Here is a 72,089-nt window from a genome sequence, read left to right as displayed (position 1 = left end):
TGGGTAAATGCTGTGGACAAAGAAAAATGGTGGGATAACAAGATTGAGAGTATACTGAATTGGAATGGGTACGAACCTGGCAAGGGACCTGGAAAGAACCTTCAAGGAATCACTAAGCCCATAAAGCTCAAGAAACATGGCACCACTTTCGGTCTGGGATATGAGTACACCTGGGAAGAATTCAACAACTGGTCGCCACTATGGTGCGGTCCTTACTATCCGCTGGAGTAGCCAATACCACATTTGGAGCAGACTTTCCAACCGGCCGATATTATTTATGTGTCAGATGAAGAAGAAGCACTGGCAGCGGTGAAAAACTTGTTCTTAGAAGATAATGACATGGACTTTTGTGTTGTTCTCGAGGAGGAGGGGATGACGGCCCTTCCATACAAGCTGTAAACGGAGGGGCACGCATCAATAACTGGACCATCAGGACAACCAGAGCCCGACGAGCCTCGGGGTAGCAAGGCTAAAACAAGCATCATGCACTGTTTTATTTACTAAATAATTTTCTTCTTGCATTTTAATTCCCGCAATAAGATCTCCAATGTTCCAAAACTGTTATGCAATTTATCAAAGCATTTTAACTTTTCTTATGATTCGACGCTCATTATTATTTTTCTCTCATTACTTTACTTATACAGCATTACTATTACTTATCTTGATGAACCGATGACTATGACATGCAACGAGACAACACAACAAACGGACATAGATTCATAGGAAGATGACATACCAAAAGAGATTGTTAAAGAAGTTGAGAATTTTGAAAACAGGCCGAAGTCCAACCTGGACGAGACTGAGATTGTCAACCTGGGAGATGCAGAAAACGTCAAAGAAACACGAATCAACATCCACTTATCGCCATCAGAAAAAAAGGAATACACAGATTTTCTAAAGGAATATGAGGACATATTCGCCTAGTTGTATGATAACATGACTGGTCTGAGTACATCTATTGTGGCCCACAAACTGCCAACCGAGCCAACATGTCCACCGGTAAAGCAAAAGCTCAAAAAGTTCAAGCTTGATATGAGTCTGAAAATCAAGGAGGAAGTCACTAAGCAGGTCAAAGCTAAAGTTCTCAGGGTAGTAGAATACCCGACATAGTTATCCAACATCGTGCCTGTACCGAAGAAGGACGAGAAGGTCAGAGTCTGTGTCGACTACCGGGATCTCAACCGAGCCAGTCCGAAAGACGACTTCCCTTTGCCAAAAATACACATCCTGATTGACAATTGCGCCAAGCACGAGTTGTAATCATTTGTAGATTGTTTCGCTGGTTATCATCAGATCCAGATGGATGAAGAAGTTGCTGAGAAAACGGCTTTCATAATGCCGTAGGGAATGTACTGTTACAAGATGATGCCGTTTGGGCTAAAGAATGCTGGGGCCACCTACATGAGGGCCATGACTACCATTTTCCATTACATAGATGATGTTATCATCAAGTCCAAAAAATCCACTAATCACATGGAAGATTTGAGGAAGTTCTTCAATAGACTACGAAGGTACAACCTGAAACTGAATCCCGCGAAGTGTGCATTTGGAGTACCTGCTGGAAAATTACTTGGGTTTATTGTGAGTCGCCGAGGAATAGAACTGGATCCATCAAAAGTCAAAGCTATTCAAGAATTGCCACCGCCAAAGAACAAGAAGGATGTGATGACTTTCTTGGGAAGGCTTAACTACATCAGAAGGTTCATAGCACAGTCTACAATCATCTGTGAGCTAATCTTTAAGATGTTGAAGAAGGACACCGCTACCAAATGGACTGATGACTGCCAAAAGGCCTTCGACAGAATCAAGGAATACATGTCAACACCACCAGTCTTAGTCCCGCCTGAGCTAGGTAGACCTTTATTACTCTACCTTGCAGTATTGGATGGAGCTTTCGGTTGCGTTTTGGGGCAGCATGATGAAACGGGGAGGAAGGATCAGGCCATTACCTCAGTAAGAAGTTCACCCCGTACGAGGCTCGGTATTCTCTGTTAGAGCGCACCTATTGTGCTTTGACTTGGGTAGCTCAGAATCTGAGACACTACTTCTGTGCCTATACTACATATCTCATATCAAGGATGGATCCTTTGAAGTACATCTTCCAGAAGCCCATGCCTACTGGAAAGCTAGCCAAGTGGCAAATCCTGTTGAGTGAGTTTGACATTGTCTACGTAACTCAAAAAGCAATCAAGGGACAGGCACTAGCAGATCACCTTGCTGAAAATCTCGTAGATGGAGAATACGAACCTCTGAAAATGTATTTTCTTGACGAAGAGGTATTATTCATAGGAGAAGACATCGCAGAATCCTACGATGGTTGGAGAATGTTTTTCGATGGAGCAGCAAATTTCAAAGGAGTTGGCATAGGAGCAGTCCTAGTATCTGAAATCGGTCAGCATTATCCGGTGTCTGCCAAACTCAGGTTCTCGTGCACCAACAACATGACTGAATATGAACCTTGCATCTTAGGGCTTAAAATGGCCATAAACATGAACATTCAAGAGTTGCTAGTGATCGGAGATTCAGACTTGCTTATACCTCAGGTACGAGAAGAATGGGCGACAAAGAACTCCAAGATACTCCTGTATCTGCATCATGTATAGGAATTGAGGAAAAGGTTCACGAAGATGGAGTTCCAACATGTTCCTAGAGTCCAGAATTAGTTCGCCGATGCATTGGCCACCCTATCATCTATGATACAACACCCAGACAAGAATTTCATTGACCCCATTCCAGTGAAAATCCATGATCAGCCAGCTTATTGTGCCCATGTTGAAGAAGAAGCATACGGAAAGCCTTGGTTTCATGACATCAAGGAATATTTGGAAAAAGAAGAATACCCAGAGCTTGCAAACCCTACTCAGAAATGCACACTTCGGAGGTTGTCCAATAATTTCTTTCACAGCGGAGGAATCCTGTATAGGAGGACTCCTGATTTGGGATTATTAAGGTGTGTCGACGCAAAGGAAGCATCCAGGCTACTAGAGGAAATTCACGTTGGGACCTGCGGTCCACATATGAACAGTTTTGTCTTAGCAAAGAAGATATTCCGAGCCGGTTACTTTTGGATGACTATGGAAACGGACTGCATCCAGTATGTTCGAAAATGCCACCACTGTCAAAACATGCATACATGATAAAGGTGCCTCCAAATGAGCTTAATGCAACAAGCTCACCATGGTCGTTCGCCGCTTGAGGGATGGATGTTATTGGACCAATCAAGCCCGCCGCTTCCAATGGACACAGGTTTATCCTAGTAGCAATCGACTATTTTACCAAATGGGTCAAAGCAGCATCTTTCAGAGCAGTAACCAAGAAAGTCGTGGCGAACTTTGTCCACGACCGCATCGTTTGTCGATTCGGGATTTCAGAGTCAATCATTACTGATAATGGCTCCAACCTCAACAGTGACTTGATGAAAGCTATGTGTGAAACTTTCAAAATCAGACACAAGAATTCTACAACCTACAGACCTTAGATGAACGGAGCCATAGAAGTCGCCAACAAGAATATCAAGAAGATATTGAGGAAAATGATAGAGAAGCATAAGCAGTGGCACGAGAAGTTATCATTTGCTTTATTGGGATATCACACCACAATCCGCACATCAATCGGGGCAACCCCCTACATGCTGGTTTATTGTACAGAAGTTGTCATTCCCGCTGAGGTAGAAATTCCTTCCTTAAAGATCATACAAGAAGTTGAGCTCGACGACGCAGAATAGGTGAAAAGTCGTTATGAACAACTAGCCCTTACAGACAGAAAAAGAATGAATATAGTTTGCCATGGTCAACTTTGTCAGAACAGAATGTCCAGAGCTTTCAACAAAAGAGTCACACCGAGACAATTCACACCGGGGTAGCTGGTGTTAGAGAAAAGTTACCCGCATCAAAATGAAGCCAAAGGGAAGTTCTCTCCCAACTGGTAGGGTCCATACATGGTTCACCAGGTCCTGACAGGAGGAGCCCTTATACTTGCAGAAATGGACGAAGAAGTTTGGCCAAAACCTATCAACTCAGATGCAGTCAAACGTTACTATCTGTAATCTTTATGCTTTCCTATATTATGTAAATTGAACTATGCCTGACCTGATTCCCGTTTAAGAGGGGATACGTAGGCAGCCCTATGGTTTCGATCATAATTCAATAAAATTTTCATTTCCCCCCGCAATTAGTAACTAGGGCAGAATTTTGAGGAGGACCCCCAAAATTCTGAAGTGATTTCAGCCAATCATCGCAAGCAACGGTCAGAAACATCAACCTATTAAACTGGGGAAGAATTTTGAGGACCATCAAAATTCCGTAGCAAGAAAGGTTGAAATGTCTTGAACCACGTCGCAGTCGTCAGTTCACCTAAAAGTTGATTTTTAATTATATATACTTATGACATGCATGTTTATTACTGAACTTGCCTTGTTTAGCAACGCTACCCCAATGATGCAAATAGTATCACCATATCAAAGCCAAGCAGGTCAAGAAGAGCCAGCGGGGATACGAATTAACCTTCCCCCCTTACAAAGCTCACGATTTTTGTTTGAACGCAGTCACTTGGATTACGAAAGCATCAGACGTACTATACACCCACGAGACAAACGTCATTCAAGAATACAACTCTCAGAAGTGTCGAACTTATTCACATTTGCCATCCATACACACCGGTGACGTTCTGTGTGACATAATGTTCCCGACAGTCACAATATCACAATCTACTATCAGCTAAGAAAGCTTTGTTACCACTTGCCACTTTATTTCTTGCATAAGGCTACCATTCTACCTTTCGAAACTAAACGTTGTCTCCATCTGCATTTCTGCATTGCATAAGGCTACCATTCTGCCTTCCGAGACTAAACGCTGTCTCCATCTGTATTTTTCTACATTGCACAAGGCTACCATTCTGCCTTTCGAGGTTATGCTCTACCTCCATCTACATTTGTATGGTTGAAAGATCGCCACCTACTGCATTTGCCTGGCTGAAAGATCGCCACCTACTGCATTTGCATGGCTGAAAGATCGCCACCTTATCGCATGGCTGAAATATCGCCACCTTATCTACATTTGCATGGCTGAAAGATCACCACTTACTGCATTGCATGGCTGAAAGATCGCCACTTCATCTACATTTGCATGGCTAAAATATCGCCACCTTATCGCATGGCTGAAAGATCATCACCTATTGCATTTGCATGGGTTGAAAGATCACCAAAAACTGCACCTCATGGGCTGAAAGATCGCCAAATTATCCGAAGGCGTCATCGTTCGGAGGCACCGTTTTCATAGCCCGAGAACAACATGTCATAGCCTGAGGACCTCTTTTAATCTTTTGCATATCATTATTCAAAGGCATCATAGTTCGGAGGCATCATCCTCATAGCCCGAGAGCATCATTTCATGGCCTGCGAATCCTTTATTATACGCTTCATGGCCCAGGACATCATAGTCTAAGGACGTCATGCTAACCATCCAAAGACAAACTTTATGGTCCGATGGGAAATTGCATCATGTTTAAATTTACGCACAATATATGCTTGTATTGCTTATTTGCAGGTAAACCGGCGAGCAACGACCATCTCGATAGGAGCGATCTCGCTCCAGTTCCCGCAGCCTATCAGACCTTAACCATTTCCTCGTCCTGGATATTGCGTCCGTTCTCGAAACTCTCCACGGCCTAAACCTCTTTGAACCATTCCGCTCGGTCAAAATTGGTCATCATATCTTTACCTAACAACTCTTTCATCCTTCCCGGATAAAGAGAGGCAGTTGTTGATACCCAATTTTTTCCTATATATTTTTAATATGCAAAATACTTTGAAAATAGCATATATATATATATATATGTATAAGTATGTTCAAATGTTTTATCATTTTTTCTTAATTTTTTAAAGATTTTTAAACCAATATATTCCCCTATTTTATTCATAAAATCAAATAATAATTCCCAAAGTTATAATTTTGGTGATTCATTTATTGGATTATCATATTTATACTAAAATATAGCTAATATATTTTTTGCATATTTTAATAAATTGATTAAGTATTTTTAAAGCTAAATTGCATATAATTGCAATTTTAGCCTCTTTTAGATTTAATTGTGTTTATATCTATAAAAAATTAAGTCTAGTATTTTTAATTTGATAGATATATACTATAAATCATTTTAGTACCTTTAATTTATTTACAGAAATTATTTTATTATTTTTTATAAATCAAATAGGAAAAATTGGCTATTTAAATGTTAGCCACGTTTTATTTCAATTATAGCCTGATTTTGAACCCCAATTGAACCCAATTTGAAGCCCAATTACTCCGACCCAATTGCAATCTGAAGCAAACCAAACCCTATTCTATTAAACCGCCCCACTTACCCGTTAAATCCAGGTTGTTGATCAAAATGATCAACGGCCACCAGACTCCCTTACCTTAATTAATCCCAGACGACCCCCTAAACCCTATCATTCCTCACAACACGCCACCTCTGAATCCCTCTCCTCTCTCAAATCCTCTCTACAACACCCTCAAACCCTAGTCGCCGCCACCGTAATCCGCCCTAACCATGGCTTTCCAAGGTCATCGGATACCTGTATCAGCCTCACATGGCTTATACGTGTTTGTTTCTATGGTCTCATGACCAGATCATGAAGGGTCTTGGTCCAGACTTTGCTCGATGACTATTCTCCGATCGTCTCTGATCTTTCTCCGTCCAGCCATGGCCATTCGAGTCAGACCTTTGACTCTCCTGCTTAGATCAATGGCTTTCGAGGCCTTCCTTGTCACTTAGGGGTCTTCTGAAACTCTAATTTCTAAGGTTCTTTCGATTTCTTTTAGATATGCTTCAGATCTATGTTTTCTCTGAACTTCTAAGCATTTTTCTCGAAGTTTCTTTTAAAACTCTGCTTCCAAAACTCTTTGTCTTTTCCGATTAGGGTTTTCTTGTTAAGTTATTTCAAAACTTTCTCTGATTTTTGACATGTTTTGCTATGTTTGCTCGTATTGTTCTCCTCTCTGATTTTTCATGATAAAAACCCTAATTTCTTCTGAGGTTTCTGGGTCTATTTGTTAGTTTTGTTTGATTTACTTGTTTATCATCTCTAGACTCGATTGGTGTTGAAAACTCTAATTTTTGGGTTTATTCGAGTACCTGATATATTTGTTTGTTTGATTTACTTGTTTATCATCTCTAGACTCGATTGGTGTTGAAAAACCCTAATTTCTTTTGGGTTCATTCGAGTCTCCAAGTATTTGTGTAATCTGTTTGCTCATCAGCTTTGAACTCGATTGGTTTCAAAACCCTAATTTCTTTGGGGTCTATTCGAGTTTTTGAAACTGTTTATGCAATACATCTGTTTGAAGTTGCTCGACTTGATTCGAAATTCCTTTGTTTCAGCATCTCTTTTCTTTATGTGATTTTGGGTTCTTACTATCTTTGAAAATCGACTGTCTTCAGAAGGGTTTTTCACTTGACCCTTTACATGCTTCTGATATTCTATCTTTTTCTCTACTACTAAGTCACTGAAGCTTGACCTACGTGACTATCATGTTTCGAATGTTTGCTATCTACTATTATTGCATGCGGTTTCCTTTTGCCAATAGTTTGGCCTCACATGTCCAGTGTTTGTGCACTCTATTTATATGCCAAGTTTCTTTCTTTGATTGATCTTCAATTGTGTGACTGATTTCAAACTTTTCTTTTGTGAAAATCTGATTTCACTCGCCCATTAAGGTTAATTTATTTCTTTCCTTGTTTTGCCTTACTGAATCCTTTCCAAACAAGTATATTCTTGTACTTAGACTTAATCACTTATTCAATTGTTTTACTACTTCTTTTATAGCAATAATTAGTTTGCCTATAAATTGATTTCTTTCCTTATTTTGAATCTGTCACTGCCCGTTAAGCAAGTAATCCCTTAATTAAAGGCAATCATGTGTGTAATTGATTCTGAATAGTGATTGTTTCCATGTTTGTGGCTTATTACTTCTCTTTCATTCGTTTTCAAAAGCTATAAATGCCATGTACCTCTCTTCTTTCAAACACACAAACACAAGACATAAATACTTGAGTTCAGACGCACACTCCACAAAAATCTCTCTCTTTTCTCTGTTGCTACTTGTACTGCTGCCTTACCTAGCCGGCTGAAAGCCAAAGCTAGGCTGTGGGAAGCTTGCTTATTTTTCTCTGCATTTGCATCTTTATTGGTATGTTCTAATTTAGCTTCTGCATCAACAACAACATGCTTCTTTACTGTTTCTTGCGTCCTTGTTTGTCTCCTGTTTGTATTTAACCAAGTTCCATTATTAAGTATGTTGTAATCTGCGCTTTCCTGATTCTGAATTAATGTTTTGCCATTACTTATTATGACTTGTGAATCCCCACCCAATGTGTTCAATACTTGTGGTTCGTTTAGGGCATGACAGCATTGGACATTGTTGTGCATGACCCAAACCTGATTCCTCTGGGGTCATCATAACCTCCATGTTTCTCCTAGATATTGTGTATTCTGATAGATTTGTAAGCATGTCAGCACCTTCTATTGTTGGGCATGCCCAAAACTGATTCATGCCTAAGTGCATGGGCTCCTTGCAATGGATTCCCAAACCTTGACCCCCTTTATATGAAGTTATTAACTCTATGTGTTAATTAATGTCCCTCTATCACCCTTTCCTCTCTCCTTTATTCCCTCAATTTTAAAACTTTGTTCCTGCACTCTCACTACCTTCTTAGAACTTAAGTTTTGCCCCCCTTGTGTGAGCCTTGACTTGGGACCCATGAGCTCCCTCTGAACTTGGACACATAAGGGCTAGCACTCCCGCACTACGCTCATCTCTATTTTGGTTATGAAACTTGGGTGTGAGCACTGCCCAAGGTCCTATTGAGACCCTTAGGGAACTTTGATACACTCAAGTCTGAGAAAGGCTTGGAATCAATGGCATTTGAGGTGGTTTATTCCATAACTCAGAGAGGAAGTCAAGAATCAGGCTTCCTCCGGTTGTAACTTTTCTTTGTACTTTCCTGATGCAATTCATTACTTCTGGTCTGTAATAATTTGTAATAAACACTTGGGGCTGGCTAGTGAGGGGGTTGGGTAATCATGTACGCTCAAGGGTAGAAAGCATGCCTATAGGACTATTTTTTTTATTATGCGTGTTCAATTCTGCATTTTTAGACACCATGTCTATAGGGTTTATCTTAATCTCTTCATGACCAATTTCACATCTAGATAACATGCCTATAGGATTTGTCACACCTCCTTTTTACCTACACACCCGAAGGTATAAGGGTGTGATAGGGAGTTTTTTCCAATTTAAAGTGACAATCGAAACGGGATTAGTTTTTTATTAAAATTCAGAGTCGCCACTTGGGATAATTTTATGGTGCCCCAAGTCACCAATTTAGATCCCGAATCGAAGAAAAGAATGATTCTGTATTACAGTCCGCGAATCAGAAATCTGGGTAAGGAATTCTGTTAACCCGGGAGAAGGTGTTAGGCATTCCGAGTTCCGTGGTTTTAGCACGGTCGCTTTGATCATACTTAGCTTATCAAAATTATTTAATTACTCATTTTAGAACCTATGTGCTTTTACCTTTTACCGCTTTTTTAAGTACGACAATTATCTTGAAACGAGTCACGCGTACGTGTACCCATTTGTTTGGCACGTCAAAAATTATGTCACGCGAACGTGTCCACAATTAATAGCGCATTATTATTATTAAGAAAGTTTAGTCGAAGTTGCGCGAACGCATACTCTGATTTTTTTTTTTAGAAATCGTAATCATGTCATGCGAACGTGTACACAATCACGATGATAGAACAAAACACGCCTAAAGCAAGCTACTTTCTTTATCTGTTACAAATGCTCACGACACCAACATCCATCTCACTTAACTAAAGAAAAATGACACACCAGCAAATTAAATTAAGAAACCTTTTCACCTACATCTACTTTGCATTGGCAGGTTATAAATCCAGAATACAACAATTCTAAAGAACATTAGAACTGAGAAGCAAAAACAACATTGAGAAATTAAAAACACAAAGGCAAAATGGAGTCTTGGATTTGTTTTTTTTCGTCCTCTTGGATTGCTTCTGTATTTGCTAAAACCCTCTTCTTTACCAAAGAAATTCCACTCTTCAATGACTACCACAGTAACCCAAATGTACAAAATTCAGTCCAAATTTCAAACTTCTTTCCTTATTTGTTAATTTACCTATTAATCTAACTCATCACTTCACAATACAAAACAACAGATAATTCATCAAATTATTTAGTAGACTAATTACAACAAAATTGAATGAATTAAAAATATGGAAGGCATTTATGAAAGATTGAGCAAGGAAGCAAACAAGACTCATAAATAGACAACAACAAATAAAATAAATTTCATATTGGCTTAATGAGTAAAAATGAACACTAACAAAATATCAAATGGAACACTCACGAAACCTGAACGAGAATCATATAGAACTGGAATGAAATGGGAAGATGAACCTTTATATTGATTGACAAATTTGGCTTGTTACATCTGCACTCCAAAGGTGAACAAAGTGTAGGAGCCTGACCACCGACCGGAGCTCGGAACCTCGCCGCAAACTCGAATTTGACTCAAACCCACTGCCATTGATGCCAACGTTGAAGCTAACAGAATGGCTATTTATAGGCTGTTTCCACTGTTTTCCAGCTGAGTTTTTGTGGAGTTCATGGCTGGATTTTGCGGGTCTTTGGTGCTTATTTGTGACTGAAGTTTGCTGCGTTTTTTGGGTGGTTTAAGAGGTGTTTCAGGCCTGAGTTTTCGTCGACGCTTTGGGGGTTAATGGCTGAAGTAGTGGCATTTCAAAATGGATGATTATGGGCTGGAATTTCGGAGGGGTTCAACTAGTTTGAGGGTGGAGTTTGGTTGAAAAAGAAAGGTCCTTTTAATGGTGGAAAACGGGTGTTGTTTATGAATGATGGAAACAGAAACTTGTCATTCTTAGCTACTATTTTTGGTACTATCTACTACTGGTTCATTTTTGTACAAAAATGCAAATGGAGAAAATGGGTGTTAGGTCTGAAGTTCAGCTAATTCCCATGGAGGAAAGCTGCTGGTTTTTTGTTTTTTCAGAGGAATTGTTCCGTCTTTTCTTAACTGTTGTTGCCCTCTTTTAAAAAACGGCTGATTTCATAGAGTGTAGGGATCCCTCTCTATTTTAGATGTTAGATACTATATATAGGGGTAGGAATTAGGTTAGGGATATGAGCCTAGGAATTATGGGTTAGGGAATTGGGCTAAAAACTAAAAATGGACTACAAGATTTATAAAGACGGGATAAACCAACCTAAAACTAATTCGTCCTTCTAAAATTATATACAATTATAATAAAAAATATAAAATTAATTTTAATTAATTGAACTAAACTATATTAAAATATGAAACTATTTTTGTATTTTCAAGATTATATATAAAAATAAAAATAAGCTACTATTTTTGTATATTTTTTATTTAAATTTATGAAAGATGCGTAAACTAAAATATTTTTGTAATTTTCATTTTTTGTGACGAAATAAAGTAAAAAAAAGTCAAAATTAGTTGAAATAGCTATATTAGGACTAAACTAAATATTTACGTGCTAAGATATGAAAAATCTTGGGGGGGGAGTCAAAAATCACATGTCCACATATGCCCCTCTTTGACTGGAAATGCGAAGAGTTTTCAGACAAAGAATGACTAGACAGGTTTTTGACCCGACCCTTATTTAAGGAAACCAAAACTAAGAGGAAGAGGAAATGTGACCGAGCCCTGATATCTGAGTTGCCTACATATCCTTGGCTATAAAGGAATCAGGTCACGTGTAGTTCAGAGGTGAGTGAGGAGATGGAGTATACCGAGGTGGAGAGCTGGTCGAGGTGCCGTTTCGCCGAGGTTCCGGTCCGCAGTCCTGATGTTATATCAAAAATCAAAACATGAAAAAGACTAGTTAAGCCTATCAACTACGAGTTACAAGATTCCTATCTATAAGTCTTCTGAAGCTTAATCTTGAGTCTTGAATGGTTCTTCATGCAGACTTTGGATTTGAACTTTGACGCTTGCTAGTTGCAGGTGCTAGCTCATTTTTCTTCAGCTTTTCGAATTAAAACTGGGCATGCAGTGCTTGTGACATCGGCCATGTCTTGAGCAGTTCACATCTTTCATCAACATCTGCATTTGGATTCACTTCTTGCCTTTCTTTTTTTTATTATTCTGGATTGTGACTAACTTCTGTTGATCATCTCGGACTGTTGACTCGCATTCATGCCGCGAGCTTCTTTTGTTGCTGACTTAAATTGCATTCTGAAGTGAATTCTCTTGTTTTCCAGGTGGGTGCCTGATTGCCAAATCTTGAACTGCCTTCCTTCGGAACTACTTTCCCTTGAAACTTGAACTGTCTTCCCTGTTCTCCAGGTGGGCGCCTGATTACTGAAACTTTCTGTGTTCCCTTGTTCTCCAGGTGGGCTCCTGATTTCTGAACTTGAAATGTATTCCCTTGTTCTCTAGGTGGGCGCCTGATTGCTGAACTTGAAATGTATTCCCTTGTTCTCCAGGTGGGCGCCCGATTACCGAAACTTGAAATGTATTCCCTTGTTCTCCAGGTGGGCGCCTGATTACTGAACTTGAAAAATGTATTCCCTTGTTCTCCAGGTGGGCGCCTGATTACCAAAACTTGAAATGTATTCCCTTATTATCCAGGTGGCCGCCTGATTTCAACAAAAATAGACAAAACAAAGAAACTTTTCTGCCCCAGTTTGGGGGCTGGGCACATATGTGAGTGTTAATTGAATCATGTTACCAGAAAATCTCAAAGAATTTTAAAAGCTAGATCTCATTATCCATGAGGATCCTGAAAACTCCTAGTTATATGACAGTTTTAAATCTAAGTTATATTTCCTAAAGGTACGACTTCCGCTAAATCTTGTTATCTATGAAGACCTTAAAACTAAATCTCATTATCCAAGAGGGCCCTGAAATTTAAAATCAAATCTCATCTTAAGGGTGAAAATTTCAGAGCTAAATTCGACTTCCTAACGGTGAAACTTATGCTAAATCTTAGCATCTAAGGGAGGTATTAAACTAAGTCCCATTATTCAGGAGGGTCCTTAAAATTTCAAATTGAATCTTATCCTAATCATGAAAACTCCAAAGCCAAACTTATATTTCCTCAAGGTAGAGCCTAGCTAGATCTTGTTACTCATGAACGTTTTGAATTTTAACTAAGTCCCATTGTCCAGGAGGGTCTTGAGAATTTTTAAGATTAAATCCCATTATCCAGGAGGGCCCTGAAAATTTAAAAACTAAATCTCATTATCCAGGAGGGTCCTGAAAACTTAAAAACTAAATCCCATTAACCAGGAGGGTCCTGAAAAATTTTTAAAATTAAATCCTATTATCCAGGAGGGTCCTGAAAATTTTAATTAAATCCCATTATTCAGGAGGGTCCTGAAGATTTAAAAACTAAATCCCATTATCCAGGAGGGTCTTGAAAACTTAAAAACTAAATCTCATTATCCAGGAGGGTCCTGAAAACTTAAAAACTAAATGCTATTATCCAGGAGGGTCCTGAAGCTAAATCCCATTATCCAGGAGGGTCCTGAGAATTTTAAATTAAATCCCATTATCCAGGAGGGTCCTGAAAACTTAAAAACTAAATCCTATTAGCCAAGAGGGTCCTGAAAACTTTTTAAAATAAAATCTCATTATCCAGGAGGGTCCTGAAAATTTAAAAACTAAATCCCATTATCTAGGAGGGTCCTGAGAACTTTTAAAATTAAATCCAATTATTCAGGAGGGTCCTGAAAATCAAACACCAAGTCCTATCTTAAGAGTGACAACTTTTACGGCTGAATTATACTACCCTACAGCAGAACTTACTCTAAATGTTGTTATCTAATCGAAATCTTAAAGCTAAGTCCCATTATTCAGGAGGGTCCTAAAAACTCCTAATTGAGTCTTATCTTGAACATGCAAACTTCTAAAGCAACTTATATTCCTTTGGGGGTACATTTATGCTAAATTATGCTACTCACGATTGTTTTGAATTTTAAACTAGGTCCCATTTTCCAGGAGAGTCCTGAGAATTTCAAATTAAATCTCATTATCCAGGTGGGTCCTAAAAATCACAAGTCAAACCTGTCTGGTGCTTGCTTTTCCCCCTTACGGAGGGTTCCTCCAAAACAATCGAAATTTTTTGCCCCTGTTTCAAATCAAAGAAAAATCTTGTCAGTTTAAAAATATGGTGGTTGGTTTGTGGCGACTTTGAGGGAGATTTCTCCTTCAATTCCCATGATAGCTTTGATTTCCACTCGAAGACCTTGCTTGTTTATTGACTGGCCGCTTTCTCCGTCACCCTTATCACAGAAAATACCTCTTCCCCGTTCAGACCCAATACCCTTTATCTGTTGCATTGCTCGTGAACTGACATTTACCAAACCTTTGTGTCTCACATGAATCCTAAAGCACATCAATTGCCACTCACTTAGTGCGTATGTTGTTCTTTCTTGACTTAAACCACTGGCCTTGGCCTTGAGGTCTATTGCTCTTTCACTTGCCATGATAACTTTGATTTCTGCTTGGAAGACCTTGCTTGTCTCTAGTTAACCACTTTCTTTGTTAATCTTATCACAGAAAATACCTTTGATCCGTTCACCCTACACCCTCCATCTGTTGCATTGTTCATGAATTGATATATAACAAATCTTTGTATTTCACATGAATCCCAAAGCATGTTGATTGTTACCAACTCAGTGCGCACGTCGTTCTTTCCTAACTTATGCCACTTTAATGTGTTGGCCAGATCCCGTTTTATGAAATTGGAAAGCTTGTGGCAAATTTTGAAGTCATTTCTCACCTATTTTGACCGAACAGACTCAAGAAGAAGAAGTAAACAAGACAAAAGGAACAGAGTAAAGGACAAAGGAAAGAGATGATCCCTAACAAGAAAACTACAAAGTAGAAACCTATCAGATGTGGATACCAACTCTAATGACCATGACATGCACATGTGGCTTATTCTGTTGAGCAAGTCTGATGTTCAACTCCTGTTATACCCCTAAACCGTGAAACTGGTCTTCCATGCTCTAATTATCCAATCTGATTCACAATCCTTATTCGACTTGTAGTGCCCGAAGGGTTTTCACCATCAAGCCTCTCTCATTTTGTTCTTTCTCTCAACTTACCGTCGCCTTACGGTGCCCGCGAGGGTTTTCACCAACTCTCTCATTTTTTATTTCTCTCAGCTCACGTCGCCTTACGGTGCCCGTGAGGGTTTTCACCAATATGACCTCTCGTTTTCATTATTTTTCCGCTTGGACCAGACTGTTGCCCCTGATACGAATTACCTCTCCTTGCTTGACTTGGCATCTCTCGAAGACTGATCGGAAGGTCTTTCTTTGGATCGTAACGTAGGTTTTTGGATAGGGTTAAAAAGAAAGGATATCAAAGGCTCAAAACAATTCACATGGGTTCAAAATTACAACTTTCAGAATCAGATTTCTTACAACAACCACAACTTCTGCCCCAGTTTCTTGCTTGGGGACTTTTGGATTTTTATTTTAATGGGACCGAACCATGAGGTTTCCTACGTATCCTTAAAAGGAATCAGGTCGAACGTAGTTCATGTCATAGGAATTACTTTGTTTGTTGTGATTTTTCTTTTCTTTTTCTTTCTCTTCTTTCTTCTTTTTGTTTTTCTTTTTGTTGTTTTTCCTCTCTTTTCTTATTCTTTTTTTCCTTTTCTTTTCATTCTTTTCTTTCTCTCTTCATTCTTTTCTTTCTCTCTTCAATCTTTTCTTTCTCTTTTCATTCTTTTCTTTCTCTGTTTCTCTTTGTCCTCTACTTACATTTTGCACTTGCGTTTCTGAACTTTACTACTAATTCCAAAAGAGGGGTATGAAAAAGAAATAAATAAGGCTCAAAAAGGGTAACAAAGGATAAAATATTTAGATAGCAGAACAAAATGCCTTCGCCATTCCAATCTTCAAAACATGCCAAGTACAAACAAACACAACTTAACCAAAGAAATCATACATAATATCTTTCGACCACATCAGAATTGATAGCCATTTCTACACATTTGCCTTCTACCTATATCAAATACAAAGAACCATTGGACAACACTCTCACTCTTATTACCACAAATGGTCCCCTGCAAATTTGGGGCGAACTTGCCTTCAACTTCGACCCGATGCGGCAGGATGCATTTCAATAAGGTTTCTTTATGTCCTATCTGCCCCAGTTTCACACAATTCGGGCTTGAAGTGATCGCAAAATGTCTTTGCTTATTTCCCCTCGCATGTCCCTACATCTTCAAAATTGCTTCATTGTTTCATGACTAAATTGACTTTTAAAACCAGGCTGAGAATTATGCGTGCATGTCATGTCACTAGAGTCAACAGGAAAAGAACTATAAAAAGAAAAGAGGACTAAACGAAAATGACTAGAAATCACAGAAAACCGAAAATTGCATTAGACAGATGGTGAAAGGGTTTGGAAAACAAAACAAACAAACTAAACTGGGGTTACAAACCTAGAACAAACCTAGACAATACTAAACGGACTATTATGACTAAACAAACTAAGCAAAATAAAAGGATAGAAGGGTTTTAGTCACAAGACAATATCCGGATTACAACCCTGAAATAACCCGGACAGCAGAAATGACAACAAAATAAATCACCAAAACTCCTCCCTGGCTAACCAAGAAAAGAGCGTCTTTCCAATCATCAAACTCAACATCTTAGCCACTGACTTCTGCATCAACAATACTAGGACCTTCACAAGTTTCCATCACATTGTTCTTAACAGATTGCCTTTGGGTTCCCTTTGCCTGCTCGTTCTTAGGATCAACCTCTGATAGCACTGAAAGCTTCGTAGCACGTGGACTTCCTAGGATCCCAGAAAAATTCTCACATTCCTTTTTCAAAATAAATCATGTCGACCATATGCGTCTCATTATGCACAGGTGACGGACTTTGGCTAGTGTCTGCTGCGTCTGGATTTTGAACGACGATGTCGCCTGCATCAATAAGCTTCTGAATCACATTCTTCATATTCCAACACTTCTCTATGTCATGCCCCGAGCATCTGAGCAATATGCGCACCTTTGAGAAAACCCAAACTTCTTTGGAAGAGGATTTGGCATTTTTATCTGGATCGGCTTCAACATGTCCAATTTCCGTAACCTCTGGAATAGACTGGCATATGACTCTTCCAATGGAGTGAAGTTTTTCTTCTTCCGCAACCTCTCTTTCTTAAATGCTTGATTGGGCCAGAAACCTGATCCAGGAGGGTTTCGGTAGACTCGTGGGGGTAGATAGGCATTTTGTGGAGCTGGGTACTAGGAGAGTGATGTACGACTTTGGGAGTTCTGTGGAGAGAAGTGGCATTGGGGAGGCTCATCTGGTGCATAAGGATATCCACAGGGATGATGTCGAGGCTGGAAGTGTTGATCGAGAAAGCCCATTGGATCATCTTTTTTGTTTCTCTTTCTTCCACCCAAGCTTACTAGGATGTTCTGAATGTTTTTCGAACAACTCATGATTTTGCCTGACTTGATTCCCTCTTCTACTAGCTCCCCCATTTTTAACACATCATTGAAAGGCTTCCCCAGGGCTGGGATCAAATGATTGAAGTAGATGGCCCCCTGAGCTTGTAGGAAAAGATCAACCATTTCTTCTTCGCCAATCGGGGTATTGACTCGAGCAGCCTGCTCCCTCCATCTGAGCCCAAACTCTCTAAAGCTTTCCTCCGGCTTCTTTCCCATTCTAGATATGGAGGAGCGGTCTGGGGTAACGCCTGGTTTGTATTGAAAGTATTGAACAAAATCTTGAGCCATGTCACCCAATGTAGGTCACTTACCAACATCTTGACGAGCATGCCAGTCCAAAGCTGTCCCAGTCAGGCTCTCACTGAAATACGCCATCATCAAGTCATGTTTCTCTCCAACACCTCTCATTTCATTGCAATAAACCTTCAGGTGGGCTACCGGATCCCCACACCCATCATATAAGTTAAATTTTGGCACTTTAAATCCCGCGGGCAGGCGAACGTCAGGGGACACAGACAGTTCTTTGTAAGCCATGCTTCCCTGGTCTCCCATTCCTTGCTTGTTCTTTAAGGACTGTTCTATGCCTTTCAGCCTCCTGGGTGCCCCATCTTTCCCTTTTCTTCCTGTGAACCTTTCATTTTCAATATGAGGCTCATCCCTGGGGCCCTATTTGTATGAGTAGGGAACCTTGTGGGCAACCTGTGAGGGGTAATATTGGGCATCATGAGCTTGGAGATAAGCGGGTGGATCTGGAGAGTATGGAGGATCATCTGACATCGTGTCTGGAGTTTGGGTAAGGGCAGCATCCAGGAAGCTAGGTGGTGCATGTCAGCCATGTGTTGTTTTAACATCTTTACCTCTTCAACCAACCCATCGTCCTGTTCAACCAACTGCTTTCGAGTGCCGGTATCAACCAAATCAGTTTTGTTGTTGTCTGCCATTGCCTTTTGACTTTATGTTGTAGAGAAGAGTTACCACTTTAAAAACACAAACCAACCACCCTTCTACTATGAATATAACAAAATGAAGTCATCACGTTAGCGTTAGGGCATTTAACATAATATAATCTCACTTTATGTGCAATGCACCTAGCCACAGTTATCGGTTCTGAAATGACTTCGAGGGTACAAGGGTCAGTTGGCATCATCCCAATTTGTTCATTTCAATCCTCTCTTTTCTTTGCTTTTCTAGCACTTGCTTGATCATTTTCCTTCCTCTTTTTCTAATTTCACTCTTTTCTTTCCTCTCATTTCTCACATCCCACAATTTCATCTCTTTTTCTCTCTTTTTTTCCTTTTTTTCTTTTCTTTTAACAGTAAAAAAAATGATTCGATCGAACCCTCTGTAGGTTGCCTACGTATCATGATGCCGCATGAATCAGATCTTTGCGTAGTTCTGGAAGAACGGGAATAAAGTAAACAAACTAACGCTCTTTGTTTCTTTTTTTTACCTTAAGGACTATTCTTATAAGAAAAGAGGAATAAAAGAAGCAAAACTTTTTTTTTTGAATTTTCTAGACTTAATGTTCTATAACCTATTGCAAACTCAAGCTTAACGAGCATATATTTTGCTTTTTTTTTTTTCTTTCTTGAAACAAGCACTCTATGGGAAATTATTAAGGAAAACCCCTAGAAGAGAAAAAAAGTACTTTTTGATTCTTTTTTTTTTAGAAAGAAGATCGAAAGAATAAACCATAGAAAAATATTTTGAATTTCCATTAGATATCCTGATGCAGGATTTTGAAACAAGTAAAAAGGATAAAACAACATGTTTTTGGATTTCAATTTTGATTACCTAAAAAAGAAATTCTAATTATAAACAAAAGATAAAGTATTTTTTTCTATGTACAATATCCTAAAGTTCTAATGAAAATAAAAGAATTTTTTTCTCATTTTTTCACTAATTTCCGAAAGAGACACCTCAAAAGAAAATCTTTTCGGATTTTGGAATTAACACCCTAAAGAAAGCTTTAAAGAAGTATTAAAAGAAAATTCTCTTTCTTTTTTTTGAATTTTGGTCCTAATATACTAAAGGAAACATAAAATAATTCATTTTAAGTCCTAGATATTAATTGCCTAAGGGAAAAACAATCTCAAAATTTTCTCATTTCTAGAATTAGTATTCTAAAGAAAATTTATAACGAAATATAAAATGCAACATCTCTTTTTTTGGATTTTTGAGTTACAGCATATTTTCCAAATATAAAGCGGAAAATACAATAACAAAAGGCTTGACATTACTGTACAAAACTAGAAAGTAAAAGACGACATAAAATGAAGAACAGACTCAAAACTTAAAAGTAAAACAAATCTCCTCAAGCAACTCCTGACTGAGCGATCCTGACCAGATGGTCACGGGGTGTCTGTCATGCTCAAACTTCGGTAAATAAATTCACACCTATATGAGAAAACTTTAAATCAACACTATGTGAGACAATAACACTCCCTACTGGACACATGGAAGACATGGTTGAGGCTATTTTTGCAAACTGGCTTATTTGGCCAAAAGGTGGCTAGAAGTGCAAAATTTGGTTATGACCCCGCAAAGCCAAGAACCTAAGATTTACTAGGAAGACCAGACCATATGTGGGTTGCCTACGTATCATGCCCCGAAAGACGAGAATCAGGTATGCGTAGTTCGGGCAGATTGGATACGGGCAAGAATTAAAAAAAATAACTAATTTAGAGAAAACATATTTTTTTTGTCTTTTCTTTTTTTTTAAAAAAAATGATGAGACATGTAACTTCTTTTTGGATTTTTTTTCTTTTTCTTCTTTTTTTTGATTTTTTGATTTACGGAAAATGCTGAAAAAAGCAAAATATCTTTTTTTTTTGAATTTTCAAGCTCTCTCTTTTTTTTTAATAAGAATGTGACAGAAAACATAATCGGGCCTCACTCGCTTTATCTTCACACTTCACCCTCTCTTTTCTTTTTTTTTTCTTTCTTCTTTCTTTTTTCATTGTTATTTTTTTTTCATTTCTTCATTTACCCTCAGCCATCGTTGGTCCGCCAAATGACCCTTTTACCCTTGAATAAATGCAACATGTAGCACATAAGATGCATCAGGATGGTCTTTTATTTTTTGGGGTGTACCTGTCCTAGACGGACCCAACCCCTGTGCTGAGTCCCTAAAGTCAAATGCACGTGATGCAAGCAAACATTTCTACTAGGGATCCGGCATGAGGTTGTGTTTTTCTAGGTTTAAATCCTGGGGTTTTGTTCTAGACTTGGGGTACCCGAGCGGACAACTGGGGCCGAAGAGGGGGCGACGTACCGGGAGCACTGAAGTCTACCCGGCCTTGTCGCTTACCCAGCCTCGTTCTATTTGGTATAATTTCTACAGAAAAAGCGGGCCACGCGAACGTGTGCACCATTTCCAGAAGACTCAGGGGGGTGGCGTAAGAAGACAGTTATATACAATTCAAACAATATCAAAGCGGTAAATGATAATTAGCATTAAGTCTGCAAAATACAGTAATATCAACAATAAAGCCAAACAAAAATCACATTAATAAGCTCGAATTTTTGAACCCTGAACCAGAGTTTCTGGGTTCGATCCCCAGCAGAGTCGCGAGAGCTGTCACACCTCCTTTTTACCTACACACCCGAAGGTATAAGGGTGTGATAGGGAGTTTTTTCCAATTTAAAGTGACAATCGAAACAGGATTAGTTTTGTATTAAAATTCGGAGTCGCCACTTGGGATAATTTTATGGTGCCCCAAGTCACCGGTTTAGATCCCGAATCGAGGAAAAGAATGACTCTGTATTATAGTCCGCGAATCAGAAATTCGGGTAAGGAATTCTATTAACCCGGGAAAAGGTGTTAGGCATTCCCGTGTTCCGTGGTTTTAGCACGGTCGCTTTGATCATACTTAGCTTATCAAAATTGTTTAATTACTCATTTTATAACCTATGTGTTTTTACCTTTTACCGCTTTTTTAAGTAAGACAATTATCTTGAAACGAGTCACGCGTATGTGTACCCATTTGTTTGGCGCATCAAAAATCATGTCACGTGAACGTGTCCACAATTAATAGAGCATTATTATTATTAAGAAAGTTTAGTCAAAGTTGCGCGAACGCATACTCCGATTTTGTTTTTTAGAAATCGTAATCATATTATGCGAACGTGTACACAATCACGATGATAGAACAAAACGCGCCTAAAGCAAACTACTTTCTTTATTTGTTACAAATGTTCACGACACCAACATCCATCTCACTTAACTAAAGAAAAATGACACACCAGCAAATTAAATTAAGAAACCTTTTCACCTACATCTACTTTGCATTGGCAGGTTATAAATCCAGAATACAACAATTCTAAAGAACATTAGAACTGAGAAGCAAAAACAACATTGAGAAATTAAAAACACAAAGGCAAAATGGAGTCTTGGATTTGTTTTTTTTCGTCCTCTTGGCTTGCTTCTGTAGTTACTAACCCCCTCTTCTTTACCAAAGAAATTCCACTCTTCAATGACTACCACAGTAACCCAAATGTACAAAAATTCAGTCCAAATTTCAAATTTTACTTTCCTTATTTGTTAATTTACCTATTAATCTAACTCATCACTTCACAATACAAAACAACAGATAATTCATCAAATTATTTAGTAGACTAATTACAACAAAATTAAATGAATTAAAAATATGGAAGGCATTTATGAAAGATTGAGCAAGGAAGAAAACAAGACTCATAAATAGACAACAACAAATAAAATAAATTTCATATTGGCTTAATGAGTAAAAATGAACACTAACAAAATATCAAATGGAACATTCACGAAACCTGAACGAGAATCATATAGAACTGGAATGAAATGGGAAGATGAACCTTTATATTGATTGACAAATTTGCCTTGTTACATCTGCACTCCAAAGGTGAACAAAGTGTAGGAGCCTGACCACCGATCGGAGCTCGGTGTTATGTCGAGGAAGAGGCAAACCCGAAAATAAAGAAGATAAAGAACACCAAATTTTAACGTGGAAAACCCTTCAAATCGAAGGTAAAAACCACGGGATTACAAAGATCCAAAAAGCTTCACTATAACAATAAGAGGGTTACAAAAGTTCTCCAAATTGGCTACACAACAAGTGTCAAACACGGAGCAACAATAGAAACAAGAGCAACAACTAATCAATTGAAGAAAGAGTATAATCCACAAAAACGAAGCTGTTGTTCGAGGCTCGAAATAAGATACTACGAGCCTCCAAATCCGGTCTCCACCGTTCAAATTCAAGACCACGATGTTACGAACACTCAGTCGAAATTTCAGTGTTAAGTGCTTCCGCCCAAAATGTATTTGGAAGTTTAGCCTCTGAAAGTAAGCATCTAACTCTCTCAACTAGATTTCTATTCATCCTCTCTGCCAAACCATTCAATTGAGGTGTCTTGGGCGGAGTTTTCTGATGATGAATTCCTTTTTCCTTGCAATAGTTATCAACGGGACCACAATATTCACCACCATTGTCAGTACGAATACATTTTAATTTCTTCCTCGTCTGTCTCTCAGCTAAGGCCTGAAATTCCTTAAATGCGCTAAGTGCTTGATCTTTAGATTTCAAAGGATACACCCAGAGCTTACGAGAATGATCATCAATGAAGGTCACAAAGTAAAGTGCACCACCTTTTGACTTTACTTTAAAGGGACCACACAAATCAGAGTGTACTAGCTCCAATAAATCGGGCTTTCTTGAGGGAGGATGGTTATGAAAGGAAACCCTTTTCTGTTTTCCAGCTAAACAATGGATACACCTTTTCATCTTTGCTTGTTTCACTCCAGAAAGCAAACTTTTCTTAGCCAAACACGTAATCCCCTTCTCGCTCATATGACTCAGTCTTCGGTGCCACAATTCTGATAAAGTATCATTTTCCACCAGATTTATGGAGTCATTAAGAATAGAGCCTTGTGTCACATATAATTGACCAGACTTTACTCCTCCAGCTACTACTAACGAGCCCTTGGTGAGCTTCCATTGGCCATTAAAGAGGGCATTACGGTAACCTTCATCGTCTAATCTTCTTGCGGAGATCAAATTGAAAGGGAAGTCTGGAGCATGCTTGACATCTTGAAGAACTAACGTTGAACCATTATTAGTTTTCAAACAAACTGCGTCAACACCAAACACCTTAACTTCACTGGCATTGCCCATCTTTAACACTCCAGAATCAACATGAGTATAAGATGAGAAAAAATCTTTTCTTGGTGTGACATGTGAGGTAGCTCCAGAATCTACTATCCAGCTCGTCTCATGGGATACCAAATTGATGACATTTTCATCATAAGCAAAAAGAAGGTCATCTCGAACAATAGCAGCAACATTGTTCTCGTTATTTTCAGCTTTCTTTCCTTCTCTAGTGTCTTGATTCAACTTGCGGCAAAACCTTTTGATGTGTCCTTTCTTGCCAAAGTGGTTGCATGTAATATTATAGTATTTGGACCTTGACTTGCTTCTACTTTTACCTCTATTCCTTGAGCCTCTTATTTTATATCTCCCTCGGTTTTCTGTAACCAAGATATCTGCTTGTGAGGACGAACCCTGAGATTTTCTCCTTACTTCCTCATTCAACACACCACTCTTGGCATATTCCATGGTCACCTTACCTCCAGGAGCTGAATTTGTCAAAGAAACATGAAGAGTTTCCCAAGAGTCTGGCAGAGTATTAAGAAGCCAAAGTCTTTGTATCTCATCATCAAAATTAACTCTCATTCCAGATAGCTGATCAAGGACGCCCTGAAAATCATTTATGTGATCAAGGATAGGGTTGCCTTCCTTGTAGTCATCAATTGCTTTAGCAGAAATAATTTGTTATTCCCGATTTTTGAAGCATAAAGAGTCTCTAGCTTTTCCCACAATGATCTCGCATGTATCTCGTTCACAATATGGTTGCGAACATTATCTTCAACCCATTGTCGTATATATTCACATACTTGTTGGTGCTCAAAATCCCAATCTTCATCGGATATACTCTCAGGCTTATGAGCTGAAAAAACGGGTAGATGCATCTTCTTCACGAACAACAAGTCTTTCATATTGCTTCTCTAAACATTATAATTTCTCCCATTTAAGCATACCATCTTGCTCATATTCGCCTCCATTCCGTAACAACTCGGATAATTAACCAAGGCTCTGATACCACTGTTATGTCGAGGAAGAGGTAAACCCAAAAATAAAGAAGATAAAGAACATCAAATTTTAACGTGGAAAACCCTTCAAATCGAAGGTAAAAACCACGGGATCACAAAGATCCAAAAATCTCCACTATAAAAATAAGAGGGTTACAAAAGTTCTCCAAAGTGGCTACACAACAAGTGCCAAACACGGAGCAACAAGAGCAACAACTAATCAATTGAAGAAAGAGTATAATCCACAAAAACGAAGTTGTTGTTCGAGGCTAGAAATAAGATACTACGTGCCTCTAAATCCGATCTTTACCATTCAACTCCAAGAGCACGATGTTATGAACACTCAGTCGAAATTTCAGCCCGATCCAACGGTTAACGAATCGGAAAACGTGATTTGAAGTTGGCTGGTTGGAATAAAAATCTGCAGCAAAACAAATATTTTTCTTCTCTCTTCTCTCTTGACGAAAGCTCTCTCAAAAACCACTCTTATGTGCTTAAGTCTTTCAAAGACTTGTATAAATGAGCATAGAATAATTCTCCAAGGTTGTCCTATTTATAGATCATGAGTGGTGCTTTCTCTTAAAGTCAAAACCCACTCAAAATAGGAATAAACCGAATCCAATTCCAAATAGGAATGGAAACCAAAAGAGAATAGGATTAGGTCATTGGGCCTTTGGCTGGACAACATGGGCATGTGCCCAACAAACTCCCCCTCCAGCCAAGGGGAAAAATGTGTCTTCAAGTAGAGGAACTATTGACAGGCTTCATGCCTGCCAATTTCTACAAAATTCATGTTTATCTGCAACCACTGCCTTTGTCAGCATATCCGAAGGATTTTCATCAGTGTGTATCTTCTCAACCTCAAATAATTTCTCTTCCACGGCCCTTCTTATCCAATGATACTTTCTATTTATATGTTTGGTCTTAGAATGAAAATTGGAGTGCTTGGTGAGACAGATAGCACTCTGATAATCACAAAATAAGATGTACCTTGGGTTCTCAAAGCCAAGATCATTAATAAACTCCTTCATCCATAATAGTTCTTTGGCACCTTCTGTGATAGCAATATATTTGGCTTCTGTGGTGGATAGAGCTATGCACTTCTGTAGTCTAGATTGCCAAAAAACAGCTCCCCTGCAAAAGTGATCAAATAACCGGAAGTGGATCTTGAATTATCAAGATTGCCTCCTAAATCAGAGTCTGTGTAACAAACAAGTTCAGGCTTGCCATTGCCAAAGCACAGCTTTAAATCTGCAGTACCTTTCAAATACCTTAATATCCATTTTACTGCATCCCAATGTTCTTTTCCAGGATTAGAAAGGAATCTACTAACAGTACCAACGACATGTGCAATATCTGGTCTAGTGCAAACCATATCATACATCAAGCTACCAACGGCAGAAGAGTAAGGAATACGAGACATCTCCTTTTTCTCTTTATCAGTAGATTGACTCTGACTAATACTCAATTTGAAGTGTTTAGCAAGAGGAGTACTAACTACTTTTGCATTTGTCATATTGAACCTCTTGAGTACCTTCTCAATGTATTGCTTTTGGGATAGAAATAACTCATTTCTATCTCTGTGTCGGTGGATTTGAATGCCCAAGATTTTCTTTGCTGGCCCCAAGTCCTTCATCGCAAACGATTTACTCAACTGCTTCTTAAGGACTGCAATTCTGGATTTATTCTTGCCAACAATAAGCATGTCATCCACATAAAGTAATAAAATAATAAAATCATCATCAGAGAACTTCTGGAAGAATACACAGTGGTCTGAAGAAGTTTTCTTGTACCCTTGTTCTTCTATGACAGATTCAAACTTCAAATACCATTGCCTTGGAGCTTGTTTCAATCCATACAGGCTCTTTTTCAATTTGCAGACATAATTTTCTTTTCCCTTAGTTACAAAGCCCTCAGGTTGCTCCATATAAATCTCCTCATCTAAATCACCATGGAGAAAAGCAGTCTTGACATCCATCTGCTCAACCTCTAAATCTAGACTTGCAGCTAAGCCTAGAACCACACGAATAGAAGACATCTTCACAACAGGGGAGAAAATTTCATCAAAGTCAACTCCCTTCTTCTGGCCAAAACCTTTAGCAACTAACCTTGCCTTGTATCTAGGCGCAGAGGTATAGTTATCTTGATTTATTCTGAATATCCATTTGTTAGATAAAGCTCTCTTACCTATCGGCAATTTCACTAACTCATATGTGCCATTCTCATGGAGTGACTTTATCTCATCTTTCATCGCTTCGATCCACTGATCTTTGTGAGTATCTTGCATGGCTTCATCATAATTCTCAGTTTCTCCCATGTCAGTCAAAAGTACATACTCTTCAGGAGGATAGCACATGGATTTTTGCTTCTCCCTTGTAGATCTTCTAAAGAGGTTTCAGGAGCATTCGAAGTAGTTACCTGTGCAGGAATTGGTTGCTGATCAACCACAACTTCATAAACTGGAGCATCTATAACATCTACACCATGATGATCATTTTGATCTTGATCATTATCTCCATCATTGTCTTGGGTTCCTTCATGTGCAATAGGATATAAAAATATAACAAGAATTTATCCTACAAAAGGTTCCATCAAAACCCTAGATAACAAATTAGCTATTCATAATAGTATGTAAAACTACAATATTAAAAGTCATAACCAACAATGAAAAATAGGAAGAGGAAGAAAAAACTCATAGAAGAATTCCCCGCCTTGCTCATATTGTGTCTCTGCTTCTTTAGGTCGATTGTGTCTCTGCTTCCTTAGGTTGAATCTGTGTCTCAAATCTGTCCAACCCACTCAAAATACCATTTTTCCATGTATATATACCAAGTAGGGTCGGGCCTAAACAATTATACCTTCTCCGATGCGAAAAAGGACACTTTTCCCAGGAAGGACGTGCGCGGACTTGGACCGCGCTCAGACCGCGCATATCCACTTTGATTCTGCCTGACGAGCGAGGCCGCGCACTTGACACGCACTTTTCAACTTGTTTTTTTGGGAATTTGGAAAAATATAAAACATGAAAGTTGTATCCCTTTAAGTTACCTTTCCAACCATATATTTTAGAGCCTAAATGGAGTTTTGAGAATAAAGTTATGTGCATTTTACTAGAAAGTATGCAATATACCTACTCGATTTGTCGTTCGTTCTTAACTATCATCCGTTGATCCCCGAATACGATCCCGGCTTAATTAATTGGGCTTTTACTCAGACTTCAAAGCTCCAAATCACTTGAATGCATTCTGTAACATCTACATAGTTCAGAATCCCTCCTACAACGCATAAAACACACAAATAGTGCAAAACACTAGCGATTAAAGCTCAAACTCAATTAAAGTGCAGTAAATTAGAGTGTAATAAGTGACTAAAATACGTAATTATAGACTATCATCAACACCCCACACTTAAACCATTGCTCATCCTCGAGCAATCAAACTACACTTTATATAGACGCGACCTTTTTTCTTAAACAATTCTCCTAACTCATCACACCAAGAATATTTAAAATAGACTAAGCACAAAAACGTAACAGCTTAACCTCAAGATTTGACTCACAAGTACCATGTATTATTCACAACTCACCCCTTTACTCTAACATAGAGGTCACTGACATTACCTTTCCTTCATGAATCAAGTGCCCTCACACAACAAAAGAGAGTAGTTCCACACACAATGCAATTTAAGAACAATTAGGAACTCAAGATAGAAAGAATTCACTGACTCTCAGAATTAACATTCATATGATACAAAAGATGCACCATAAACTTGCCCGTAGTGTACTACTCTACAAATTGAGCTCATTCAGTCTAGGATCAAATAGGACTTTATTTGGTTGTAATGTAGGCTACGAGACGGGTAGGATACATTTAGATAAGAGTGACTACACCTCCCTAAGCACTTTAATATATATACTTTAACATTTAAAACCCGACACTTATGTCAAACCAAAACTCCACATTCACATCAATGTATATTATTCCGGATTTCTTTAAGCACAATTACATCAAGAACCACCACTTATCAAGGAATATTTTTCGCAACAATACAACTTTTTTTCCTTTTCTTTTTTTTTATTCATGTGGCTCTTACTTTTTCTAAATAGTGCACCTTTCTCCTTATTTCATTAGTTCCACTCAAAAGCCAAACCAGCCACCCTACACTTTAACTTTTACACAGCTCATAACAATTCAAGTGCTCATGAGAGGTTAGAAGGTTCTAATAGATGGTTAATTCAAACAAATGGGTAATGCTTGTAATGTGGTTGCCAAAGAAACAGGATTACAGGCTCAAAGGGGTTAACTACGATAAATAATAATTAGGCGGGTAAAATATACATATATGGCTCAATAAAGAAACGCCTATATCACTACTAATACTGAACAAACTACTATTTCGCTTTGCAAACACACGGGGAAAGTTCTAGGCATCAATTGCAATGACAGAATAACACCCAAATCTCACACACACATAGCACAAAACTCACTCATGATTGGATTCATCAAGACACTCTAGTCAAAGCAGTTAAGCAAAGTTAAAATCATACAATTTAAGGTACTTATACAAGAGTCAAAAACTGAGCCTAAGCGTCACAACCAAAGTACTCACTATTCTCAAGGCATAACAAAGTTAAGAGATATTGCTTCATTTCAAAACACAACACAATGGCTCATATTCCTAAAAAAAGACTAACTACACCCGGTTCAAATAAAACCCTTGGAAAATAACCGCGGCACAAAGAAAAACCAAAGGGGAATTGCTACACTACCGAACAAAAACAAATCTTTTTTTGTTTTTTTTTCTTTAGACTTAAATCCTTCAAGAAAATTGTCTAGTAGATCCATCGTCGGGAAAAGTCCAATCTTTTCTATTAAAAAAATATTCAATTAAAGAAACATAACTAAAATAGCATAGAAAGTCACCCAGACAATCTCCTCACCCCACACTTAAAATTGTGTATTGTCCCCAATGCACACCCATACATACAAGAGGGTAAAATAAACTCTTTGGTAGGCCAAAGGCCAAAGCACTAGTATCTCATGGGGTACGCAGACTTCTCTCAGGCCTGGTCCTTCGTGCGGGTACCTCACACTTTATTCCAACCATCTGGTTTGTACAAATATTGGGATTGTCAATATCCTTAACACTAATGACACTAGAGTCAACTAAATATGTATCCTCAATATCCTTGGTTGACTCAGTATCTCTTCTACGACATCGGCATCCTCAAAATCTACTTCAATTGATTATTGGTGTTCTACTCTGGCCTTCTCCTCTAGCTCATCCTCATATTTTTTTAAATCCTCCAGTATAATGGCAATTTCTGCAGCCAATTCATACTCATATTGGCTACTATTCACAATGTCAACTTGTTGCGCTTTACAAGGTTCAATTAATTTATTCGCTTGAGCCTCTAAGTTGTGAATAATTTCCCCTTGCCTTTGTACCCGCAGTTGTATCTCATCATATTGTTCCATAAGGCACTTTAGCATATCCTCGATCTCTTTCAGGTCCTCATACCTGGGTTCTTTGTTCCTACTAACTTCATAAGAAAAAGAAGAAAAACATCAAAGTAAGGGGTTGGGGGAAGATAAGAAATATAAGCACAACCATAAAAGTGACCATCTTGACAACAATACATATCACACACATTCCACACATAAGATTGAGTTGGTGCACATAACTCGCTCTCAGGAATATTTTGATAACTCTACCATGTGTGGTTTCTTCCACAATAGGCATAACGAGGATCAAAAGTAGAATTACCAACATCAAAACTCTCATAATTCCAAGATTACATGTCTCTCAGATCAAAAATAAAAAAATCAAAAATAATTAAATAATCAAATACACAAAAACATAAATAACAGTTCAAACTTGCAACCTATAAATATGTACACCTACAGCTACACCGTTAGTTTTCCGGCAACGACGCCAAAATTTGATCACACTCAACTATGCCTTATAAAAAGGACAAAGTGGTCGTTGCAAATATAATCCGGTTTACAAGTTCGGAGTCGAATACTACAGAGAACTAAGGCTTAGCTACAGTTGTTCACTATCACCAAGAATATAAGCTTGAATAATTCCTAACTTATAGATATTAAGATTCTTGTGTTTAACTAACTAACTAACAAATTAAAATAATAAATTAACACTAAAGATACTACAAGTTGGAGAAAAAATTAAGGAGGTCTAGAGTTATGATTTTTTCAATTGTCGGAATCCTTCCCGCTATGTCTTCTATAATTTCGCCTAAGTATTCTTTACCGATCATGAGTGTTTTGCGTGTTGTAATTCTCTCCCGAGTAATTACGACAATTTACTAGACATACTCTCCCGAGTTACGCTAGCTGGCTTTAATTACAACTCATTTAGATCGCACCCAAGGTTTCGTCATCCCTAATCCCACCTTTAAGCCCTTGGTTATTGATTCCTCACATACGTCGGGAGTGATGTTGTTCAACAACTACCTAAATATGCACTCTCTCCCGAGTAATACATACTAAACAGGCACAGCTAATTAAGGTCCCTTCAATCAACCACAAGAATAATATAGTTGAACAAATAGAGAAAATACTACGGCTCAATTATATAAAAACATAACAAGAATTTATCCTGCAAAAGGTTCCATCAAAACCCTAGATAACAAATTAGCTATTCATAATAGTATTTAAAACTACAATACTAAAAGTTATAACCAACAATGAAAAATAGGAAGAGGAAGGAAAAACTCGTAGAAGAATTCCCCGCCTTGCTCCTATTGTGTCTCTGCCTCCTTAGGTCGAATTTGTGTCTCAAATCTGTCCAACCCCCTCAAAATACTGTTTTTCCATGTATATATACAAAGTAGGGTCGGGCCCAAACAATTATACCTTCTCCAATGCTAAAAAGGACACTTTTCCCAGGAAGGACGTGCACGGACGTGCACGGCCGTGCTTGGACCGCGCTCAGACCGCGCATATCCACTTTGATTCTGCCTGACGAGCACGGTTGCGCACTTTACGCGCACTTGTGACCCTGTTTTGTTGGGAATTTGGGAATATGTAAAATATGAAAGTTGTAGACCTTTGAGTTATCTTTCCAACCATATGTTGTAGAGCCCAAATAGAGTTCTAAGCAAAGGGTTATGTACATTTTACTAGACAGTATGTAATATGCCTACTCGATTCGTCGTTCGTTCTTAACTATCATCCGTTGATCCTCGAACACGATCCCGGCTTAATTACTTGGGCTTTTACTTAGAATTCAAAGCTCCATATTACTTGAATTTATTTCATAACATCTACATAGCTCGGAATCCCTCCTACAAGGCATAAAACACACAATTAGTGCAAAACACACGCGATTAAAGCTCAAACTCAATTAAAGTGCAGTAAATTAGAGTGTAATAAGCGACTAAAATACGTAATTATAGCCGATCATCAAGGCACAAATCAGCGTTTGCAACCACCAATTCAACATTTAAAGCATAAATCAAGCCAAATATCCCCATAAACATTTTAGCCCTAAAATTGAAAACTCATTAAATACCCACATTAGGGTTGAGCCACAACCCTAGCTAATGGGTTTAGCCACTCATAACCAAAGAAGAAATAAAAGATGGAAATGAAATATAATCCATAAAAAGTAATTACAAGAGCAAAATCTAAGATTAATTGCTAAAGATGGTCTAAAATTACTCTAAGAAGCTAAAAACGACGGTTCACGTGTTTTCTAAAACAACAGATGACCTAAAAATCTGAAAAATAACTATTTATACCAGCTAAAATTTTTGGACAAAATTGCCCCTACGGAGGTTGCACTGACAGCGGAAAAAAGACCGCTACAGCGCTATGAAAAGCGCGGACCGCGGTCTTTAATTTTTAGCTCCACTTTTGGTTCTCTAATTCTCGCTTCTGCTGAGGGCGATAACATGACCGCTGCCGCGCAATTTCACCGCGGACAGCGGTAACTTGTTTAGCCCAAAATATCACTCTCTGAAATTTGCCACCGCTGAGGGCATAAACAAGACCGCCTCAGCGGTGGACCCTCCGCGTCTGCGTCAGTTTCTTCGTTGTCGGCGCTCTATTGACTCAGCTTTGAACTTGTGCAAGTTTCACTCCTTTATGAGCTGGTTTTAACTTTCTTGTCTCTTTTTGACCAAACACTGCAAACAAACACATTAAGTTAGCTTTCGAGAATACTTGTACACACTTTTAATCCAAAACACAAGCAAAAAGGAGCATAAAATAGGCTAGAATCCCTAGTTATCACTATACTATAAGCAGTACATAATGGAAATTATATAAATGTTGTTGGTCAAACACTGTTCTTGCCTTCAGAATTGAAGTTGTTGCATCTTTGCTCTTACTGCCCCTTGTGCTCTAATGTTGCATATACATGCCACTTCTCTAGCTATTTGTTCTTCATTTCTTGATTTTTCTTCAAAAATTCTATTGTTCCTCTCCTTCCATATCCCATAAATGTATTCAGCATATATCATTTTCACTATTCTAGCTTTGCACGACTTTCCTTTGGATGGTATAATCACCCATGTAATCACCTGCTACTAAGGGTTCACTAGAGCATCACACATTTGTAGCCATCTCAGTAATCTCCACCATACTGCTCTGGAAAAGCTGCATTCACCAAATAGATGCATATGTGATTCATCTGCACTATTACATAAGCTACATCTTGGACTTACTTGGATTCCCTGTTTAGTTAGCCTATCTGCTGTTAACATTCTTCCATGACATTGGATCCACATTGTGAATACTGTTTTAGGTCTAGCTTCATTATGAAACATCAAAGATCTCCATACCACTTTATTGTGGTTTCCCGGTAGACCTAGATAAATCTGTTTAGTAACATTTTGTCTTTGCTTTACTTCTGGCACTTGTTGTATTATCTTCCTTGCTTCCATAATCTTCCTCACCATCCAACTTGCCTGTTGAGGTATATTCATTTCCAGCATATTTTGCCCCTTGATGTAGTATATGTGGATCCATCTTATCCAAGCTTTATCTTTCTTTTGTGCCAAATCCCAGTGAATTTTAGTAATGGATGCTTTGTTCCACACTTGGAGATTCATTAGATTATAGCCTCCTGCTGACTTTGGGAGACACATTTTCTCCCAAGCTATCGATGCTCTCTTTGTAATTGTATTGATGTCAGACCATATGTAACTTCTACAATAGACCTCTATTAACTTCATCACTTTAGCTGGCAAAATGAACACTTGAGCCCAATATGATTTAATGCCAAATATCACTGTCTATACTAACTGCACTCTACCACCATAAGACATCTTTCGAGCAGTCCAAGAGGAAATTCATGCTACTATTTTCTCGATCAGTGGTTGCCATTGCATAGTAGTCAACTTCTTTGTGTCCAGAGGAATCCCCAAGTATTTAAAAGGTAATTCCCCTAGTGAGTAACCAGTATCTTGTAAAATTTTCTCCTTTTTTGTCTATGTCACGCCACCAAAATAATTGGCACTCTTAGTGAGATTGGCCTGTAATCCAGAAGCTACTAAGAATTGTTTAAAGCAGGCGTGTAAAGCTTGAACTGAATTACTATCACCTCTGGCAAACATCAGCAAATCATCGGCAAAACTGAGGTGAGTTATATTGAGTTTGCCACACCTTGGATGGAATTTGTAATCTTTAGCTTGCTTCAGTCCTCTAAGTAGTCTACTTAAGTATTCTATTGCAATAGCAAATAGAAATGGTGACATGGGGTCACCCTGTCTAAGTCCTTTGGCAACTACAAAAGGCTTTGTCAATTCACCATTGATCATGATCGAGTAACTCACTGTTGACACACATGTTTTCACCCATTGGATGAACTTTGTAGGGAAGCGTAGATATATTCCAATAGTTGCTCCAAATATACCCATTCCACTGAATCATAGGCTTTCATCATGTCAACCTTCAGCATGCATCTAGGACAAATATGTTTCATGTTATAAGCCTTGACTAATTCATGAGCTAATATGATGTTATCAGCTATTTTCCTTCCAGGAATAAACCCTGCTTGTGCTTCAGAAATGATATGTGGCATTATCCTCTGTAATCTGCCATCGATGACTTTTGAGATGAGCTTGTATAACATAGTACAATAGGAAATGGGTCTAAAGTCCTTGATTGTCACTGGATTAGGGATTTTAGGCAGTAAAGTAATGGTAGTGCAATTGATTGTTGGAAATATCACCCATGTATGAAAGAATTATTTCACTGCTGCATATACCTCTTCTTTGATCACTGGCCAAGCTTTCTTGAAAAATTCTGCATTGTAACCATCTATACTAGGAGCTTTATCACTTCCTATATCCTTCATCCCCTCATATATCTCATGATCAGTTACTTCTGCATTCAGTTCTTGTTGCTGATACTGTGTTAAGGTTAGCCCATTTCTCATCACCATCATATTTATATATGAGAAGTTGGTAATACTCCTTATAAGTTATGAAAAATAGTATCCCCTTACCTTAAAAGTTTTGAAAATGTGGGAGTCATGGTATTTTACTTTGAGTTTCTTAAATATTCGGGTGAAGAAATTGTTGAATTATGACCCATTTATTATTTAAGATATTTCTATAGAAGTTAAAGTTCCTTCTATATTTAGAAAATTTTACTTTGGTATTTGTTTATGAAAGATACCAAAGGAAAATAATTTCTAATGTGTGTTGAATATTTCAAAAGACACTTGTATGGAAGTCAAGTTTCTTTTCATTTGAGATGATTTTATGCATTACTTGAGAAGTATTATGAGTTAGTATTTTGTATGTAGATTTTCAATGTATTAGAAGGATACAATGATTTATTGAATCTCTGATTCAGATGAGTAAAAAATCACTAGTGATTGTGTGAACACCTTTTGGTGGAGTGTTGTGGTATTGAAATTACCTAGCAATGAAGCTCATTAAGCAACCTCTTGACGAGTATTCCACTAGGAATTAAACCGACAATATTTATATCGATGAATTGTGATTGCCAAAGTACAATAGTCATTGTAAGAAAATAAATCTTTCAATGAGAAGAGTAGACACATTTTCTTAAGATATAATGTAATAAAGCAATTGCTTAGAAATGATAATTTTTTCGTACATATAATGTGTAGTCAAAAGAGGATTTGGCCGATCCTTTGACTTATAAGTAAAACATCGAGAGGTTGAGACTTTTGCCAATTAGAGATATATCAACAATGATGGTAACCCAACCTATGTGATTGGAGATCCCATAAAGTAGGTTCATATAGGTAATAACAAGTCATTAGTTGATCAAATGTGCACTATTAAGTTATGTCACTTCCTATGGTGTGTGTTTATAGTGCAAGACTACAAGGAATATGAGACTGAATTATTAAACTCTTAATCCAATAATCCATAGCTTTTTATAGGTGGTGTATTACGCTGCAGAATACACTTGAAGGATGGACCTATATGAGTGTAGAGTGGAGCCGCTCCTATGAAATTTGTGGCAAAATTTCTAGAGCACTCACGCAAATCAGGCGCGCGCATGGCCTTCTAGCGCAAAACCGTGATAACGACAAAAATTGTGCGAGTATAATGTGATAGATAAGATTCTAGACTTACAAAAGAATTTTTGGTTCATTGAAGTATTAAACTACACCAATATTCTATAAGCTTAATCTTATTTTTTTTTGGTCTGGTTCATAGTCTACGAGACACCAGATTCGATGCATTGTACTCATATATAGAAAATTCAGCAAAATATTCTATCCTCCTATTTCCTTTCGAGATATGTGGGGGATTGTTAGAAAAATAGTGAATATGGTAACTCAAAAGGAAGTGTCTAGAATCATATTTTCTGAAAGTGTCTAGATTCATTTTATTAATCATTTAGTGTCTTTATTATTTCATGCAATAATGGGACATTATTCTATATTTGTAATCGTTTGACCATTACTCACACATTATAACCACTTGATTCTACTCACCTATATATACACACATTCTTTATATGCATATATTCTTTCTGGTGTGGTAGATACTAAGTATACAAAAAATACTCTCTTTCCTTCTGCTGGATTTTCTACCAAGCTGAATAAATCTTTGTTAGTTTATGCTCCTAGTTTTATACTAGAAGGGCTGGTTGAATCCTGGGGATACACCCAAATCGGATAAAATATCCTTAATGAGAGTGTCTTTGACACGCCTCAAGCTTTGAAGAATTCTCTACAGGTTTTGTGATGAAGTATTTTCCGTAAAATTTACAACAAAAGATTCGCCAGTCCAGGCTGAAAATACATGCATAGATAGTGGTTTAATGCTAAGGCCGATGACGGAAGCTCGGGACAGGGCGGGTTTTGCTTTAACCCACAAAATTTTAACCTGCCCTGCCCCACCCCACATTGCATTTTCACCCGCATTCTGTTAGAAAATAATTCTTATATCTCAAAAATAAAATATAACATATTTATTATCATTTACTACCCATGATTAATAGCCATTATTATAATATTATAACTAACTTTTTATTAGCCTTAATGGCTTTAATTTGTAACAGCCATTTCAATAGCCTTTGAATGGCATTTAATAATTTTTAAAACGTTGCTTACAAAAGTATATATATATTCCTATGTGTTACTTTGTGTAGTGGAGTGGAAAAAGTTAAAACTTTTCTTCCTTTTTCTTTTTGCTGGCATTTTTTTTATTCAATCTTTGTTGTTTCTGCTCCTAGTTTATACTAGAAGAGCTTGTTGAATTCTGCTCTCTTCCCTTTTCTTTTGTGCTGGATTTTCTTTTATTCATCTTTGTTGTTTCTGCTCCTAGTTTATACTAGAAGAGCTTGTTGAATCCTGGGGGATACGCCTAATTTTATTCATTACGGTGTAGACGAAATACCCTTAAGGACAGTGTCTTTGACACGCCTCAAGCTAAACCTTCTATTTCCATAATCATCCAATATTTTTCCAACAATTTTAAGAATATTTTACACTCTATTCTTATGGAGAATACCGATTGCAATATTTGGTTGATCCCATTATAATGGAGTACTGAAATTCTCAAGTATTTCGTACTGCTTGCCAAAAAGCTTGGGAAAAGAGATTGGGATTTTAACAAGGATCCTTACAGTGGAGAAGGGAATTGGAGTGTTGCAGTTATTATTAAAGGAATTGAGAGTTCTGTTGCTTGTGATTGCTCTTTTAACAACAATTCCACCTGCTATATTACCTCCATTGTGTCAAACGGTTCGACTCTTTTTTACTTTATGAAAGAAGATGTCACAACTTGGCAAGAATTTCGAGTCATGCCATTATTTGGAGACATTGGAACTTTTTGTTGTTGATGTTCCTCATGAATATTATTCTGGTATGATCTCCAACCTAATTACTGAGAACTTATATTTTAAAATAAATGAGAGCATGCTTTGCGAGGACACAAGAGAGTAAATTAAGATTTATTAAGATTATATCATTATATATTTTGAGTATTAAGATTGAGATATTATATAAATTTACCACATAAAAGTGTTGCAACAAGCATTTGGTGTTATTATCTATTATTGATGTGGTTAAATTTATTGTGTCGTTGAATTTCAAATGTTTTATTTGGTTTCTTTCGAAGAAAATCAATCAAGAGCATTGACTTGCATTAGTTAGAATTAATGAATTTTCTTATGAGAAACAAGTAAAAATCTTTATGAGTTGTGAAAATATTATCTCCTTAACTTGAAATTTTCTAAAATGTGGGGGATCGGATGTCCAGAGTGTTATAGCCTGATCATAAGAAGTAAAAAGGTAGGAAAATTATTTATCAAAATTATAATGAAGCCTTACACAATTGAGATTTTTTGTGAAAATTTTTTGTATTGGAATTTCAAAATATGTTGATGAAATTGTTGAATTATGACATATTTCCTACAAATTTGAGATAAGTTGTGGAAGTGAAAGTTTCTTTTGAGATGTCTTAATTCCTTACTTGAGAAATACTATGAGTTAGTATTTTGTATGTGAATCTTCCACTGTATTAGAAGGATACAGTGATGATATTGAATCTCTGATTCAGATGAGAGAAAACTAGCTAGTTGTTGTGTGATCACCTTTTGGTGGTTGTTACAATATTGGAATTGTTTGGCAGTGAGGTCGATTAAGCAACCTCTTGGTGAGTTAAACCGACAATAATTATGTCTATGAATTGTGATTGCCAAGACGCAATAGCCATTGTAAGTAAATAAATCTTTCAATGGGAAGAGTAGATACATACTCTAGAGACATAATGTGATATAGCAATTGCTTAGATATGGGATTTTTTATACATATTATCTGTAGTCAAAAGAGGATTTGGCCGATCCTTTGACTTATAAGTGAAACATCGAGGGGTTGAGACTTTTTCCAATTGAGATATATCAACAATGATGGTAACCCAACCTATGTGATTGGAGATCCCATGAAGTAGGTTCATATGGGTAATAACAAGTCATTAGTTGATCAAATGTGCACTATTAAATTATGTCTCTTCCTATGGTGTGTTACAACCCATATCCACATGTGTTAGTTCATGCCATATATTAGTTAACATAAATCCAAGAAGGAATTATCTTTGAGATGATAAGAAGTCAATCCTATTGGTCTTAAGTGATACAAGAGTGTATAAGGGTGATTAACAAGTATTAGAAGTTAAATGAATCAAGGATGTTGTAACTCGTATTTTCAGGTAAATCTAGCGGTGCTTAATACACTCAAGAGGTCATGTATTAAGGTATTTTAATCATATAATATCCGTATCATAAGTCTTGAAGTCAAACGAGTTATGAAACAAAAGTCGACAAAAGTTGTCTCAACTTAGGTTCATAATTTTACTTAAACATTAGGTCAAATGTTTCTAATCTTTTGTCCTAATTTACAAGGAATTACGGGGTGATTTACCAACCAAATTAAATATCTATGAGTCTAATTTCCAACGCATTAAACCGTTCATCGATACGATCTCAGAGTAGAGAGATATTCGCATTTTCGCGAGACTGCGCCAAGCACCTCTCTATGGGGCCCACTAAGGCGGTTTAAGATATTTGGACCTATATAGGATGCCTCCAACCCGTTTTAAGTCATTTCTTCTCACTATTTTCAGACCTTAGAACCCTAGGAATATCCTCTCAAGGTTCTCTCAAGATTCAAGACCCAAAAAAGGGCAAACAACACAAATCAAGTGTCGGGAATTCCGTGGCGCTAGTAAGTCTCTTGTTCTTCTTGTTGTTGCTCATTTTTGTGTTGTTCCAGCTCGTGTGGGAGGTTGTTTTAAAGGGTTTATGTTCTGTAAATACTCTCTCATGTTCTTAATATCAATCCTAGGTGATTTCAAGCCTTCTAAAGTGATTCTAGTGCCGAAAAACACTAATTGATCGCTAGTTTCGCTTTTTTGTTGTTGTGGCAGCATTGGAGGGATATTTCATGGAAATTTAAGGTAAAATTGGAGTTGTTCTTTCTGTATAAAGGTAAGGAACCTCTTACTCTATATGTATTTAAGATTATCCAAGTTGCGGCTAAGCCATTGAAGCTAGAACTTGTGAAATATATATCGAAAGGCTTGGTAGTAATGTTATTGTTTTGTGGACTGTTTTGCGTTGCTGTTGGGTTGCGTATTTTACTACTATTTTGTGGAGTTTTGGAGGAGTAAGGGTGTGGAGAAACACCATATATATGTAGGGTTGTGGTATGATAGTTATTCGTAACATTTCCGGGTCGTTTGACACGACTACGGTAGTCGTCGTATGTATGGAGTGATTAGGCTGTGCGTGGACTATTTTGGGAGGCTCAATATGTTTATTATTGATGTTGTTTGGGATGTTTGGTGACTATTTTGAATGGTGTGAAGACATATATATAGGGGAGGTGTTGTCCGTTTCATCGTAAAATAGGTTGTGGTCGATACATAATAGTTATGACGCTTAAATGATAATGATAGTATCGTTTCTCTTATTATAGACTAAGGAGTTTTGACAATTGCATAGCTTGAGATTGGGGCAGTATATACAAGGTATGTGAGGCTATCCCTTTCCTTCTTTTGCACGACTCCGATTGTACATAATGTAATGAACGAGCTTCCAAGATACTCTACTCTTAGAAGCTAGCAGTACTTACATTGTTTTCCCTCTTATGGAACGATTGATGTTAATGTTGCTTCTCTTATTCTTATGTTATCAATGTTGTTGGTACTTCCTGATTCTTATAAGGTTCATAGTGAAGAGTTAGTCCTAATAACGTGTACAGAGGATACCGACCTTACGTCACTCCGAAAGGTTTAGAATGTGATTCCATGAGTCGAGCATGCATTATATATATGTATCTATTTTACTCTACCGAGCCACGCTATAGTTGGCCGGGTACGGCACCTATTGTGCAACCACTGATCAGTTGGGTTTTACCGAGCTCCACGTGACCGGGTACGATTCTACCGAGCCTTATGATGGCCGGGTACGTTTTTATCGAGCCTATTATGACCGGGTACGATATGATGATGATGATGCCCACAGAGGTGAATGTTTTAAAGGTTTATGTATTTATACATATGTATCATGCATTTCAGTTCAGTAGCCCTCAGAGGTACTAAGATGTTACAGGTTGTATATTCTCTATCCTTGCTTACATTACTGATCGTATTTATGGTTCTCTGCCTTACATACTCAGTACTTTATTCGTGTTGACGTCCTTTTATTTGTGGAAGCTGCATGTCGTGCTGCAGGTCCTGATAGACAGGCAGGTGCAGCTCCCCCACCATAGTAGGTTGTCCAGTTCAGCGGTGATTGGCGAGATCTCTTCTCCGGACTTGCCTTGGTCTTGGTATGTATTTTTGTTATAGACATTATGGGTATGTCGGGGCCCTGTTCCGGCTATGTTGCAGCACTTCTGTTCATTTAGAGGCTCATAAACAAGTGTCGACTCATGTATAGTTTGGTATGCCTTGTCGGCTGGTTTTTGTTATATAGTCTTTCATGGTAGCGTGGTAGCTCATACCTTATATGTAATTTCTTGATTGTCTGGTCATCCCCTACTATGTATGTTCATGCCATCATATTTTATTGCTAGTTGTCCATGATCCAGGTCTACCATTTATATTGATCTCGTCAGCCCTAAAAGATAATAATGAAGATTAGATGAAATGTACGTTGGTGCTCGGCAAGTATGGTCGGGTGCTAGTCATGGCCCTCCAGTTTGGGTCGTGACATGGTGTGTGCGTGTATATAGTGCAAGACTGCAAGGAATGTGAGGCTGAGTTATTAAACTCTTAATCCAATAATCCATAGCCTATTGTAGGTGGTGTATTGTGCTGTAGAATACACTTGATGGATGGACCTATATGAGTGTGGAGTGGGGCCGCTCCTATGAAATTTGTGGCGAATTTTCTAGAGTACTCACGAAAATCAGGCGCGCGCATGGCCTATTAGTGCAAAATTGCGATAAACAACAAAGTGTGCGCTGGTATAATGTGATAGATAAGACACTAAACTTGCAAAAGAATTCTTGGTTCATAGAAGTTCTAAACTTCACCAATTGTTCTGTAAGTTTAATCTTATTTTATCTAGGTCTGGTTCATAGTCCAAGAGACACCAGATTCGATGCATTATGCTCATTTGTGAAAACCCATCGAAACTTCTTATTTTGTTATTATAATTATTTTTGAGATATGTGGGGGATTGTTAGAAGATAATTCTTATATCTCAAAAATAAAATATAACATATTCATTATCATTTACTACCCATGACTCATAGCCATTATTATAATATTATAACTAACTTTTTATTAGCCTTAATGGCTTTAATTTGTAACAGCCATTTCAATAGCCTTTGAATGGCATTTAATAATTTTTAAAACGTTGCTTACAAAAGTATATATATATTCCTATGTGTTACTTTGTGTAGTGGAGTGGAAAAAGTTAAAACTTTTCTTCCTTTTTCTTTTTGCTGGCATTTTTTTTATTCAATCTTTGTTGTTTCTGCTCCTAGTTTATACTAGAAGAGCTTGTTGAATTCTGGGGGATACGCCTAATTTTATTCATTACGGTGTAGGCGAAATATCCTTAAGGACAGTGTCTTTGACACGCCTCAAGCTAAACCTTCTATTTTCCATAATCATCCAATATTTTTCCAACACATTCACCCACCTCGCATCAACACCAGCGTCCACCCGCACCCGCCCCGCCCCACTCTGCAAAATTTACCCTTTATTATTTATTAAAATATGTAATATTTTTATCTTATTTAATTTTATTTTCAATTATATTTATATGTAAATCTAAAAGTTCCTGTTAGAATCCAAATTGCAAATCGAAGAAGTCCAATTTTGAATAGTCATAACTATATCCTACCGAATGCTGTCAGTTTTAACTTTTAACATTGTTCAGCTTTAAAGCTTATTTCTGATTTCACATGCAGTATTGGAATTCAGTTTGATATATCAGTATATCATTTCTAGTGATTCAGATGTACCGTACAAGATAACAAGATCAGATACATGAAATTTGAGTCAACTAATTTTATAGTTAAAGTGGGACCAGGGGCGGATCTATTAAGGCCCGAGGGGTGGTACGCCACCCGCAAGCTTCGGTAAAAATTATATGTATATATGTATTTATATGCCCGAAATCGGTTAAATAAAAGGGTTGCCACCCAGAGCAACAAAAGTCACTAAGGTGCCAGTGGTAGAAGATCACCATGTCATCCTTAAGGCGAGGGATCGAACTGGCCTTGTGACAATTTTGTGATGTTTTGCCTTTCTTGCTTCAGATAGACAACAATTTGACTACAATTACGAAAGTAACCTAAACTACACTTCACTGTTTCCTTTCTTTGTTTAATTTTAATTTGAGTTAGTAAGGATTCCTTCATATTTATTAGTCGGAGTATCACGGTAGTTCATGATCGTTATTATCAATTTATATTATATTCTCTTAGAATTAATATAAATATTAGGAAAATTACCATAAAAGGTACTATAATTATGTTACATAGTTTAAATAAGAAAATTATTTATATAAGCTTATTGGAACTTAAAGTTTAGGACTTTCTACTCAAATAAAAAAAAAGATTTAATAACTATACTTTTAGTTAATCTTAAAATTCTAAATATTAAAAAAAAATTGATGATAATTTTATCAATATAAAATTTATTTTAAAGGATAAAAAATTCCATCAACATTTTATATATATATAATTCTTCTCCCGAGAATCTTCTCTCCATTAGAACGAAACCCCCTATTGCGTCAAGCTGTCATAATTAGTACATTTTTTTTTGTTTAATTAATTTGTCCGTATAAATTGAAAGACAAATAATTCGAGCAGAAGCACATAACTAATCAAACAGACTAAATATTTACTCTATTTGGACCATATAAATATACTATATTTAGACTGTATAGATAAGAACATGTATATGTTCAAAGTAATATGGCACCCGCAACATCTAAATCCTAGATCCGCCCCTGAGTGGGACTTTAAAACACACAAAAAAAATATAATACAATATTTTCTTCCCAAAGATGCAAATAACAGAAAAATGTGTATTTACAGCCTAACTAAATAAATGTCCAGTATGAAATATATGCCTCGTAAAAACCAAATTAGTTTGAGACTAAAATAATCAATGCATAGGAGAAAGGTACAACAAGTTCAAAACTGAAAAAGTAATTATTTTTAGGTAATAATAATATTAGCAATAGCTAAAACGTTGTGATTTTGCAAAAAGTTAAAACCCGCACCGCATCCATAAAGAATTTTAAAAAAATTATTTTGACCCGCACCCGTATATATCTAAACCCGCACTGCCCTATTGCCATCTCTAAATGAAAGGGGACCAATAAGGTTAAATGCGTAAAAACGATCATATAGCCTACCCCAACTAGCTTCAAACTGAGAAGTACTTGTCATTGTTGTTGTGTTTAATTACATCACATAAAGAAGTACAAAAGGTAGAGGCTTATAAGTGTCAGTCCTATTAAATTGCATGATTTTATTTAGCAATTTGATAGCATGTCAAGCTCACAAAAAAAAAAAAAAAAATTGGTGTCTTCCTAACATAAAGGTACTAAAGAAACTTGTTTCATTCTCTGGCTTTATCCCTGATCTTCAGTTATAAGCAAAAAATTACTAGGTGATTTCTTCAGTTGCGCGATAGTTGCATTAGTAAAAAAAATAGTAAGTTGACCCGGACACCATCATCAGAATTAAAAATATAGGTCATGGGAAGCTGGTTTAGTTCCCTCTGGCCAACCTAAATGTAAGGGAAACAAACAAGTCCCCCTGTACCTTAAAAAAACAAGAGTCACCATTAGAAAGTGGCTGGAAACAAGGTTTTTTTATTGATACTTAAATGGGCATTGATGGTCTTTCTTCTGTTGAGTAAGCTCCGAACAAGCAAAAATTAGTTACAGACATTTCCAAAACACACTGCTTTAGAAAAGCACTTGGGAGGAATACTGAGCACCGACTCCTACGAACGAACTATAGAAGGAGCCATTAAACTAATTTCATTTTTTCCAGTATAGCTAGTTCTATCAACACAAGAATCGCCCGGTTTATGACTGTACCATGTCACATATCAGAGTTACCAAAACATTAGTAGAAATGTGTGATGGCTATAACACTCCATCACATCCCCAAAAAGATGTGGACAAAAATAACAGCTGACAACTGCAGCCTAAAACCTTAATCTTCAAGTTCGATAATCTTAACCACTGATGCGTCTCCAACTTTCTGGCAAATGACAACTCGGTCGTGTGATTTTATAACTCCTGATGCTTTTCCATGATCAAGAGCAACTTTCAGCACCGACTCATTACTTGCATTCGTAGACTCAGCCTATGAAAGAAAAAATCACGTGATTAAACACAAGCAAAAAGAAAGTATAGGAACATCCAATCAAGAACATTTGGGGTGAAAGTTGTTTAACTACATAAAGACATTCAAATTGACACAAGTTTCAAGTTTGAAATAGGCATGGAATATGTTGACCTCATTAACGAATTATAAGCAATTTCAAAAAATGGAAGCGGGAAAACGACATAAGTTTCTGTTTTGGGATCTATAGACAGCAAAAAACAATACAGCAGCAGGCAACCAAAAAACCAAGTAATCTAACTAAAAAGAAGACCTAAATGTAATCAAACATATCAATAATAGAACAAGATAAATCAAACAACAAACGTGAAACACCAAATTGATGAGACAACGTACAGGATGTCGAGGATCAGCCAGCATTGGGAAAAGGCCTCGGACAATAAGAGATTGCCTTGCCTGAACATGAAGAAATTAAACAAAAGTTACACACCAGATTAAGTAAAAAAAAATTGAGGAAAAAAAAGCAGATGAAGAAAGTAAAAGAACAAGGATACAGTAGTAGATCACTACAGTGGCAGCGAAACAGGAAAGATGTGATCAACAAATAGTCTAGAGGCTTCAATAGTTAATCATTGCAATTTCAAGAAACCCCGCATATTGTCACGTCAGTAAAAAAAAAGGTGTGTGCGTGTCTTCTTCTTCTTCTTTTTTTTTTTTTTTTTTGGGGGGGGGGGAGGGGGGCACCAACTTCAGTATTATTATTAGAAGTATGTTATGGTGGATTCCAACATCTGATGGCATAATATCAGTTTAAATGAATAGATCAATCGAACTACTTAATCAAACAATAAGTCAAAATAGGAAACAGAAATAAGTTTCACTAGTAACAATACTGAGTCTCTACTAATGCATTTAATAGGCCATCGGCTGATGAACTAGATTTGATAATTAAAAGAACTTTGAGCTCTAGGTCGTACCTCAAATGCACCGCTAAAACTCCACTTCAGTTGATTTGTCTTGAGTCGAGGAATTACAACAGACAATACTGGCATTGTTGGCCTATATTTAGCTATCAATCTGTTTACATGAGCATAAATTACAACTCTTATAAAGAAAGAGAATCAATATCCCAAGAAATATAGTAATAATGACAAACTCTACCTTGCTGCCCTTCCAGATGAAGTGAAACAAATAATTACTGATGCTTTCACTTTAATGGCGGCTCTTACCTAGAGAATAAAGGGATATAGAGTTATTGCGGCAAATGCATACCCAATTCAATTTCCAGAAATCTTTCTTTTCTCATTTTAAGAAAGGCAGTCGCATTAAAAAGTACCGCTGATGAGGCAATGGATTCCAGGTGCGTCATGGGCTCTCCAACAAATTTGACTGTTTTCTTAAAGTACAAGTCTTGGTTGAAAACCTTCTCCGCCTGCACGGAAATTAATTACTGGTTAGTGCTGCCCGCCGCCAGTAGCTCAAGTAGGTCAAAATGGACAAAATGCTGTCTAAAACTAGGAGCCATCACAGGCAATGTCTATCGAAACTATAATGCCACAAATCTTTGCAACTGAAGATCAAACTAAGAAATGTTTCTTCAGAGCTCAAAGCAATAAAGTACCAAAGAGTTGATGACTGAGAAAGTACTATTGACAGGAAGACAGCTAATAAAAGTAGAAATAATGTCAAATGTTCTGAATACAGGGAATAAGAATGTAATCAGGAATTTAAGATGAGTTACTGCTAAAAGGAAAATTTTTTGTGCAAACATGAGCCACACCACATAGACTGCAAAATGTCATCTTTGATAAAATACATGTTCTTCATTAATGAAAATTAGTGTCTATAAAGGAAGGGGAACTCTGGTAAATGAGAGATGAAAGAAGAGATTAAGAAAAGCATACAACAAAACTAAATATTTTTCTAAAAAAAAGAGCTCAAAAGTTGAAAAGTCGTCACACAAGTATACATTTATGGTTATGTAGTAACTGAGATTTGGAAGGCCCAACTAGAGGAGTCAAAAAGATGGATATGTCGATTCTGTTCTATTTTAGGCTTCATCACACAGTTCTTTAAAAGATAGCTAGGAGACAATTTCCTAAACTCACAAATATCAGGAAAAAAATTACCTCGAAGCAAATTCTGCCAACAGTGGAAATAGTCTCGACAGGGTATAATCCACGCAGAGTCTCAGCACCAAGAAGAATAGCATCAGTTCCTGAAAGTGTTAAAAATTAAAACCTCCAAGAAAATCAAGTTGTCTCATTAAATATTAAATGGTACATCGACGTAATCATGACTAGTTAGCTGTTATATAAAAGGGTAAAAGAACCTCAATCCTTCACATATTAAAAAGTGAGCAGAAAAAGTACCATCCAAGACAGCATTAGCAACATCTGTTGCTTCAGCACGAGTAGGCCTAAGATTGTCGGTCATACTATCGACAACACGTGTTACTACAGCTGGCTTGCCAGCCATGTTACACTTGTGAACAGCAGCCTTCTGGAACAAGAACACCTGCAAACCAACCGATATTAGCCTAGTGACCAGAAATTCTACCTGGAATATTACTCACAAGTTTCGCAATGGAATTAGTATATATTAGAAAGAGAAACCGTGTCAGAGGCGGAGCTTAAAAATAGAGTGGATTGCAACGTGAAAAGTCTATCTTTTCCATGGGACTTGCAGCCAAGTACCTTCCTTCACCTCATATACTCCTAACTTAAGGTGTAGAGAACATTGTTTGAATTCATAATTAATACCTTTTGGAATTCAAATAGAACCTCTCTAGCAATTCCCTAGTGCCAAATCTTTATCAAAAAACATGTAAACGTTAGTGTTGCAGAAGATAGTTTACCTTTTCAGGTGGAAGATCTATACCGAGGTTTCCACGAGAAAGGATGATTCCATCAGCCTCTTTGAGAATCTCATCAAAATGAGTCAGACCCTACAGAGATTACACAAAGGAAGAAAGTAAAATACCAAACCCTTGTAGAATTCATGATATTCGTCATAAACAGAAACCTCATGGAAGTTAGTAAAATCAGAAAACAACCTCACTAAAAATACAAGTTTATCAACTGACCTCAACATTTTCGATTTTAGCAAAGATCTGAGTTTGACTTAGATCACCCAGCTTAGACAAGAACTCACGAGCCTGGATTTTAGCACAAGGACTGAAATCAATTGCATATTCTAGTGGTCCACAATGAGAAGACAAATGCAAGCTGTGGATGACAGTAAAAGAATCTAAAAAAACATATAGAAGATGAAAAGTGATGAAAATACATACCTCACGGACATCCTCAGCATGCCTTGTGTATGATAGTGAAATAAAGTCAATTTTGTTTTTCACACCCCATGTGCTTATAACCTGAATAATATTAACATACCAAAAGTCCGAACTGAATAAAGAAGGATTCCTATAAAAATAACCACAACAGGACAGAAAAAAAAGAGCAAAAAGTAGCTTTATCGAGGCAAACTCTGTATGATCAATGATAATATGCTTGCTAACAAACTACAAGTAGTAAGATCATACACAATAAATATTAATACAAGTAGTAAAAAAGTGGGACCTACTAAAAAACCAAGTCCTCACAGAAAATTATCTTTAATAGTGTAACTTGAACTTCATTATCTGCAGAAGTGATATAGACATGGTTTTTGTTAATCAATGTCACGAATATTGAATAACTTACCTCTTTGTCTCTATCAGTGAGGGTAGGCAGATCAATATGTACTTGAGAAGCATGCAGTGTGAACATTGACCCAGCTAAAGTGGCAGAGTTCTTTATCACGCAAATGACATCATCCCCATTCACTTCATCTACCTGAGCAGCCACATCAGAAATATCTAGTCAAAAAATGAACTTGGACAGCTTTTCTTAGTTCAGAGTAGTAGATTGTACAATTACAAACACAATTGTTCAACAATATCGTGTTGTTAAACAACATACCTCGAGCCAAACGGATGTTGTTTCACTTCCTGTGAAGAGGTATTGACCAACAAAAATGGTGTCTCCTTTCTTTACAGCCTGTAAGCAAAATTAACAGCATATCTTAGTACGATGGGTCTAAATAAATACAAATAATTATCACAATGTCTATCATGTTGTTCTCTCCACTAAGTTTTACATTGATTAGCAAATAACTGCTCCCCTTTTGGTTCCTCTAAAAACATCAGGTTTTTACTATGAAAGTTCTATAGGAGTCTGAAAGTGGAAAATCAAAGACAACAGATGTGGGCTGGACCTTGGCTAATCCGGCAAAGTTAATTGGCAAAAGTTCAGAAGATGCTTCTTGGCCTTGATGAGGAGTCAGAGTAACAATTGCATCTGCCTTAAGTGAAATAGCTGTCTCTTTTTTGTTGACAACCTGCAACTCAGCACCCACAGTATCTAGCATGACCTGAAATGAACAAACATCATGTTTTTTATTACATTTGTCGATATATTGTCATAAGCCCTATGCAAAGATTGTACAACTGAGTAGGACTTAGAGACGCAACCAACAAATAAAGCTTTCTTACACATTAACTGCACAACCCCAAAATAATTACTTCTTTCTCAAGTCCAGTCCAATGACTCCAATCGACACGTGAATAAAGACCAAGACAACAACAGAATTCACCCCCCCCCCCTCCCCCCAATTTCTTATTCCGCTATGTCCCTTGTGTCGCACTGACAGGAGGTAGATCCAGGAACTTAAGACCCATAGCACACAAGGGTGTAATTAAGTAGTGGGATGAAAGCCATGTGAGAACATAGTTCAAATCCGGGGGGAAGGACAGTCCGGTGCACAAGGCATCCCGCAGGGCCCGGGGAAGGGTCCACCCCACCCTAAGGGGTGTGATGTAGACAGACTACCCTAATGCAAGCATTAGTGGCTGCTTCCACGGCTCGAACCCGTGACCTATAGGTCACACAGAGACAACTTTACCGTTGCTCCAAGGCTACCCTTCTTTAAATCTGCCTATTAGTCCACATATGTGGTACTCCTAAGCGCAGACTTAGCTTAAAAAAACATTGTTTAAAATACTTGTGAACCTGCCATACTTCCCACAGAGAACCAGAGTCTAGAAACCTAATAAATCAACAACAACAACAACAACAAACCCAGTGTAGTCCCACAAGTGGGGAGAAACCTAATAAGATAAACATAGATAAAACCTATGAAACAACCAAAAGAGCAATAAAAGCATAAGTAGACCAAAAAAAAGACAAAAATATATTGTTATACATACAGCACAAAGCTTCTTAGTGGCTTTAATAGCAGCCTTCAAGTTCTCCAAAGTCTCCTGGTGATACTCTGAATCACCCCATGAAAAATCAAATCTTGCCACTGCCAAAACACAACAAATTAAACAATCAAAATTACATCATTCATCAATACAAATCCAAAAAGGACAACAAAAACCAATAAATAAAAAAGGTTGAATTACAATATTACCAGACATTCCAGCTTTAAGACAAGCAGAAATAGCTTCAACAGATCGAGATTTAGGACCCAAAGTCCCAACAATTTTAGTCATTGCTGGGAAAAAATTCTGCAAGATTCAAAAATAAACAAACCCCATCAAATAAAAAACAATCTTTAACCAAATAACACATAAAATCACATGTAAACATAGATCTAACGCAATAAATATGTTAAAAAAATAATTTTTTTTAAATAAAAAAAACTTACAGCTTTAGATGGCTCCAAGATTGAGGCCATCCTGATAGGTTCTTCAAGTAGTAAGTGATTTGAATGCATGTTTGCTGAATTAATTGATGAAGAAAAATGAAAACTTTAATATACTGAGTTTTGAGGATTCAACGTTGAAAGGAGAAAAAGAGAGAGAGAGGGGAAGTGGTCTTATTGCGTTTGGGGTTTTGATTCTTTTTGTAGAGACTTTGTTGAAAGCTGGGGGCTGCTATTGGAATTGGAGTAACTAGTTTTAGTGCTTTTGTTTTCTTTTTCCCCAAGACTCAGAATTTTCTTGCAACTAGACTAGAGTAATCAAATTTTTAGGTTTTCTTGCTTGTTTTTAGGTGCAGTAAAAAGGAATCCGGAATCAAAATGTGGTTCTTTTGATGGTGTAAAAAAAAGATTATATATAGTGCGCAAATACTGGGCGCTATACATTAACGCTAACTGTGTCGTTAATGTATAGCGTCCAGTATTTAGACGCTATATATAAAAAGCTGACACTAACAGTATAGCACCCAAATACCTGGTGCTATACATATTTTATAAAAATCGATCGTCTTCTTCAAGACGACGATTCTGCTTCATCTTCCTCAATATTTAACATATTCTTCGTCTTGGTCCCTCACTCCCATACTCGCTGCCCCACCATTTTAAAAGAAAAAAAAATTGGGTCCCCTGTCACATAAAAGGTGAAGAACGTAGATCCCACATTCGAGTAGAGCTTCGTATTATTGTTGATCCACACTTCCGGAGTCAAAATTTCAATCTATTTGCCTTCCGAAAATTCTAAAACGAGGTATTTATGTTTATTTTAAGTTGAAACTTTTATAATAATGCATATTATTTGATTTGTATATGTTCTATTTCGGTTTGTATTTTTTTTTCGAAACTAATATGTTAAATTTATAAAAAAATATAAATTTGTCAAATAAATTTGTCTGTTAATATCCTGATTTATATATATGTGTTTTCATGCCGTTTTGTGTTTTATTTGCAATTAAATTTATTTTTTATTTATGTTTAGTTTAGATTATTTCTTAGCGTAATAAAATCTAGACCTTTTTAGCGTAGTAAAATGTAGACCCTTTTAGCGTAGTAAAATTTAGAGCCTTGTAGCGTAGTAATGTGTAGTATTTTAGCTTAGAATTCCTTTTGTTTAAGTATCTTATACTGGTAGTTGAAAATGCAAACTTTGTACAATTAAGTTAACAATTGTATCAACACACATAATTACTAATGTTAATTTGGTGCCACTGAGCCTCAAAATATCGAGCCCGGAACCCATAGGTATATATATTTATATATATAGAACCCATAAGTATATATATATAATTTGTATAATTAAGTTATTAAAAAATATGAATTTAAATTATAAAACAAACACATAATTATTAATGATAGTTTGGTACCACTGGGCCTCAAAATATCGAGCCCAAAACCCATAGTTATAATTTTTGTATAACGCTAAATATATATATATATATATATATATATATATAATTTGTACAATTAAGTTATTAAAAATATGAATTTAAATTATAAAACAAACACATAATTATTAATGATAGTTTGGTGCCACTGGGCCTCAAAATATCGAGCCCGGAACCCATAGGTGCATATATATATATATAATTTGTATAATTTGTACAATTAAGTTATTAAAAAATATGAATTTAAATTATAAAACAAACAAATAATTATTAATGATAGTTTGGTGCCATTGGGCCTCAAAATATCGAGCCCGAAACCCGGAGGTATAATTTTTGTATAACGTTAAAAATTGTGTATCTCAAAAAATTAATATTTAATATACAGAATAAAATACAATTAATGTTGTTTTAATTTACAGTTGACGACATGGACGCGACTATACATCCCGGCCCTCGGACGTTGGATCTATTAGCCCTACAGCCCCAGCATAGATCCAAGTATATATGGGACGGACAGTTGCTTACACAAACTTTCCGGGACAGGAGAATGGATCTATTGTGGGAGTTTTTGAGTCATAGAGTTCTACATCCCCGCGTGGTCCATCACCTAGAGGAGATGGGATTATATAGGATTATTATGATTGGCCGGATACAACTCGACTGGGTTTTGATCACGGCCTTGATTGAGCGGTGGCGACCGGAGACGCATATTTTCCATCTGTCCATCGGCGAGGCCACCATCACACTTCAGGACGCTGAGATTTTATATGACCTGTCCGTTGATGGCTTGCCAATTTTACTGCATGCGACCATGAGATATTATTCGCGGCAGTCGTATTGGGATATGCTGCACATGCTCACGGGTTTCAGGCCGGAGGACGAGACTGTAGCATCTAGGTCCAGTCGTATGCAGTTAATCCCCATTAAAGACCACCTGGAGCAGATCCACCATACTATCACCGACGAGTCAGCGGAGGTGGATGTACAGCGATATACGAGGTTGTTGTTGCTCCTTCTACTTGGGGGGTCTTGTTCCCGAACACTTCGGGGAACCTAGTGAGCCTCCGTTTTCTGCATCATATTGGCCGGTTCGAGGATACAGCCATCTACAGCTGGGGTGGTGCTGCCATCTCATATTTGTACAGGCAGATGTGTAGGGCTTGCATCGGCACCCAAAGAGACATTAGCGGCTTTCTGCCGCTTCTACAGGTGACAACATATTCAAATAATATGTCCATTAGTTACAATTCTACCTAGTTATAGTTAATCTTATACTTTACGTCAACTTTGTATGTTAGGTTTGGGCCTCGGAGTGGTTTTTGCAATTTCAGCCACCTCTACCACAGCTACCAGCTAATGTAGAAATTCTGCATCTCCCTCTAGCCTGTAGGTGGGTTATGCGTCATACTCTTGCACGAGAGTATGATGCCCATCGTAATCTCCCCCTCTACAAGGATGTGTTGGATTTGCTGGAGGACGCACAGGTGAATATCTAACTAAACTTACCTGTTATAGATTAACTTAGTGGTGCACATACTAACGGTTTGTGTTCTTATTTGATAGTTCATCTGGACGCCGTACAGCGATGAGGTGATAGGTACCCTGCCAGCGTATTGCACGTTCGGTCGACATATTTGGAGGGCTTCTATCCCGCTCATATGCCTCGATATTGTCGAGCATCATGCCTCCGAGCGGGTATTTCGCCAGTTTAGCCTGTCGCAGCCTATACCGAGTCCGCCTGCATGGCTTGCTTTACATTATGAGAGGGATGATCGGTCTAGGGCGGACGACACATTTATGGCATGGCTTGACGAGCAGTTGGGTACTTGGGACAGGCGAGGGGACTTGACCCCACCTCCGCAGCACTTTCCTATTCAACGTTATATGGCATGGTACCGCACTGTTTCCCGACTTTTTATCGGGAACCTAGTTCATCAGGCACATAGTCGGTACGTCCCATACGTTGGGAGACACGAGGCCCTGGTATGTTTTCTGTTATTATTAATTATATACCTGTAATTTAGTGCCAAATATGTAGTTTATATTTTTTACTTTGTGCAGGCGATTGGATTGCATATTGAACTGACATAAGTATCTGAGTACTGAACTAACATGAGTATTTGAGTGCTGGAAACTTGAATGTTATAACGTTACACGTGAAATACTGGTTGTACCACCACTAGTTCGTCTATCATATGGGGCAGCAGATGCAAAGTCATGTCCACGATCATGTGGCCATGAAGGAGTATAGTCATCGATTCATGGATATGGCTACCCAGACACTGCAGCGAGCCCAATCGGATCAGCGTTTGGCACACGAAGCTGATTATATGGACCCAGCGCAGTACCAGCGAGGTCGTAGTATCCCACGAGCTGGACGTGCCCGATGAGCTGGTGGTGTCGGACGACGTGATCATGGGCGGAGAGGAGGTGGTCCCCAGCAAGGGGGCGTTGAGGCTCCTACTGATGATATTGCTGCTGATATGGCAGATGGCATGCATGAGACGGACAAGCCGTCTTACAGCCTTGGAATTTATCGCACTCTAGCGCCATCGCAGGTGACCCCATCGGGTTAATTATTGATCAAGGGCTCGGATATTCAAGGAGTGGATTGGGTAGATACTTCTCAGGCCCGTCTACCACTGATGAGGAGCGACCGACCCGAGATTTTTATAGTGGGCGCCGACTGAGTTATGGCTCCACATCACATGCGCAGGTATGAGTTTATTAGTATTGAATTTGAATTTGTTTTAACTGTAACTTATTTATTTTCTTTAACTTTATTAATTTCCTTTTTAAGGCTTCATGCAATGCTGCGACAGATGACTATATTCAAGATCCAGACACGATGATGGTAAGACAATATTAATTGTTGTGAATTGTTATGTAGTTTTCTATACTAAGTTCCATATTTAATCGAATATGCCCATTACTTTTTTTAGTTCCCCAGTCGTTTGATAGTTTCATATAACAACACAAGCACTTAAACTTAACTTCCACTTCAATTAAAATAAAATTTAGTACGACAAACAAGGAAAACATTACTACAACACAAACACAAACATAGCAGGCCAACATAATAAAAATGCATGAAATATGAAAAATACACTAAACACACACATGCCAAGGTTTAGCCCAGGTTGCCATTTATTCTCCGCTCCAACCACTTAAATCGTTCCTCCAGTTGTTCTTTTTCTTCTTCTACCTCTTTCAGTTTCGCCTTCACCTCCGCAAGTTCCCGTTTATATTTTTTTTATATTCCTTTTGTGCTTCACAATTCCATTGTGTTTTCCATTTTTCCTCTCTCACCTCCTTCAGTTTCGCCTTCAAGTCTGCAATAATTCTATTGCTTTCTTTTTCATGTTCCCGTTGTCTTAAACACATATTATGAAGATACTGCAGTTGTTCTCTGTAGCATTCCTGATAACATGGTTCATCAACCTATTCCTCAAAATCACAAATAGGTTCGCCGGGAACCTTATAAAACTGGTTCATACAGTGCCAGTAGCGGCGTCCCACTTCACCACCGTTCCAACAATTTTGCATCAAACATGCTTTTTCACACTTGCACTTTGGTGGACGAAGAGGTTGAGCCATTTGTGAAATATTTGCTTTTAGTAAAAAAAACCTTACTTTTAATGAAATATTTGCTTTTAGTAAATTTTGAGCACACAAAATAACTACAATGATCTCGTTATTTATAGGCGAGATAACACACACATAACGCAGTGTTCAACCGCGCTAAATACATAACGTACTATCTAATGATGCTATATTTTGCGTGTTAAATATCATGATGTTGACAAGACAACTTTATGTCAGTTGGTCAGCTTTTTCAGTTCGACAAGACAACACACACATAACGTAGTGTTCAACCGCGCTAATGTGACGACCCGGCCTGTTGTCTCATGAGTTACTGCCCCGTTTTCCCCATTTTCTGTTTCTTCATGCTTCGTTATCCGTATCTTGTGTGATCGAGTTGATTTGGAGTGGTTTTGGTAGGAAATGTGACACTTAGTCTCTTTTAAGAAGGCTTAAGTTGGAAAAATCAACCGGACGTTGACTTATGAGTTAGAGGGCTCGGATGTGAATTCCGATGGTTCGGTTAGCTTCGGGAGGTAATATTTGACTTAGGAGTGTGATCGGAAGTGGTTTTGGAGGTCCGATGTAGAATTTGGCTTGAATTGGCGAAGTTAGTATTTTGGCGATTTCCCGTTGATAGGCTAGATTTTGATCCGGGAGTCGGAATGGAATTTCAAGAGTTGCTGTAGTTTCGTTAGGTGATTTGGAATATGTGTACAAAATTTCAGGTCATTCGGACGTGGTTTGGTTGGGTTTTTGATCAAATGCGTGTTTTGGAAGTTTTAGAAGAACTTAGGCTTGAATTCGATGTAATTTGATGGTTTTGGTGTTAATTGAGGTGTTTTGATGATTGGAACAAGTTTGGATGATGTTTTAGAATGTGTTGGTGCTTTTGGTTGAGGTCCCAGTGGCCTCGGGTGAGTTTCGGGTGGTTAAACGGACTATTTCATCTTTGGAAAAGTTATAGATTTTTGTTTAGCTTCAGTTGTGCACCAGAAAATTTCTGGTACGAGGAGTCCAGTTTGGAAGCTCATATCTTGAAATATATAAGGAATCAGAAAAGGTGCAAAACATGAAAGTTGTAGCTCTTTCATTCTAGTTTCAAGAAAGTTAAACCTTTCATGATTTGGATATACTATCAGAAAGTTATGATGAATCGAATATGGCTGGTGGATCAGTTTTGACAGAATTTTCTGATGCAATTTAGAAGCTCATATCTCGGAATATATAAAGAGTTATATGGTGTACAACCTATCAAATGAAATATCTTCGAGTCTAGTTTTTAAATATTCAAACCGTTTGTCATTTGGATATTTCCACAAGGAGTTATAGGCGTTTTAACAGAAGGTGTACAGCAGGGAAAATGGTAAGAAGAAGTACAACCTGCACAGCGCAAGGTACACCTCGATGAAGCCTGGGTAGAATGTTTTTAAGTCCTCTTATCCGTGATTTGGGTCCATTTTTCAGCCATAGTTGATCATTTTGAGAGTTGTTTGAAGGAGATTGAAGAGGGATTCAAGGAGAAACATTTGGAGGTAAGAATTTCGGACCTAAAACTCATTTATATTGTGAAATCCACCTAGAAAATCATTGAATTCTTGCTAAAAATAGAAGAAATAGGGCTTGGGATTTTGAGATTTTGATTGGGGATTTGGAGGACCATTTGGGGTCGAATTTGAGAACTTTTGGTATGTATGGACTCGTGGAGAGATAAGGAACCCATTGATGTAAAAAATTTTGAATTTCGAGAAGTGGGCTCGGGGCTCGGGTTTTGCCAATTTCGAGAATTTTGATATTTTTCGATTGTTTTCGATTGGGTATTGTTTCTTTAGCATAATGTGACATGTTCGTTGTGATTTTGGTCAGATTCGACGCGCGAGGAGGCCAATTTGAGAGGCAAGGGCATAGCGAGCTAGAGCTTTAGCCAGTTTGAGGTGAGTAATGATTTTAAATGATGTCCTGAGGGTTTGAAACCCTGGATTTTGCACAACGTAGTACTATACTGAGATAAGACACACGCTACGTGATGAGCGTGGGGTTCATTGCTACTAGGGATTGTGACTTGGTCCATCCCAATTGATATTTTCACTACATTTTGACTGAGACTTATGCATTGTCATCCTGACTTGGGCTAGTTGCCATGTTTGGGGCCTTGTGCCGACCTGTAGAACCCTTATGAGATTTTTGACTGGTTTTCCTCACTTATTTGCTAAAAATCATATCCTCAGTCATGTTTCTAATTGTTTAAAAATGATATGAACCGGGTTATGAAATGTTAACCATAAATGAGAGAAATATGTAGGCTGAGATCCCTACCTTATATTATTGTGCCCGAGAGGCTGTGATTATAATGACTGAGCGGGGTTGAGGACCCAATAGTGAGGATATTATATATGATATTGGATCGGGCTGCACGCCGCAGCAAATACATATATTGGATCGGGTTGCACGCCGCAGCAAATACTTATATGGACCGGGCTGCGCGCCGCAGCAAGCAGCAAATACATATATTGGATCGGGCTGCACGCCACAGCAAATACTTATATGGACCGGGCTGCGCGCCGCAACAAATATGAAAACACATATATTGGATCGGGCTGCACGCTGTAACAAATACTTATATGGACATAGATCGGGCTGCACGCCACAACAATATAGCGTTTGGGCTGTATGAGCCCATTCGGAGTTTGCACACCCCCAGTGAGCGTAGTTGACTATTATTATTATGGATCGGGCTGTGCGCCACAGCGATATACGGATCGGGCTGTACGCCGCAGCGGTATATATATGTTTCGATTTCGGTTATTGTGAGAAGTATATGAATTGAGTATTCAGGGTAAGAAATAAGTAAATGAACAGAAATGCTCAAGGAGCGAATTTATACTGGATTAATGCCTGTCAAATTACCTGTTTTCACCTGGTTCAAAGAGTTTCATTCAATTTTCTTTACTACTTGCTCTTTAAATGGTTTTACTACTTTGATATAGAACTGCTTAGTGCCTTTACGTGATTTCATACTGTCAGCCATTATTTATTGTTATTACTCACTGGGTCGGAGTACTCACATTACTCCCTGTACCGTGTGTGCAGGTACAGGTGTCCCTGGGGTGTAGAGCGAGCTTTCCTGCCGTTCAATTTTTCATCGGAGTTATCGAGGTAGTTGCATGGCGTCCGCAGACCCGATTTCTCCCTCTATCTTTCTTTACTATTTCGCATTTTAGACATATTTCTGCAGTAGGCTGTTGAAACCTTGTATTAGAGGCTCAGACTTGTGACACCAGATCATTGGGCATTTGTAGAGATTTCATTATGGCCTTCCACATATTTCAATCTTTTATTTCAGACTTCTACTTATATTAAATTGGTATCTATTTCTGAAAATTGGTAATGAATTCTAATAAGAAGGGATTGTGAGTGGTAATTGGTCGCACAAAACTGTATATTTAACTGCTCTAATATACGAATAATTTTATTAAATTATTATTTAAATAGGTAAAATGGGAAAGTACAAATCATAATTAACAAGCATAATTTTATTTCATAAATCTTGCAACATAGACATAATAACTAATTATTACAACATCAACTCATGGGTAGTTAGGTACACTAGAAGAACACCCACCACGAGCTTGATTAGTTTTGCCACCCAAACCAGCTGAAGGACATTTACAATGGTTGTGTCCTGTTTGCGAGCATATACCACATTTGCGCGCATAAACGGTATCACTAACATTCATTTGGTTCTGTATACGCGTTCTCTTCTGCACCTGTATTTTATGCAAATAGGACTTGTTACACACCATTTTAAATGATTTCGGAGGCCAATAATGCTCAGCACCCACTGGCTGCAACTGACCACTATATGTGTTTAGGTACTTGGAAACACTATATTGTTGATCAACATAGTTGGTCTCCGCATAACCAACACGTTGAAAATACTTGATGGCATGTGAGCAAGGCATGTGGTAGATGGACCATTTCCTACAGGAGCATAACCTCGCTGATTCATTTATAGTATGTACATTATTACCCCGATTATTATGGATAGCGGTGCGAACTTCAAAAACATCTCTTTCGTTATCATACTGCAAAAATGAATGCCAATGTGTTCGCCGTCTGTATTTCTCAAATCTCTGCATCGGCACTGGCATAAATTCAACACCCTTTTCCATCAATTCCGTTGCAACTGCAAACCGTTCAACAAACCTCTCCGCCATCTACTTGAACGACATTCGCACCATGGCTGTGACGGGCAATCCTCTTGCCGACTTCGATAACCCGTTGAAGGACTCTGACACGTTTGTAGTAAGAATTACCCATCGTCTGCTACCATCCGTATGCAAAGTCCACTTTTTCGGGTGATGTCGCATTAACCAACAATAAGCTGCCTCGTCTTCTTGCCTGATAGAATCCATATGCCTCCGGAATTTATGTTGTTGGTGGTCTGTTGCTGCCATCCACATCAAATCATGTAGATCCTTGTTGGGATGTGCCTTCTGGAAATTGGCCTTAAAGTGCCTCACATAGTAACGGTGGTATACATAAGGTTCTTGTCATATAGGCAAGTTCTCCACAGAATTAAATATACCACCGTGCCGATCAGATATTAGACAAATACCTGAACGCTGTTTGACAACGTGCTCTTTCAAGTGGTTCAAAAATAGCGTCTACGTCTCTGCGCTTTCATTGGCACAAATAGCAAAAGCTAGAGGAAATATCTGTCCATTAGCATCCACTGCCACGGCTATCAATAGCTTGATATCGTACTTTCTATAGACATGAGTTCTGTTTATGGATATTACGGGCCGGCAATGCGAAAAACCATCAATTGCTGGCTTAAACGCCCAGAACACATACTTGAATATGTATTCTGGTGTTCCCGGACTCCGCTCAAGCTTCCATTCAACAATTGTCCCGAGGTTAAAGTGCTGAAGTGCGGCCATGTACTTTGGCAGAGATGCAAATGACTTATCCCAATTACCGTAGACAATTTCAAACGCTCGTTTGCGCCCAAGAAATGCCTTTCTTTTTGTAATGGTATGGCCATATTCCTGGTGGACTGATGTAATGCACTCTTTGATTTTATACCTTATGGACGCTTCAAGGTGCGAAATAAGTACAAGAGAAATCAAGTCAATATCCAAGTTGAAGTGATTCCCGTTGAATGTGTTCATTTCGCATGTGTGGGTGGGAATGTATTTACCCACTTTCCACATACCTGTATTCTTCTTGGTCGCACGCAACATCCAATTACATGGCCAAAACCACCTACGGCAAACAGCCTTGTATACCATCGGACTTGACTCCCATACCTGCATCTCACGACACTCTTTTTTGTTGTGTATTTTATAAGCCCTGCTTACGCGCGCTTTATCAGGAAAAAGCATCCCTTTTACAAGCACCGTTGGTCTAGACTCATCCCACATTGCTGTCCGGATTTTATCAAAATCCCTTGTGAGAGCTTCCACATCCGGCACGGTTGGCAAGTTATCAATGTAAGTAATCTCCCTTGAATGAAACAACACTTCGGACTCGTACACTCTTCGTCAAGGGGGTATCTCTTCAAATTAGGTCCTTCCTCCTTATCCTGCGCATCACCATCCTCACGAAGAAAAGGTGTCTCGTCTCCGGATTTATCAGCATTGCTATCGTAATCACTGTTTTGCTCCTCACTCTGTGCATCTGCCAGATCCCGATGTAATATATCATTTTCGGGCAATTGAGTGAGTACGGGTGGTTCAACTTGCTCGTTTTCACTGCACAACCAACAAAAATATAAGCTAATGAATTAATAAATGCTTTCCATATGGCTATATCACTTCACTTACAAGTCATAATATGATGAAATTCCATGATGGACGTTTTCAATTATGTGATGACTACCAGATGGGCCACTTATAAAATTCATATCCGGCCGGTACCCCTATTAAATATATGAGCGTGAATACAAATTCAATACACCAAAAATATACATAATTAACACAAATGAAAATTGAAGTTTACCACTCGTCTTGTGAATTATGGAAAACAGGGTATAAATTATTTTCTCGCTGCTTATTCGCCGGCGGTGATAAGTTTAAATCAAGGAAAACTCTTTCATCCGGAACCTGTCTGACAAAAACTGCTCCAGAATAACCACCCGATGACTGGGGTTATCTCTACTACGCACAACCTCATTTTTTGGAACGTCTTCGACCTTCACGTACATCTCCAACATTGTGATTACAAGAAATTTCCGGCATTCATCCGGAGTCCTCAGAAAATCACTCAAAGTTTCATCATCATCGATGGTAAACTCCGAGTAAAAAGCAACCCTTTGCGGAGTGACGGAATACGGATATCTTCTGGTTACTTTAAGTATCACTGAACATTTCCTCACACTCATTTTTTTTTGCATAACAACGATATCAATTTATCGTACTCCATTGTAAGTGGCAATTTAACATGACACTAAGCAGGTAAACTGTAGCCCACAGAGTTATTCTCCATCACAACCTCACCCCCCTCCCAATATAATAAAACTCTTATTCTACGCTCTTCAGAAATAATGAAAAAATGCTGGAGAATTTAACAATAATAAACGTTTCAACAAGAGTATGGAAATGGCTAGCCGGGAAATTTCTACGCTATACACCTTTTGAATGAATTTCTATACAATCCTAACCTCTTTATATAGGAAATGGCTAGCCGGGATTTTTTATATATATATAGCGCCCAAAAAGTGGGCACTATACGCTTTTAAATTATTGAAGTCAGGAATTATTGGTGGGCCCAGGAAAAAAGTATAGCGTCCAGTATTTGGGCGCTATATATAAAAATGTCATCTTTAGCGCCGGGTATTTAGGCGCTATACTGTTAGTGTCAGCTTTTTATATATAGCGCCCAAATACTGGGCGCTATACATTAACGGCACAGTTAACGTTAATGTATAGTGCCCAATATTTGGGCACTATATATAAAAATATTATTTTTTTACACCTATTAAGGTGCTACTTGTCCAAAAGAACCACATTTGGTTCCGAATTCTAGTAAAAAGGGGTCCTATTTAGTCTTTGGTATATTCTGCGGACCTGATTCCTACCTATGTCTATACCTATAAACTATAAAGCACACTTGTATGAAAATATCTAAATTCACTCCTCAACTATTAAGGATGTTTGAAAATTACCCTCCCTATACTTAGCTTTGAGCCTGGTCAATGTTTTGAAAAGATGAATTTAAAGTGTCAAAATACTTTTGGAAGGAGGTTTAAATTTACGGGTGTGTTTGGTACGAAGTAAAATATTTTTTTGGAAAATAAATGATTTTGTTATTTGTTTTTCCATATTTGGTTGGTGAGAGTTAGTATTCCAAAAATTAAATTTCTGAAATGTAAACATGAAAAATAAAAATGTAGAAGAAGCAAAAAATTAGCATTATCTCACTAAATTTACAATATTTTCGTAAAGAACTTAATTCCCTCATGTACCCAATGTTTAGGATTATTTCCTCACATAATAGAACGGGTACCCAAGTTTGGGGGTGGGAAGATAGAAAAGAGTTTTGAAAAATATTTTCTCAACTCTTCAGGAGATATAACAGAGGGTTGTGCAAGGATTGCAAGGTTATCCCGGGTGAGACCCTCGCGATGCAGCATAGGCTCTTGGTGATGAACGCCGATATTATGATAAGGAGAAAGAAGAGCCCAGTACGAGGACATCCAAGGATCAGGTAGGGTGCCTTGACTAAGGATAAATCTTAGGAGTTGGGAGGGAAGCTATCGGCTAGGTAGCCTGGAGGAGTAGTGGGGACGCGAGCATTATGTGGTCGACGACGGCGAATTGTATAAGGAAGGCGGCGAGAGAGGTGTTAGGGGTCTCGTTGGGTTACTCTATTGGGCATAAAGCGACTGGTGGTGGAATAAAGTGGTCCAAGGTAAAGGGAAAGTGAAGAAGGCGGCGTACCTGAAGTTAGTAGGGAAACTGGCGAGGAAAGCGAACAGTGAGAGATATAAGGCCGCTAAGAAGGAAGCGAAGTTGGCAGTCACGGAGGCTATGACTACGGCTTTTTCTCGTCTGTACGAGGAATTGGGGGACAAAGGCAGTGAGAAGAAGTTATTCTGGCTGGTCAAGGTGAGAGAGAGGAAGGCTCGGGATTTGGACCAAGTAAGGTGCATCAAAGACGAGGATGGTAGAGTTTTGTTGGGGGAGGACCAGATTAAGCGGAGATGCCAAATCTACTTTCATAAACTTCTGAATGAAGAAGGGGATATTGCGCTAGGTGAATTGGAGCATTTTGAGAGTCACCGTGACTTTAGGTATTGTAGGCGTATCAAGGTTAAGGAGGACATGGAAGTTATGCGTAAAATGAGTAGGGGCAGAACAACCGGGCCAAGCGAAATTCTGGTAGAATTTTGGAGATGGGTGGGTAGAGCAGGCTTGGAATGGTTGATTGGGCTGTTTAATGTTATTTTCAGAACAAAGAGGATGCCGGAAGAGTGAAGGTGGAGCACGGTGCTTTCGTTGTACAAGAACAAAGGTGATATCTAGAGTTGTAACAATTATAGGGGTATCAAATTATTGAGTCATACAATGAAAGTTTGGGCGAGGGTGATAGAAGTGAGGGTGAGGAGGACGGTGTCCATTTCAGACAACCAGTTTCAGGTTAATGCCGGGGAGTTCTACCACGGAAGCTATCCACCTTATTAGGAGGTTGGTGGAGCGGTACAGGAATAGGAAGAAGGATTTGCATATGGTGTTTATTAATCTGGAGAAAGCATATGACAAGATTCCTAGAGAGGTTCTATGGAGATGATCGGAGGAAAAATGTGTGTCGGTTGCTTACATTATGGTGATTAAGGACATGTATGATGAAGTTAAAACTTAGGTTAGGATAATGGAAGGTGACTCCGAGCATTTCCGGTTGTTATGGGGTACCTACAAGGGTCTACGCTCAGCCCATTCCTTTTTGCCCTAGTGACGGATGCTCTGACATATCATATCCAAAGGGAGGTGCCATAATGTATGTTGTTTGTTGACGACATAGTTCTGATTGATGAGATGCGAGGCGGCATCAATGAGAGGCTGAAGGTTTAGAGTCAGGCCCTTAACTCTAAGGGTATCAAGTTGAGCAGGACTAAGACGGAATACCTAGAGTGCAAATTCAGCGTCGAGCCGACGGAAGCAAGAGTGGACGTGAAGCTTGAATCACAGGTCATCCCTAAGAGGGAAGTTTCAAGTACCTTGGGTCGGTTATACAGAGGGGTGGTGAGATTGATGAGGATGTCACACACCGTATAGGGGTGGGGTGGATGAAGTGGAGGTTAGCGTCTAGAGTCTTGTGTGACAAGAAAGTGTCACCGATACTCAAAGGTAAGTTATATAGAGCGGTAGTTAGACCGGTCATGTTGTATGAGGCTAAGTGTTGGCCAATTAAGAACTCACATATCCGGAAGATGAAAGTAGCAGAAATGAGGATGTTGAGGTGGATGTGCGGGTACACTAAGATAGATAAGATTAGGAATGAAGATATTCGAGAGAAGGTGGGCGTGACCCCCATGGATGACAAGCTGGGGGATGTAAGGCTCAGATGGTTCGGGCATGTTCAAAGCAGAAGCCCAGATGCCTCGGTAAGGAGGTGCGAGCGGCTGACTTTGGTGGGTACAAATAGAGGTAGAGGGTGGCCTAATAAGTACTGGGGAGAGGTGATCATACAGGATATGATGTGGCTTCAGATTACTGAGGACATGGCCCTAGCCAGGAAGTTGTGGAGGTCGAGCATTAAGTTTGTAGGTTAGGGGGTAGTTGTGCGTATTTCTAGCGCTCCATAGTGAGGCTAGTCTGTTAGGATTTAGTCTTAGTTTGCTAGTGGTTAATATTGAGTTCACACCACTCTTTCATTTCTCTTAGTGTCGGGCTTTATCTACTGGTTATTGTTTTGCTTTTCATCTATTTTTTGGTTCTTGTGATGCTGTTATTTTTTCTATGATTTTTATTGATGGTACTGATATATTGACTCTTTTCGTCTTCTTGAGCCGAGGGTCTATCGGAAACAGCCTCTCTACCCCCTTGGGGTAGGGGTAAGGTCTGCGTACACACTACCCTCCCCAGACCCCACTAGTGGGATTTCAATGGGTTATTATTGTTGTTGTTGTTTTCTCTACTCTTGATAGGGAAAATATTTTTCTCCAACTAAAAAAAATAAATTTATGAGGAAAATATTTTTTTAAAATATTTAACCAAATATAGAAAAATTGAAAAACATTTTCTTCATATCAAACACACCCTACCTCTCTAATTTTGAATGTGTTTTAAATTTGCCTTTGTTATACTTCAGCTAAACTTTGTTTTTCTTAAAGTTTTTTCGAAAGGTTTTGAAATTTTAGTGCATTTTAAAAATGATTATCATATTTTTATGTAATATGAAATTATGACAATAAAAATTAAGAATTCATGTTTAGATGCAAATTAAAAAATAGATTTGTTCATTGTTATACTCCCAACCCGTTACTATTTCGGAACAGATTGATTATTTTTCTTTGAATTTTTTCCTCGGGAAATTTCTTGCAACTCATTAGTGAAAATTAAAATTTTCAGTTGAGATTTATTCTTATCAGTATAAATCTATATCTATCTATACTATATTAAAAGCACGAAAACCTTTAGCGAAATGTCGTTCGCCCTTTTTAACCTTAAATTTATATTTCACATTGGACAAAATTGTAATTTTAATTTTTTCCGAATATTTAGAAGTTTTAAATCAACTACAATACTATGTATTAAAATTTTTTTTATTTGAACTACTCCTAATAATTGGGAGTCTAAAATCAATTAGGATTTACCTTATATAAATTATTCCTTACTTGAACCACAAAATTACTAATCTATGTATATATATATATATAAATGAATAGTCGGACAGAATTTCCTCATGACCTTCATGTACTCTAAAGTAGAAGAACCACCAATGTAAGTAATTTTTTGCACGTCTTTTTATTTTTTATTTTTCGTTTTTATCAAACACTACGTCTTATAACTTTAATTTGGTATAATACTTGAATGTGTATCCGGTTTTCTGTCTTGTTCTTCGATATTCTCCAGTTATTTGTTTGTTTCTCATTTATTATTGTTTGTTTTAATTTTTGATTTTATATACAACAATACTTTCAAAAGGTTAAGGAAAATTAATGATGATAGATAAGATTCCGTTTGAATTCACTTAATTGACATATTAATATCCGTGAATTGAGACGAAAAGGCAGGTAATCTTTATACAAGAAAGCTTAGTTGGTTATCAACTTTTAATTGATTATCTTATTTGGTGATTGTAGTTTGCCCGAGGAAGTTGGGAGCTATAGGTTGCTATATTAATGTTTGGATATTTTAGCTATGTGTTTTTTGTGGAAGCATTGATGGATATAGAGTAGCTTTTGGGAGCGTTTTATCCCTCAATGTGAAATTTTTCGTTGCTAATTCAAATTTCATTGGACCTTAATGCAATCGGAGCGAAAAATAAAAAAAATCGATATTACTATTGTTGAAATATTTCAATTATGTTTTCTTTGCTGTTATATTTTAACTATGTGTTTGTACAGTCGTAATATGTACCCAACTTTAGTTTCTTCTCAATTTCCGATTTACTCGCACTTGGACAGTAATGCTGGAAAACGTAATATGATAAATTATTTGTACTTTTATGTTTTATTCAAATAACTCTTTAAAGAATTATAAATAAAAATATTTTTGTATTCTTTATTTAGTATTAGATCACAAAATAACAACATGTTCCATAAAATATTCCCTTATAACTCATCCGAAATCACAATAAGGTATATGAGAATTCAATGCGACAAGATTTCTTTCTTTATTGAGCTAGCTAGATTGGATCAAATTATAATTTTCTTAGATTTTGTTAATGGTATATAGAGATTCTTATTTCTTTAATATTTACAAAGAATTTCCATTTGCCCTTGTTTTGGGAACATGTCCCGCATGAATGATTTTTCACCTATTAGACTTTTTTACTATTTGAAAAAAAATTCTTAGTGAATAAAAATATAATTACGATTAAATACATAAATATTTTTCAGGAATTTACACTCTATTTTATAATTCAAATATAATATTTTAAAAGTTTTTACTCATTTAGATAGGTTACACGCGCAACGCGCGTATCATAAGACTAATACTATATTAAAAGCACGAAGACCTTTAGCGAAATGTCGTTCGCTTGTTTTACTCTTCTAAAATAGAGTTTACACTGCACAATATAGTTATTTTAATTATTTTCTTAATACTTAGGAATAGATATTTATTTATTTTTCTAATATTTAGGATTAAATTTGTATATTTATTAGGAAAACTATTTGTTTTAGGACAGCATAACCTATTTTAAGTGTGTTCTCGCTAGGATTCCTATGCAAACTTCCAATCCCTACTATCCTATAGCGTGAAACTTTTCTTTCCATAAACCCTAAGAAGTCTTCTAAAACATCACGACATAGCATAATTAATCTTAATTCTGAAAAAATAAAATTCACACATGTTAGATAGACATAATTAACTTCATTATTAAGAGCAGTTTCTTCCTTTAGATACTAATAAATCCAAATATATCATGAACCCTAAACAACGAGCATTTCTTTTTTGAAATAAATGTTCTCAAAGAATAAAAATAATAGTTGATGTTCTAGAAAATAATTCTATTTAAAAACTTATCAAAAAACAAGTATAGCAAAAAACATAAATATTTAACACATCTAACAACCTAAAAGTTTGTAGAATGAGTTATATACAGTTAATTATCACATAACTAAAGTTGATCGAAATATTAACTTTTATACCTATTAAAAATTAAATTATTTTTTCGAAAATAAATCTTCATTCAATTTTTTTTTACATATTTATATTGAAGAATTTTCCTAATATTTAGAACTTTAAATTCAACAAAAATTTAACTCAAATTCTACTGATAATTTTGAATGGAATTTGATTTAAGGTTTATATTCACACGAGAAAACTTTTTGAAATGAAATGTTATCACATTATAATATGTTTTTTCATTTTAAGTATACACATAAGTTTAATCTTTTTTCTTTAAACAATGTCATAATTTACTCAGAGTCAATTATCAATAATTGTCTACCGTAGTAGTGAGTCGGCTACATATAAAAAAAAAAAAAGATAATAGATTTGGGATCAACATATAAATTTTTAGAAAGTTATACATTTTATTTTATTTTTAAAAATTATTTATTTATTGACATGAGGAACACACACCTTAAGACTAGTTTACCAAATAAGGCATGCTTCCTCTTGGTATATTCAGCGGATCTGATTTCTACATCTTTCTGGCCCATGTGATTAATGCTTCTCTGGAGCTGTACTTTGCACGTTTCTCTGTAGCTGTACTTTGCACGTTGTCTCAAATTAATTTTATGTTTAAGTTTTGGAGTAATTAATAAGTTTAAAAATAAGTAGAAGCCTCTATAAATAAACAGCCACTTAAAATTATAATATAACATAGACACATTTTTCCAATATTTGAATTACTTTCACAAATTGATAAAAATATTAAAGTTTAACAATTGACTTTAATTAATTACGTTGTGAAACATAAATATCTTTTTTCCCTTTAATTTCATGTAGTGGGGTTGTATAAGCTTGAATTATATCTAACAATATATAATTACAACTAAATCTAATGAATAGTACTCCGACTCCGATTTAATGCCTAAAGCAATTACTTTGTCCCGCCCCATCTCCTACTCCGATTAATATCTAATAATTCGTTTGATTAAACTATTATATTATGAGTCATATCCAACTATATATTTATTACTTAGATTTTTATTCAAATTTTCTATTAAATCTATGGATAGAAAAGGAAAGAATATAATGATAATTGAACTCACACCTAGTGTGTAAGGGAGTACTACTAGTACATGTCAAACTTGTCGCGTAAGGGCTTCCTCGCCATTTAAATTTGCATGGCTTTTGAAAGCCGATACACACACTTTCGTTTTTCCCATTTAAACACTCAAACTCGTGAAACCTATAACTAATAAACACATTTGACCGTTGACCTATCCTATGTGGTGTCAATTGGTCCTAATCAGCCTGTTGCATGAGTCTCACGAAGTTTAGGAGCGTGAGAGCCCCCTTCCTAACGCCCAACGGTCAAAAATAGGACCTATTTAAGTGGGTTCTTATTCCTTCAATGTAAAACACATTATCCCTCTATTCCCTCTATTATATAGCATTTGAAGCTTCATTCCTTCATATTTCTTAAAATCTGAAGCTTTCTTTAATTTTTTTTCTTTTTCCAGACTGTGATACTGAATCAAAGTCCTGTATTTTGTCATTGTGGAGTTGAAGCTCATATTTGCATCACTTGGAATCCAACAAATCCAGAAATAAGGTTTTATGGGTGCTCAAACTATGGTCGAGCCAATTCTTGTAATTTTTTTAGGTGGTTTGACCCACCTCTTCTAGATCACTATAAACAGTTGATTTCAGGGCTGTTATCAAGAATTAGATAGAGAGATCGACTACAACGTAGGAAGAGGGTGAAGATCATTGTAACTTTAGTTGTTGTTGTAGCACTAATAATTGTAATTTTCTTCTTAGTCTAGTTAGCACTAATCAGTGTCTTCATAACCCTATGTACAATGATAATTACAAAATGAATGATGTATTTTTTGTGGAATGAAAAGTAATTTTGACATAAACAAGCACACATATATAAACAACCAAGTTCGACCAGCCTTCTTGGTTGACAAAATTAGCACTGAACTGCTGCCTAGTAGCAGAAATAATTTAAACATTGTTTCAAAAGAAAAGTCATACTTAAACAGACTTAAGTTAACCTACAAATTAAGTTCTACAACTAACAGACTTAAGTTATCACAAAAACAAACATTCAGCCATCTTCAAGGTTGAGATTGGTTGATGTTTTGCTGAGATTGGCTCAAGTTTTGACATGGAGACTGGCTTGGCTGAGATGAAGAATGGACTTGAGGTTGGCTAAGGCTTGCTTGAGTTTGTCTTCTCCTCAACTGTTGTTGAAGTTGCCTTTGTGATATAGCATTTCTTCCTTGCCACCCTAGTCCAGGTGTACTGTATCCAAGATCGATATTGGTCTGCCCAGCATCCACTACTTTTGTAGGAGCAGAATGTACTCTATCTCTTGATCCACACTGCATAGGAAGCCAAATTAGCACCCAAACTACTACTATATAAATAAAAATTTAAATCCTCAATGATCTTACCCTTTCTATCACTGTTCTTGTATCACTAAACAATATACCAAATCCAGTAGTTCTTGGTCTCCCTCGAAATCCACTACCTCTTGGCCTTCCTCAAACATTAGCTATAATATCCTCAGAAGTTCTTGATCTCATGCTTCCAGTATCCTGATGTAAGATAAAATACTATCTAGTAATTTAAAAATCATGGTCCTAATACAGATTAACTAAAGTAAAAAATAAATACTTACAGATGCATTTGCAACAGCTGATGGTTGAGTATTTCTGGTCCTGGAAGTTCCAGAATCACTTGTAGTACCTGATTGTTGAGTTGTTGTTTGAGCAGCCTGTGATAGTTGAGTAGCACCAGCATTACTGGTTCCTGCTGTTCCAGATCCTTGTCCTTTCTGAAATTTCCAAAATATAAAATGAGATATAGAAACAACCAAAGTACAAGACACAATCAGAAACAAATTGAATACATTACCAGGGTAAGACACCCCTTCTTGTTATGGCCTACTGTGTTACAATTAGAGCATGTCATTGGTGTCCCTTTCTTTGATCTCTTACCAAACTTCTTTTTAGGTTCATCTTGAGCTCTTTTTCTATTTTTCTTAGGTCTACCAGGCATCTTGGTAATTACAGGAGGCTCAACAGTTGGATTCTGTGTTGATGGCCACATCTCCATGTTGGTTACTGGCCGTA

The 72,089-nt window shown here is 37.4% G+C and overlaps 2 protein-coding genes across 2 annotated transcripts; both read right to left on the bottom strand.

Annotated features, from left to right (window-relative positions):
- Window positions 1-34,128: 34,128 nt before the first annotated feature.
- On the bottom strand, window positions 34,129-34,458 carry LOC142180952 (putative mitochondrial protein AtMg01250). Its single transcript, XM_075253057.1, has one exon. It carries the CDS (start codon window positions 34,456-34,458, stop codon window positions 34,129-34,131), a length of 330 nt encoding a protein of 109 aa, XP_075109158.1.
- A 10,496-nt stretch (window positions 34,459-44,954) lies between these two features.
- On the bottom strand, window positions 44,955-51,461 carry LOC107773422 (pyruvate kinase 1, cytosolic). Its single transcript, XM_016592844.2, has 16 exons — window positions 51,144-51,461; window positions 50,907-51,003; window positions 50,701-50,798; window positions 49,710-49,865; window positions 49,415-49,492; window positions 49,157-49,288; window positions 48,748-48,828; window positions 48,541-48,612; window positions 48,313-48,402; window positions 47,828-47,972; window positions 47,585-47,673; window positions 46,792-46,887; window positions 46,617-46,684; window positions 46,433-46,532; window positions 45,852-45,911; window positions 44,955-45,476 (listed from the first exon to the last, which is right to left on the bottom strand). The coding sequence occupies exons 1-16, from the start codon at window positions 51,210-51,212 to the stop codon at window positions 45,324-45,326; spliced, it is 1,584 nt and encodes a 527-aa protein (XP_016448330.1). The 5' UTR covers window positions 51,213-51,461; the 3' UTR covers window positions 44,955-45,323.
- Between the last annotated feature and the right edge of the window lie 20,628 nt (window positions 51,462-72,089).

This window comes from Nicotiana tabacum, chromosome 5 (genome assembly GCF_000715075.1).
Source record: "Nicotiana tabacum cultivar K326 chromosome 5, ASM71507v2, whole genome shotgun sequence".
Taxonomy (NCBI): domain Eukaryota; kingdom Viridiplantae; phylum Streptophyta; class Magnoliopsida; order Solanales; family Solanaceae; genus Nicotiana; species Nicotiana tabacum.
Note: the sequence above shows the minus strand (reverse complement) of the source record. Positions and strands in the feature narration are given on the sequence as shown.

Excerpts from the sequence above, each read along its gene's own strand:
- LOC142180952 (XM_075253057.1), bottom strand. The coding sequence starts at position 34,458 with ATGATCAATGGTGAATTGACAAAGCCTTTTGTAGTTGCCAAAGGACTT.
- LOC107773422 (XM_016592844.2), bottom strand. The coding sequence starts at position 51,212 with ATGCATTCAAATCACTTACTACTTGAAGAACCTATCAGGATGGCCTCA. Across the intron at positions 49,289-49,414 it reads CAACATCCGTTTGGCTCGAG|GTAGATGAAGTGAATGGGGA; the intron begins GTATGTTGTTTA and ends GTGGCTGCTCAG. Across the intron at positions 45,477-45,851 it reads TGGCTGATCCTCGACATCCT|GCTGAGTCTACGAATGCAAG; the intron begins GTACGTTGTCTC and ends TTTCTTTCATAG.